Source organism: Toxorhynchites rutilus, chromosome 3 (assembly GCF_029784135.1).
Source record: "Toxorhynchites rutilus septentrionalis strain SRP chromosome 3, ASM2978413v1, whole genome shotgun sequence".
Taxonomy (NCBI): Eukaryota; Metazoa; Arthropoda; class Insecta; order Diptera; family Culicidae; genus Toxorhynchites; species Toxorhynchites rutilus.
The window spans coordinates 213,631,207-213,692,154 of record NC_073746.1 but is presented as its reverse complement, the minus strand read 5'-3'; the positions used below and the strand labels follow the sequence as shown (position 1 = coordinate 213,692,154).

At 39.8% G+C, this 60,948-nt stretch overlaps 2 protein-coding genes across 5 annotated transcripts; one reads left to right on the top strand and one right to left on the bottom strand.

Moving 5' to 3' along the window:
- The first annotated feature begins 850 nt into the window (after positions 1–850).
- On the top strand, positions 851–31,214 carry LOC129775256 (sodium leak channel NALCN). 3 transcript variants are annotated; one of them, XM_055779757.1, is made up of 14 exons: positions 851–1,343; positions 8,914–9,099; positions 9,162–9,514; positions 9,583–9,731; positions 9,798–10,045; positions 10,100–10,819; positions 10,874–11,781; positions 15,530–16,580; positions 16,638–16,832; positions 16,895–17,112; positions 29,347–29,570; positions 29,632–29,905; positions 29,969–30,131; positions 30,188–31,214. In XM_055779757.1, the coding sequence occupies exons 1-14, from the start codon at positions 1,251–1,253 to the stop codon at positions 30,788–30,790; spliced, it is 5,385 nt and encodes a 1,794-aa protein (XP_055635732.1). In that variant the 5' UTR covers positions 851–1,250; the 3' UTR covers positions 30,791–31,214. The 3 variants fall into 3 exon arrangements, with proteins under 3 accessions (XP_055635732.1, XP_055635731.1, XP_055635733.1); XM_055779756.1 differs by having other exon boundaries at positions 851–1,352; XM_055779758.1 differs by lacking the exon at positions 851–1,343 and adding an exon at positions 1,398–1,521.
- Positions 31,215–46,546: 15,332 nt separating this feature from the next.
- On the bottom strand, positions 46,547–47,910 carry LOC129777828 (probable RNA methyltransferase CG1239). Of its 2 annotated transcripts, none has more exons than XM_055784346.1 (3): positions 47,513–47,908; positions 47,145–47,457; positions 46,547–47,089 (listed from the first exon to the last, which is right to left on the bottom strand). In XM_055784346.1, the coding sequence occupies exons 1-3, from the start codon at positions 47,591–47,593 to the stop codon at positions 46,608–46,610; spliced, it is 876 nt and encodes a 291-aa protein (XP_055640321.1). In that variant the 5' UTR covers positions 47,594–47,908; the 3' UTR covers positions 46,547–46,607. The 2 variants fall into 2 exon arrangements, with proteins under 2 accessions (XP_055640321.1, XP_055640322.1); XM_055784347.1 differs by having other exon boundaries at positions 46,960–47,100; positions 47,513–47,910.
- Positions 47,911–60,948: the final 13,038 nt, after the last annotated feature.

Genomic DNA, 60,948 nt, shown 5'->3' with positions numbered 1-60,948 from the left:
TTCCTATGATGGTATAACAACCCCCCTCCCCTCTACTGGAAGGGGAAGGGTGTCCCATAAAAATATCACACATATTTCAACCAACCATATTCGAACCAAACATGACAATTGAAAATTTTCCGAAAACACTGAAAGAAAATGGGAAAATTCGAAAATTGAATTCCCAAATGTTCTGCAATTCCGTTGTAAGCGTTGTTAGTCAATTTGATGTTTGATATCTATATAAATGAAAATGTTTCGCCAAATGTGTTGGTAGTCGCAAAACTCCAGAAATGAGTCGTCCGATTTGAGCTGTCTTAATTTATTATGTGAATTTATTATGTGAATGTCAGGAGACTTAACAAACGTGACTTTCAAAGAAGTATTTCCAATAATACTTTCAATTCCACATCTTCGTACAACAAGAAAAGCTTGAAAAAGGAATTAATGTACATCAATGTAAACTCCCCCTCTGTAATCCCAATACATGTGAAAATTATTTAGCTTATTCGAAAAGTTCAGCACAAATGCATTAAATTATGCAAGTTTCTCGCAGGTTTCATTTTACAGTTAGGGGTAACAAAATATCGCTATATCTGGTCATCAAAAGAAAATTTCCTGCATTGCGTGTTTATGCTCGTAAAAACTAAAATATTCTTTCATTCAAAAGTAGCAAAACAGGGAAATAGGATGAAAGCAGAGGTCTCATGAAAATGGAAAATATATGATAAATAATGTTATATTTAAACACAATATTTTAAATGAATAATAATATCCAGAAGTATAGCGTATACTGATGCGTTACGTTCCATATATGTTTCCAGTCCTTTACGCGCAAACTCATTGGCGTTTCAGTCAGTCAAATCACATTCGAGAGCTCAATATTGATCCACAATTCAAGCAATCAAGTCTGATGGCATGTTGCCTAAAGTAAAACCATAATTTGTGCATCAGTGTTTAGGTTGCAATTAACGTTACTAAATTCCTGCTAAAGATCAGATTGTTGTGTTGAGCATTGTAACAGACAATCATGGGAAGAATTACGTTGAAACATTCTGAAAAATTGTTATGAAAAATGTGTTCTAATAATAGCATCGAGTGTTTCAATGCCTTACAGTGGACCGCTGCGAACCACAAATGCACAAAAATAAACCATATTTACAGAGGGTGGAAAAACCTAAGGGAAGAAAAATATTTTCGTTACATCACTAAGGGTGTGGTAGCTGGGTGGCGATTGGATCGAGTGGCTGCCATATTGGAAAACAGTGAAAATGCTGGGTAGAAAGCAAAGCATCAAGGGTGAATCGATACTGGCGGATTATGGCCCCGAAGAATCGCTTAACGAAAGTGCTGATATTGAATGGGTTAACAAGGTTTTCAAATAGAATCATTTATCATAATCTAGATTTCGTTGTAAATTTTCATTTGGATGGTTGGTGTTGTGGTTAAGTATCAGTGTTATCTCCAGTAGTAGATTGGACTGTTTTTGCTCTTTAACATCATCTGACAGTATATAGTTATGCTGACCATGCGTTGTAGAAGGTATTTTTCCCAGAGAGACGAATCCTTACTAGCACATATTCTCTCTTTTTATGGAGCACTCATTTCTCACTCTACTAACGCTTGGATTTGTTTGTAAACATTGCTCTTTTTTTGCTAGTTTATATGTTTTCTGCATGTTTTGGCAATACCGGTTTTGTTTACATATATATTTACATGAACATGTGTATTGTAGGTCACGTGGTCGAATGGTTGACAACGTTCTATCGTTCTTTTCGTAATGTCTAATAAACGTGTTTTGAATTGAACTGTAAATATTTTCTTGAAAACATAGAATTCAAACGAAGAAATGTTATGCTATCAAGGGTTCCTAAATAGTGCGTTTGACAGACATAAATGTTAGATACCGTTCTGAATCATATTTCGGACGCTTAAGGCATATGATGCAGAAAACAGATCTCAACTTTATACTTTATGGTTGATATTTTTTATAAATTAGTTCAAAATGCTTTTAAGCTGTCTACTTTGGTTGCACGCTCGCGAAACACAGCAAACATAGGATGATCACACACAATAAGTAGACATAGAAGGTTGCTATAGGAACATGTAAACTGTTGGAAAAATTAGACATTATAATGATTCTTGTGCAAACGACTCGAAAGAACTGTTGAGAGAAATGAAGTGGATTTTAATTGATTAACATTAACATCGATTAACCATAAAATAAGATACTACTGAACTTGTAATACATACACAGCAGGATTAGGAGTACATGAAAGGGACTAAACGTAAATTTACACAAGTAATACAATTGAACTGCTATTGAACTAATTATATGTATCAAATAGGAAAATTATAATATCTCCATCATACAACACCAAATTCCGTGTTCATTCCCGGAGTATTATAGTTGCGGAATTCACCCTTCCCGTCCCGTTGATTTCAAATCCACATTGGTATCTTTTTGATTGAAAACATAAAACAATCATCGAATAAAATGCTTTTCAAATCAAGCGAATAAGAATCAAACTTCGGACACCATTTATAAAAAATCAAATTTCGGACAGATTGAATTCAAATTTCGGACACTTTATTTTGTAATGTTTTGAACCACAATTACATTACACTTGATTATACACTGAAGTCGTTTTTTACACGGTTTTTTTATACGCGGTTTTATTTTACGCGGCTTTTTTACGCGGTTTTCGGAATTTACGCGGTTTATTTTTACGCAGATTTTGGGATTTACGCGTTTTTTTTACGCGGAATTCGGAATTTACGCGGTTTTTTTTACGTTGATTTCGACATTTACGCGGTTTTTTTTACGCAGCACGTATCAACCGCGTACAAATTCAATGTGCTAATTGATGTGACTTTTCACGAAATAAGTTTGTATTGTATCACTGATTAGTAGCTGAGAAATAAAAGCAGATACAGATATCATGATTGCGGCATACAAAACAAATCAGTTAATCAATTGTTAAAATATGAGTTGCATTTTTAATTAATAATTCACTGTTTGTTAGATTTTTATACGGATTTTAAAAGTTTATTTTTACGTAAATTTTGAAATTTACGCGGTTTTATTTTAGGTGGATTTTGAAATTTACGCTGTTTTTTTACGCGGATTTGGAATTTACGCGGTTTTTGTTTACGCGGCACGTATTCCCCGCGTAAAAAGTGACTCCACTGTATTTCACGGTCAACTGCGAAACACTTATCAAGCAATCACAATAACCTGATAACGATGATGAAAACTGATGAAACGCGAGAAACATTTAAATATTGATGAAGAGGTAAATTCTACGTTATCACGCTAAGCAAACGTCAAACACAAACGATAATGAGTGGATTTTGGATGGATTTTTTCCTACTATGTAATAATACAAATATAATTCTCAAATGAAGTGATAGTGAAACCAAGGGATTACCCTAAAGAAGCAATTGTGATATTAATTTTATAGTTATATCATCAGTGCTTGATTTTCATGATAGTATAACAAAGTGTCCAAAATATGATGTTGTCCGAAATATGAAAAACGGTATAGACAGACATAGATATTCTTGAGCAAAAGATCTTTGTTACTGAAAGTTGAAACGAATTGATTGACACTATTATTGAGATATCTCACAACAAAAGCCGTAATAAATCTTTAATCACGTTTTGACTTTATTTTTTCGCTGATTTCCAAAATTTTCCAGAACACTGTAATCAACAACTGTGCTCGAATGTCAAACCGTTAAAATTTCAAAAAGATCTTGCATTTTCCTTAGTATTTGAATTCCACTTCGGAAAAAAGACATCCTCTGAGGGCTTCTCCTAGGATTCCATCGACGCAACATATGGGCGGGCACTGTCATTTTGTAGAATCATTTGATCGTATCTCTGCTTGTATAGTTCTCTTCAATCGTCTCGAATGTATCAATTTTGCATACGGTTTAAACAGCTGTTTTGTGTTCAAAACTATTCTGGCTCGTCAAAGCATCAGAAAGAAAAAGATCTTCCACCTAACATCATTAGTTTCGAAATGTCCGATTTACAGTACGTAAAAAAAAAGTTTTTCCACCCCGGTAAATTTTCAAACTTCCTTCAAATAATCATTGAAAATAATACAATACACTTTATCAAAATGATGTTTATTTTTCTAAATTAAGTTCAATTCGTAGTCATGTAACATAAAAATAAACTTGGTCAATTCGTGAGATCAAATGATTGAAATAACAGTAAAAAATAAGACAAAAAAGTATATTCAGGGTATCCGCTGAATCTTTTATGTGATCACTCGTGGCATGAATGACTGCTTGGCATCGCCGTGGTATTGATTCAACAAGCTTAGCTGCAGTTTCTGATTTTGTTTCACTCAGTTGTAATTACTTACCGTAGTTGAGTTATTTTTATTAATCTTAACTTTCAAAATAGACCACAAATATTCTATGGGGTTAATCTCAAGAGTTTGTGCTGGTCATTCTAAAACTCTGATTTCTTTTTCCGTAAAACATTTTCATGTCAGCTTCGTGGTACGCTCACTGAGATGTGTACCGGCGACCGAGCTTCACTTTTTGCGAACTTGCTGGAAACTTTCGCTTCAATATGTCCAAATAAACCTCTTTCGTCATCGTTCCGTAAATAAATTCGACTTTTCCGACTTTTTCGACACGGTCGATGTTTCCAGATCCGCTTGACATAAAACTCTGTCAGGGGCGGTTTGACTCACGCGTCCGCGTGTCCATCGGTTTCGTACTTCCCCGTCGGCTACCATGATCAATGCTTCTTTCTTGTTCTACATCGTGGAACCACTGAGATTGACGGGTTATTATCGACAAATATATGATGTTCCAGCGACCCCAAAATTTGTACTAAATTTGTACTTATTTTGTACTAAACATCAAAAAGTGGCTCAGGGTTAACGATTCTTACTCTTCACTGTCCAGCGGTAGAAACGTTAACGGTTGGGAATTGACCATACGAGATATGGCTATTAAATAACGAGACAGCGCGCCTGAAGGGCGCCCTAGAGGGATGGGAGGAAAAACGAATAGTGCGTTCGGTAGCTTGAAATGTCTGCTTTAAAAGTACGAAAACACGTTTTGGTCACTATAGCTGTTTGCGAGCAGCAGTGGTTTGAATGGAACATGGATTGTAGTGCGCGTCGGAAATCATGTGTGACGGAAAACACGAACAACAACGCACCTGCCCATAACGCGCTGTCGGTGAAGCAATTTTTAACCGATAAGGGCATTCCAGTGCTCGAACATGCCCCGTACTCGCCAGATCTAGCCCCATGCGACTTTTTTCTATTCCCCAAGATCAAATCGGTGTTGAAAGGCACCCGATTTCGGTGGATTCAGCCGCTATTGAGTGTTCACGTCCAAACACTTGCTGCTCATAATAAGCTTGATTTCCCTCAACTCTTCTTCTTCTTCGCTGGCGCCTATGAAGTTCGTTCTATTATCTGTGTACTCATCTTGGGGTGCTCTTCTGCGAACGATGAATCGACGAACTACCATCTTTCAGGACTCGGTTGTTAGACTGTGCACTACTTCTATACAAATATGTATAGAAGGCGCTAGGCGCATGAAAATGGCTTAACTCAGCGCTTAACAGTCATGCGGCCTTTACTAGGTAGGGTCCAAAGTAATCGATTCCTAGGTAGATGGAGGGTCGAACAAAGGATGGAATACGGAACCGAGATAGTTGGCTGATCTTCGGAACCAAAGAAGTGCCTTTGTACACACGGCACCACTGACTTAGAACGTGTTCTTGGATTATCCTGAAACGAAGATTTTTTCTGCCCTGCATCAACCAGCACGAGCAAATGAAATCGCTAGTAGTGAGTTACGTTCTACCTACGAAAAGGATGATGCTGAGCTTCATAACGAAGAGACGAATGAACTCTCTGAGTTTAAAGTCTCTTTAATTCAATACCGTTACCGTTCATAATGAAAACTTGAGCAAACGGGTGCCAATCACGGCCGTCTGCAACTCTTTATCATTGTATCTTATCTTGGAGGAACCTAGAGCGCATCGTATGTGTCTTCGATCGTGAATACGGAAGTAAGCTGCAGCAGTGTAGGCTTGTTCACTGCAGCCCACAAGAGCTTTGAGCTACAAATCATCATAACAAATGGGATCGTATTCCGGAAGGTAACATCGGAGCTCCTTCAACGCTTGCAACCACAACTTCCACCACATGAACAGGTCTCCAGGAATGCGATTGTCCCAATCCAGCTTAACTCTCAAAACGTTTCAAAGAAGTATTTTGTCTGCCAGCCCCAAAGTATAGTAAGTTTTCATTATGAAGCTCAGAATCATCCTTTTCGTAGGTACAACGTAACTCTCTTCTAGCGATTTCATTCCCTCGTGCAGGTTGATCTTGAAGCAGAACCCAATAACACGCTCTAATCCACTACACGCTTTGATCGCTTTTCCTAATTCCAACTTGCACCTAGCACCGGAAAAGCCGACCTCAGGTAGGGTTAAAAAGATGATTAGTCATTCCTACAGCCTCCAGATGACCGCACAAGTTTTGCACAGCCAACGCAAACTGAATTAACGTTTTAAATCTCTCTGCTTTGAGAGCAGCCATAGCCCGAGCTTTGGCCTCTAACTTGTGGACAAACTGTTCTGGTCTACCGTACAACGCCTGAAGGATAAACAAAATTGAAACTGTTAGCGGCTTCTCTTGCAACTCTTTTCATATCAGTTATAAACCCAGAATTCTCTGATTCAGTGTATTCATACGCTTCTGTGGAATGATGGTAGCTGCTGATGAAAAGAAGGCACCCATTGGAAAACGGAAAGCTCGAAATAACTTGCATCGCTCCCAACTAATAAAGTGTAGGACCCAGTCGATGTCCAATAATCTAGAAGGAGGTTTGAATGTTGGGACATTTGGAGCCCCTAGCGGATCGACAATAGGAGGAATATGAAGCTTACCCTAGCCTCGGAGTTATATGGTTCATGGGGCGTCCCTACTTTCTCTACTCTATTCGGAATCGTTTGTGGGTAGTTACCCGCGGGTACATTGGGTTCTTTCTGGTACCGTCGATGGGGTTAAAAAGGAGTCAAAAACGGAGAAAGTTACTATTATTAATATCTTGACAAATATTGCGAATATTTTTTTAAAGCTGTGAGCCGTTTTTTAGGAGACATATTTCCACTACTTCCAATACATAATCCTTAACTGTAGTACAAATAGTTATTATTTAATAGTTCATCAAAGTTTGATGTGTAGTTAGGAATTTCAACATTTGCGAAATAATCTCTTATATACGCTGAGTGGAGGTGAGAATGGGTCAAGCATAAAATTGAACATATACAACTAAGTTGCAATGTACATGCAAAAATACACCAATACACTCACAATTAGGAAGTAGGAATTCTCCAAATTCAACACTTATTACACCTCCGCTAGATGTGACTTTTTTCGGACCTATGAAGTGGAATTGGAGGCAAAGTCTTCGCACGTATAAGGAAAAAAACGTTTCCTCAGTGACAACTTCACAGAAGCCACAGTTTCCAGGATTGCTGAAGCCGCTAATTGAAAACCTTAAGGAGAATCAAAAATGCAACTTGGGGCATTTATCAGATTACTGTGAAGTCGCTACTAAAGAGCATTTCGCATGTTCCAAGTTCACCAGAAAAAAATGAGAACAGTTTTGATCGTGAAACCATCGTGATACTGCTGTTTTACGTCCCGAGTACCACTTAGACTGGGCAAAGACGCTTATAGCGGCGTCAATTCGCTGTTTCCGGATTTTTGTAGCTTTTCTTGGAGACTGGCAATGCCCATTTGCGCTTCCCACCACACCTTAGACAGTGTTCACCTGAACCAGTGCAAGGCACAAAAACGACCTTTGTCGATAGAATTTCTGACCGAACAGGAATCGAACCCGAAGCCCCCATCTTGACGAACGCCACGCTAACCACAAGGCCATGAGTACCTCACCTCATGAGCGATACGAAAGTAACTAAAGAAATTTGATATCCTTCCAAGAACCAAAAATTCAAGAAAAATCTTCATATATAAACATTTCCATCGCACTTCTAGGTGGATTGACACTATTTTCGTAACTCAAATAAACTTTCAAGAAACTTCCATGTTGTCAAATTATCTTGAATTTGAATTGCGTTTTACTCTAATTTACGATAATTATTGAATAAAAAGTTCGAAAACTACCTTTTTTGACCCATTCTCGGCCCCATCGACGTTACGTTGAATCAAGGATCCCAGGTTTATCAAAGCAATGATCCAAACACAAGGCACATAAAGTTCGCTCGTGGTTTCTTTGCAATTGCTCAAAAGTCATTCATACTCCACCACAATTTCCCGACATCACTCGCATTGATATGTACACCTATGATATGTACACCTTTCTTGAACTTCTTGTATATAGCGAGAGCTATCGTTTCTCGTAAAACATTACCCTAAAGTAGAAAGTTACAGTTTTGGTTGACTTCCGCCTATCTTTTAAACAACAAGTTGCTTGCTACCAAGTTTGGCTATCCTTGCTGTATATGGTATTGTAGGCAACAGGATAAAGCTTAGAGAGTTTGGCCTACCACATATTGTGTTCAGTTCAGCAAAGCTCAAAAAATGCTTGGAACCAAGAATGTGCAACTATCAAAAATAACAGCTTAGGTGTGCAGCAATTAAAATAATTGTGACGAAATTATGCTACATTGTAAAAAAATACATATTGTTCTTATTTTCTCTGTATATTTTCTCTCTTAATATTTGATATTCCTCTTGCTATTCATGATAAATATGCATCCCTTGCTTGTTAAAGCGTTCATCTGATATGTGTTTAAAAGTTGTTATTTATTTAGACTTTATTATGTCAAGTATTATGTATTATGTATTATGCTACTATCCGTTGATTGTGAACCAATGTTATATTAAAGATATTTTCTTGTTATTTTTTAAAATCTAGCTCTGGGTTCGTCGATTGATGCGCTTATGTGCGCTGATCTCCCTTACGTCGGTATCACTCAACACGCCCAAAACGTATGAACGTTATCCCGTCCTGCAATATTGTACATTATGCAGCGATATCGTGGTGACGTTGCTCTTCACAGCGGAGATGATAGCGAAGATGCACATACGAGGATTGCTAAGGGTGAGAAACTATTGAAACATTAAACTAAACCAAAAATAATCTAACCAAAATATGTTTTTTAGGGCGAGGCTCCATACCTGAAGGATCATTGGTGCCAATTCGATGCCTCGATGGTATTCTTTCTCTGGGTGTCCGTGGTCTTGCACGTTTTTGAAATGCTGGGAATAGTGCCAAAGTTCCATTACCTTAGTATACTACGAGCGCCCCGCCCACTGATAATGATTCGCTTCCTGAGGGTCTTCCTCAAATTTTCCATGCCAAAAAGTCGAATTAATCAGATATTCAAACGGTCCAGTCAGCAAATATACAATGTAACACTGTTCTTCTTGTTTTTCATGTCATTGTACGGTTTGCTGGGAGTACAATTCTTTGGTGAACTTAAAAACCATTGTGTACTCAACACGACGGAACCCGAGTATGCCTACAAAATAACGACGGCATTCCGTTATAACTGATATTATGTACCTTTTCCCTTTGTCGTAGCACTCTTACAATCAATTCACTAGCAATCCCGGATACTTTCTGTTCAACGGACCCCGATTCCGGATATCAATGTCCCACTGGTATGAAGTGTATGAAAATGGACTTTCTATCAAACTATATTCAAGGTTTCAATGGATTCGAAGATATTGGTAAGATTTTGTTGAAACCCCAAGCTAAAAACTGCAATATTTACCATGAAAATTTGATCGTTACAGCTACCAGCATTTTTACCGTATATCAAGCAGCATCCCAGGAAGGTTGGGTCTTTATTATGTACCGCGCGATCGACAGTCTCCCTGCTTGGCGTGCCGCTTTTTATTTCAGTACAATGATATTCTTTCTTGCGTGGCTTGTTAAAAACGTGTTTATCGCCGTCATTACCGAAACCTTCAATGAAATAAGAGTCCAGTTCCAGCAGATGTGGGGTGTCCGTGGACACATACAAAATAGTACAGCTTCACAGGTTTGTTTGCGAAAGGGATTCCAGAGTTGCTTATTAAACCGTGTCTTTCTTCAGATTATTATCGGTGACGATACGGGCTGGAAGCTCATAACTATCGATGAAAATAAACACAGCGGATTGGCTAATGAAACATGTCATAGAATTCTGAAGTCGCCATATTTCCGAATGCTTGTTATGACCACAATTTTGGCGAACGGAATCGTAACTGCCACAATGCATTTCAGACACGATGGTAGACCTAGACATGTGTTTTATGAAAAGTACTATTACATAGAAGTTGGATATACGATTGTGTTAGATCTGGAGACACTTTTCAAAATTTACTGCATTGGTTGGAGAGGTTACTTCAAACACTCTGTACATAAGTTCGAACTCCTTCTAGCGATCGGCACGAGTCTCCACATCATCCCAAGATTGTATCTGTCTGGGTTTACATACTTCCAGGTGCTTCGAGTTGTGCGATTGATCAAGGCTTCACCCATGCTGGAAGGATTTGTGTACAAAATCTTCGGTCCTGGCAAAAAACTTGGATCACTAATAATTTTCACCATGTGTTTACTGATCATAAGTTCGAGCATTTCAATGCAGCTATTCTGCTTTCTCTGTGACTATACGAAATTCGAAAGCTTCCCGGATGCGTTCATGTCTATGTTCCAGATTCTCACGCAAGAAGCATGGGTTGAAGTTATGGACGAAACGATGATACGGACGAGCAAAACATTGACTCCCCTAGTGGCAGTCTATTTCATATTGTATCATTTGTTCGTAACCTTGGTAAGCATAATTATGTTAAGATCAATTGAGCCACGATAAAGCGTTCATTTTCAGATTGTGTTGAGTTTATTCGTTGCGGTCATTCTGGACAATTTGGAACTAGATGAGGATATAAAAAAGCTGAAACAGCTTAAATTTCGGGAACAAAGTGCAGAGATCAAAGAGACCCTCCCATTTCGGCTAAGAATTTTTGAAAAGTTTCCCGATTCTCCACAAATGACAATATTACACAAAATTCCGAATGATTTCACCTTGCCAAAAGTACGCGAATCTTTTATGAAGCAGTTCGTCATTGAAATGGAACCGGAGGACCCGTCGTATAGTGAAGGTTATAAACGTCCCATGTCGGAATGCTGGGAATCGAAAGTCGTGTATCGGAAGCAAAAACCCGTAAACGTGATGAACAAGACCGCCAAGGTGCGTGTAGTAGGTAGCAGTTTGCGTAAAATGGCCATAACACACATCATAAATGATTCGAACAATCAACGACTGATGTTGGGAGACTCCGCAATGATTCCTGTTGCGGGAGTTAAGTCGGGTCTCAAGCCACAGGGCACAATCACTCACCCCAAACCATGGAGAGTGGATCAGAAAAAGTTCGGTTCAAGATCAATTCGTCGTAGCGTCCGGAGTGGCTCGATTAAGCTGAAACAAACTTATGAGCATCTAATGGAAAATGGAGATATAGGAGCAGCCAGTCGAATGACGTCTTCGAGAGCCAGACCCCATGATCTGGATATTAAAATTTTGCAGGCCAAACGACAACAAGCTGAAATGAGAAGAAATCAGCGCGAGGAAGATCTCCGAGAGAACCATCCATTTTTTGATACTCCATTGTTTGCCGTTCCGCGAGAAAGCAAGTTCCGCAAAATATGCCAACGCATTGTTCACGGTAGATATGACGCAAGATTGAAGGATCCCTTGACGGGAAAGGAGCGAAAAGTGCAATACAAAAGCATGCAGTAAGTAACATTCGCTGATCATAACAATTTTTAATTCATTTGTTCATTTACATAATGCTTGATCCCATTATGAGATGAGGTGTATCGATGTACCTAGCTGTAGCTATCAACAAACCACATGGGCTGAAAAATCCCTAGGTTTTTAATGAAAACAATCGTTTCTTGGGCAATGAAGCCTTGCGATCTATACGACATTCCTTAGTTCTAGCGTTACATGACGTTCTTCCCTAGCCACGTAACGTCGTCGACAGCTAACGCTACATCGTGGCGAGAGTAAATGCTCCTTTAAGGGGTCGTTATACCCTCGCCCGTAAACCTCGGGTAAGAGGCCACAACTCCAGGTGCACCGATGTCAGAGGCGAATGAACTGCAAAGTTTGAAAACAAAGAACTGAACTGAGCTCGTTGTCCAATACAATTTTTTTTGTGTAGCGTAAGACTCCCCAGGATGTCCTCACCAACGCTTGTCGCTCGCAACCTTCTCGTCCTTAAAACGCCCGTTCGATTTTTCCTCGTATCCACTGGTTCTTGGCCGTTCCGTCAACAATCAGAACCAAATCACTTGCCCCTATATTCTTCACATCCCCTGGTCAATTTTCAGCAGCTTCGATATATGCAACCGATGTCCATTTGTTCAGTAGTACGTTCTATAATGCGGAACCTGTAGGAGCAGCTCAAAGTGTGAGCAGGGGAATTGACATTCTTCACATAAAATGATGAAGTCAGATTGAGAATTTACTTCGATTATCAACACAATGGTTCCGAAGAAATAACTAATAACAATAAAAACGATAGTTGAGAACAAAGTTACCAACGCAATGCGGAGACAAAGGCACCGAATTTACTGGGGTTCAATGAGATTTTTGGACAGCTGATTGAAAACAGCATCTACAATACTATATTACTGAAAGAATAATCGGGACAATTTCATAAAACAAGACCTTCTAGAGAGTCTTCTCACTAGTTGCCAGGAGTTGTTCTTTGTTGACATAATCGGTGTACACGAGCTGCCCTATGTTTCCTAGAAAAGCCAATATATATTTGAATATTTTCTTTATCGTTACCTTTGTGGTACTCATCGCCTGATACGGAATTTAAAATCGAACAACAAGTGTAAGCGACCGCGAGTAATCGGTTACATATTACTAACATAGATAATAAGAAAAACTGTTAAAATATTGAACTCCGGCCCCGTCAGGCTAACGCCATAGGAGCCTTGATAAAAATATATATTTTGGGGAAAAAAAAACAAGTGTAAGCTGCCAGCAATACATGTCCAGATGAACACACTCAGTTGGCTTACTTTCTCCGTTGAAAAATTGGGTCGATGATGCCCTTCAAACATTATCTAACATCATGACGATGGATATAAGTTTGATATTCCAACGTGAAAAGCTGATAGTTGTGTGTCTGTTTGATAGAGATCAGTAAAATTTAATATGCGTATTAGTAACAGTTTTCTAAAAAAATAGATAAACTGTGCAAACAGATACGTACTGGTACTGACTTAAAGCCATAGTAAGCGGAGCCTGTAGACCGGGTCACTTCAGGAGTCGGGAGATGAAGAGACTTCATTCACTACAGCTACAGGAAATTCGCATCTGTTTGCACTCATATTCTTACTCATACTCTATCTTCTCCTTCCGCTGCGTAATTTTGTTGTTTCATCTGTGACTGTTGTTTACGCTACATTGCGGTCGCCTGATACGCCTTGTGAAAAAAATGAATGAACTCTCTGATCAATTTTCTTTATAACTTCAGTCGGGTCAGATCCAACGATTTCATCGGGATGAAAGTAGGTATAGGTTCATCATTCCCCTTGTCACCAGGATGGTCGTCTCGAATATCTCGTCATCTAGCCTCCACTGACTATTCGAAATTGTCCCTATCGTTTCTTTCACTGAACGAACGAGTCTCTAAAACACTGTTCCCGTGTGTGTAGTCGCTGGGGAGATGATCTTCCAAGTGGTGCTCGTAGGGTGAACTTTACAGATATGGAGTTGTTACTTCTTTTCTTTTGCACCTTCAATTCCTTGCTGGTTTCTTGGTGGATTTTCGATGCTCTCTGAGAAGGCCTCTGCGTGCGACGAAGCGTTACACCCAAACTAGCGTGGGCAAAAAACATGCCATCTTTGGCAGAAAAGATGCCATTTCCTGGTCATGAGAGTCAAATGCGCAAATAATGAGCTATTTTGAAGCTTAAAAATGGTTTATATGTATGCGAGCAGACATCTCTTTCTGTTTTCTTTTCTCTTTTCATTTGGGATTATGCAAAAAAAAAGTCCATACGACGTCAATGGGGATCGAACCAAGGCCGGCTGGAATGCGAAGTTACTTTACACGACCACGCTATCCATATAGCTGCCAGCGATATTATAATGGAGCGTGATAATATTACACCGCATCATAAAATGAAGTTGGAAGGTGTTTTCTAAGCCGATAAAGAAGAACATGAACGAGAATATATCTTTCTCTGTCTGGGCCGTGTATTTGGCAAACTATACGAAAAGCTTTCGTTTAAATGTGTCTCCTGTTTCGCTCCCTCATATTGGCTCTAGCATATATATTATACAAATGATATACATGTATTGGGGAGTAGAACATTTTATGTTATCTTTCAGCTCATTTAATGTAATAAATCGGGATGCCAAAAAATGTGCTAAAAATTAACCATATTTCGGTACTTGGTGAGTCTTAGTGCAGCTATATTGAAACGCACGCGAATTTCATTGAAAATGGTCTATCGGTTGGCGCGACGGAAGCGGCGAATGTACCAGTTTACAATGAGAAAAGTGATGAAATGTTGGTTTAAAAAAATTATCGAAAACTTAGCTTCGGTCGGTGCATATGTGGCACCACCAATTCGATTACGGCTATGCAGAACACCGTTCTCATCCAGGAATAGACACATGGTGTAGATAGGGCTGGATCGGTCCACGGTGACATAAGTAATTCTTCCTCGGCCTCATTGGCTTCGTATCACTCCATCACCGGTTTCACGTAATGGTTCTATGCCAGATTTGGTCAAAACAGAGTGTCACTAAGCAGACACATCTGGAGGCATTCTTCTTTATATATTTGCCACACCAAGTACTTCTTAGCAAATTTGTCGACCTTCTTCTGCCGAAACTTTTCCAGAAAATCCAAGCAGGATTAGCCGATGAAAAACTCCAGGCTGGGGATCTGCTTCTACGTCATCCATTATGATGCATTTCGACTATACCAATCACTCGCGGTACAGCTTCCTGGCGCTAGATTTGAGCACCGTATTCTGTTTATCGGTTCGGTTAGGTGCCTTGAAGACATGAAGTCTGGCCCGCTTCATTGTCTGCTGGACGAACCAGACGAAAGAATTGGTCACGTCCCGAATCGAAAGGTTCGAATTGCGCTTGGATTAATCCCTCACTTTCCTTGCCTTCACAGGGTGGATCGGCTTCGCTTTTCCTCCGCTGCCAGCTCGCTTCTGGGTCGATTTTACCCCACGGGACACGGTCGAATGGTCGATTTCCAACTGTTTCGCGATTCACCTGTGGGTCCAACCTATTTTTTTGTCGAAACACTGCTTGCTTGGAAGCCATCTCGATAACCACTTAACAGATTGTGACTAAATTTTGCACATATAAACATTACACTCTAAACTAATTTTACCCAAAATTTCATCAATTTTTACCCATGCAATAAAAAGTTATACACAAAAGAAAGTGTTGCATTTTTTCGAGTACAATCTTTAATTATTATATTTTTTCCAGCAACTTCCTCGGCCTCGTGACTTACCTGGACTGGGTGATGATCTTCGTGACGACACTGTCCTGCATCTCAATGATGTTCGAGACTCCACAATACCGCGTAATGGAGCACGTCACACTACAAATAGCCGAATATACTTTTGTAATTTTTATGAGCTTGGAGTTGGCCCTTAAAATTCTCGCAGATGGATTATTTTTCACTCCCAAAGCCTACATCAAAGATGTGGCTTCCGTGTTAGATGTTTTCATCTACGTTGTATCGTTAACGTTCCTAATCTGGATGCCACGTCAGGTTCCCAGCAACTCAACGGCACAGCTTCTGATGATATTACGATGTTTAAGGCCATTACGAATCTTCACACTAGTGCCACACATGCGAAAAGTTGTTTATGAACTTTGTAGAGGATTCAAGGAAATATTGTTGGTATCGACTTTACTGATTCTCCTTATGTTCGTTTTTGCAAGTTATGGAGTTCAACTGTACGGTGGCCGTTTGGCTCGTTGTAACGATCCAACTATTCTTAAACGAGAAGACTGTGTTGGCGTATTCATGAGACGTGTGTTTGTTACAAAAATGAAGTTAACTCCCGGTCTGAATGAATCCTACCCGTCGATGTTGGTTCCACGAGTGTGGGCCAACCCGAGGAGATTCAATTTCGATAATATTGGTGATGCAATGCTTACACTATTCGAAGTCCTCTCCTACAAGGGTTGGATTGATGTGAGGGATGTACTCATCAAAGCTCTAGGACCTGTACATGCTATATACATTCACGTTTATATCTTCCTCGGATGTATGATTGGATTGACCCTATTCGTTGGTGTAGTAATTGCCAACTACTCCGAAAACAAGGGAACGGCTTTACTAACCGTAGATCAGCGACGCTGGTGCGATTTGAAGAAGAGACTGAAGATTGCACAACCTCTACATTTGCCACCAAGACCCGATGGACGGATGTTTCGAGCATTTGTTTATGATATAACCCAGCATATCGCATTCAAGAGATGGATTGCGTTGGTCGTGCTGGTCAACAGCATGCTATTATCGATCACGGTAATATTTGCTACATTGATTTCTAAAAAACATTATTAATTCTGGATTTAACCACAGTGGACAAAAGGAGAAACCCACACGGAGCGACTTGTTATCGTAAGCACTCTACTTACGTTTGTTTTTGTTATCGAAGTTGTTATGAAGGTAATTGCCTTCACTCCCAGGGGATATTGGCAATCAAGGCGGAATAGATATGACCTCCTAGTCACAGTTGCCGGAGTTGTGTGGATATTTCTTCAAACAACACTGAGAGTATGTATTGCATATGTATACGATTTGAAACGGTAGAAAGTACATTGAATTCTTAATTTCAGAGTCATTTATCATATTTCATTGGTTTTATGGTTGTCATATTGAGATTTTTCACAATAACTGGCAAGCATACGACCTTGAAAATGTTGATGCTTACAGTCGGTGTTTCAGTGTGTAAATCGTTTTTCATCATATTCGGTATGTTCCTGTTAGTTTTCTTCTATGCATTGGCTGGAACAATATTGTTCGGTACGATGAAATATGGCGAAGGAATCGGCCGGTAAGTATCTTTTATACATTGGATGCTCACTTTAGTATACATTTCACTGTACATTTTTCAGTTTAAAGTTCGTTTATTTTCAAACAAGTAAAATTTAGTCTGCAGCAAAACATACTCGTGACAGTAACACTGTGAGTAAGGAATTATCCAATGAATTAAACTATGGCTGTCCTTATTTTACACTGGATTAAATTTAACGAAATATATAATCCTGCTCGGACAAGTCATACCAACAGCCTTCCTAACAAGCATTGTTTAGTTCATTTGATAATTTAGCAGTTTTCAAGCTACCGACTAAGTCTTGCTTTGTTCACTATCATGATGTGTACAATTATTAGTTCCATTACAGTCGTTAACCAATAATCTTAACATCGAATTCAAAATTTTAGCGTTTGTTGATCAAATATAGCAAAACTACGAATGTCCGAATTCGAAAGTTCAGGTTACAATATACTGGCTGAATCTTGTATTTCCGGCAATTGTCGTTGTTTTATACGGTTAGGTTCAGGATTCGTTTGTCCATTGGCTTCAACAGACGTACGAATAAAACACGAACATGATGGATTATTCGTAGAATATAAAGAGCATTCTTATTTTCGACTTCTGCATTGTTGAACTGCACATCGTGAGTTTTGAATATAGACAATATTTCGTCGCATGTTTTTCATCAATATAGAGTGGCTTTGTTGACCAGTATCAGTCGGCTCTCTGATCCATATTTAAAATTGTGATGCGACAAAAAATCGCTGCGTTACTCTTATCAGCCAAGACTAGCTACTGAATCGAGATAGCGGTCCACGGTAGAAACGGTAGCTGCCCAGAAATTGGCGGAAAGTATTTCGCGCGTTGGAGTAGAGATGGCCCCACTTCAACACGCGGTAGTCCCGGAACTTTTTGAATGCACTGTGTCTGCATCGCGCTTCGAAGCAACGTGATTCTCTATATGGGAATGTAGCTGCTTTGCCCTTTATCGCACCGTTCAAAGAATCAGAGACGAATGAACTGAAAAAGTTTAAAGTCTCTATAATACAAAACCTAACATAAGCTACAATATTCAGTCACACCCCGACCAGCTTGATGTGTTGACAATGAAAGTTTTTTTTTTGGAATGTTGTTGCTATGTCCATTTTCGCGCCGCTCAAACTCTCAACCAGTGCCACAAATTATCAAAATTTACTCACGAATGAAGAAATTAGCTTTTTCCCAATATCGGTTGAATTATCTTCTATTGAAACTCAACACCATATCTGTCATAATGAGTATAACACTAATAGTCGAGACGCGTGAACTTTGTCCGGTATATTGAACGAAAATAGCATGAACGAATTTCGAAAAGCCTGCATTCAGGCACTTTTATTACTGTCAATTATTTCAGGTGATCATCACAAACGTTAACCTTCTAAGACCCAATTTTTTGACGTAGGACTACGTCTTTCATTTCTATACCGGGGTGTAAAACCAAAGTTTCGAGAACGAAAGCGTTACGCTGGAGACCGAGATTTTGAGCGTTAATAGCTCTTAAACAACTGAACGAAATGGTATGATAAACACTTCATTTGAAAGATAAAATGTCTACGCGTCATATACTTGTTACTTTTTGATCCAAAAACTTGTTTCAATAGTCTTAAAATTGCTTTCAAAACAGGCTATTGAAATCACCAATCGGTATATAAGCGAGCGCCGCTCGTAAACCCACTCAGTTATGATTGAACAGCGACTGGAGCATGTTGTCGCTGTTGTTGTGAAGCTAATTTCGTTTATCATGAAAACGCTGATGAACGGTGTCACCAAGAGCCTGTTTGTGCACCTAAGGCCAAAAGGGAATCCATCAGGAGGAGAGTGATGCCACGGTTCCGCTTGAAACATCGGAGCAGCCGCCACACACACACACACACACATACACGCGCGGAATTCTCGTTGCTATCATCGTTGCTGAAAAATAATCTGCCAGTTCCCCTGGGAATTGAAAAATACATTCATGCGAAAGAGTTTATTTTAATGTTTTCTATCCATATAACACTGCAACCAAATACATTTGGTTTTGTTATTTTTCAATCAATCGCAATTAACAGGAAAGCTTCTGAATATTTTTTTCCCCATCAGTGGAAATTTTCGTATCCAATATTGGATGCATAACATGAAAAACGGAAAATGTTTCACATCGCGAAAATCAAGTCATTTTCGAGCGATTATTTGCTTTCTACTCATATAATGCTGCGAACAAATACATTTCGTTTTGGATTTTTTCAATCAAGTGCGATCAACGTAAGACCACGTCTTTCGGCAATTTATTAGAGGTGCAATGAATCTTTAGGAATTCCCGCTCTACGCGCACTGGCAAACAATGTTTACTCAACAATTTCTCAAACTAGAAATGGGTGTTGTGAGAAAGGATTAGCGAACGCGAAAACGACAAACGGGAGAAAGATATTTGGAGGTTGAAGGAAATTGGCAGAAAACTTCTTCATTCTTTCATTCAAATAATGTGATTCATACCACATCGTTTTGCCAGAAAGAGATTATTAATGCTCAAAGGAGGAATCGAGTCCTCCGAGGAAATTACCCAGCGCAAATTAGAGTCGACTATCGATTGCGGCATTCGTACACAAATAATTTTATAATGCAGTTTCACCAAAGTGATTTCTTCGGATATATTCACTACATCATGTCATGTATTTCATATTCTTCATTAGGAAATCCATATCCATGGCACCTATCGGTAACGAATTATTATCGAAACCACGATTTTCGCTAAATGCTCCTTTCGGTTCGGCCTGTAAAAAACTTTTCTGTACTCTAATCCATCAAATTTGGAGCCCTGAAAAGGGCCGTTGATTATATGCTAAGCTAATATAGTACGCTCTCCTCGGATACGATGGGCCAGCTGGATGTCCTTGGGCATGATGTGACGCGTTTTGCATGGATAGCACACAAATTGGTATCTTCGAATAAGCCTCCTGCAGCGTCATAACCGCGGAGCGCAAGTCGGTTTTGAAGTCCTGAGCAATTCCACGAACCAAATGCTGCAAAGGTAGCTTGCGGATCAGCAATTCGGTCGACTTCTGATAGCGACGAATTTCATGCGAAGTTCCCGGTCGATAGCGATGTGGCTTCTCCACCTATCCTGCTACTGGTGCGCTTATCCGAGCTGACTTCGTGTGTCTTACCACCGAATGACTAACGAGCTGTCTGCGAAAGACTAACGAGCTCGAGTCCTCACGGTGCGAGAGTAGAGTAAGAAATGAACGAAAGCAAAGGAAGCGTCATTTTATAAACCATAAAAGTATAGAATCTAAATCCCACCCTTATTATATTCGTGAGTATACAGTAAGCTTATACAATAAAGAGGGTGGGGTTTACATTCGATTCTTTTATGTTTTATAAAATGACACTTACCTTGCTTTCGTTCATTTCTTACTCTACTCTCGCACCGTGAGGACTCGTTTCATCGGGACTAAGCAGGCAGCTCGTTAGTCCTTCGGTGGTAAGGCACCACGAAAGCAGCTCGGATAAGCGCACCAGTAGCAGGATAGGTGGAGAAGCCACATCGCTATTGACCGGGAACTTCGCATGAAATTCGTCGCTATCAGAAGTCGACCGAATTGCTGATCCGCAAGCTACCTTTGAAGCATTTGGTTCGTGGAATTGCTCAAGACTTCAAAACCGACTTGCGCTTCCAAAGTTCCGCGGTTATGACGCTGCAGGAGGCTTATTCGAAGATACCAATTTGTGTGCTATCCATGCAAAACGCGTCACATCATGCCCAAGGACATCCAGCTGGCCCATCGTATCCGAGGAGAGCGTGCTATATTAGCTTAGCATATAATCAACAGCCCTTTTCAGGGCTCCAAATTTGATGGATTAGAGTTCATAAAAGTTTTTTACAGGCCGAACTGAAAGGAGCATTTAGCGAAAATCGCGGTGTCGATGATAATTCGATACCGATAGGTGCCATGGATATGGATTTCATAATGAAGAATATGAAATACATGACATGATGTAGTGAATATATCCCCATATCGAAGAAATCACTTTGATGAAACTGTTTACCGTTTGTCGTTTTTAAGTGTTGGGAAAGGGCATTATTTTTGCTGAGCAAATTCCAAGAAAAAATCCATTCCTTCTTTAAGCGTGATTCATTCTGCTTCGGATCAACGGAACAGTGATAATCATTTCATACAAAAGATAAAATGTCCAAGAGTTATATGATTGCTATTTATTGAGTCGGAAAATTGTTTCAATAGCTTAATGATAGCTTCGAAAACAGGTTATAAAATGACGCTTCCTTTGCTTTCGTTCATTTCTTACTCTACTCTCGCACCGTGACGACTCGTTTGTTTGGGACCAAGCAGATAGCAGGTTAGTCTTTCAGTGGTAAGGCACACGAAGCGCACCAGCCGCAGGATAGGTGAAGAAGCCACATCGCTATCGACCGGGAACTTTGCGTGAAATTCATCGCTATCGGAAGTCGGCCGAATTGCTGATCCGCAAGCTACCTTTGCAGCTTTTGGTTCGTGGAATTGCTCAGGACTTCAAAACCGACTTGCGCTTCCAAAGTTCCGCGGTTATGACGCTGCAGGAGGCTTATTCGAAGATACAAATGTGTGTGCTATCCACGTAAAACGCGTCACATCATGCCCAAGGACATTCAGCTGGCCCGTCGAATCCAAGGAGAGGGTGCTATATTAGCTTAGCATATAATCAACGGCCCTTTTCAGGGCTCCAAATCTGATGGATTAGAGTTCAGAAAAGTTTGTTGCAGGCCAAACTGAAATGAGAATTTTCATTTGGACGCCATACAGCATCGAGAAAATTCCGGAAAGATCTAATCGTTGCTGAAAAATAATTTGCCAGTTCCCTGGGAATTGAAGAATACATCCATGCGAAAGAGTTTATTTTAATGTTTTCTAATTATATGGCGAACACAGCGACCAAATACATTTGATTTCGTAATTTTTCAATCAAGTGTAATTAGCTGGAAAGCTTCTGAAGATTCTTCTTTCCCATCAGTAGGATATTTTCGTATCCAATATTGGATGCATAACATGAAAAACGGAAAATGTTTCGTATCGCCAAAATTATATAATTTTCAATCGATTATTGCTCAGTCGCCGAAATTTTCATACTCAGAGAGTTCATTCTCCTCTAGTTTGCCTTCCAAATTGCCATCGTAAACCACACCTTCTCTCGATTCAATCACGCACGAAAAGCATACTGAAATGATATTGTGGTGGTGAAACCGATTCATTTTTCGTGAGGCGTCGTGCACAAATTACGTAACGCGATAAGGGGGGAGGGGGTAGATGTTGCGTTACTTTCTGTTTATTAGAGATAGGAAATTGCGTTACGAAAGAGGGGGAGGTTCAAAATCCGGATTTTTGTGTTACGTAATTTGTGCACGACGCCTGAGGACATCGACAAGACAACATCGTTACTGAACGAGCTGAACGGCGAGGGATCGAGGTATTCATTACCTGGCTTGACATGACCTGAAATGCAATCAGTTTGTTTTAACTGTGAGGAAGCGCAGAAAAGCCGATCGATCAGAAGGAGAAGAGAAGGTGAAGAGAGTATCAGCATCGAAATACGGTTCCTCGGGAAGACATAGAAGCAGCCGCCACACACACATATACACGCGCGCAACTCTTTTCGTTTGCTGGTTATCGAGAGGAAACCTGGAAAGAAATGATCGTTGCTGAAAAATAATCTGCCAGTTCCCCTTGGAATTGAAAATTACATTCAAGTGAGTTTATTCTAATGTTTTCTATCCATATAATACTGCGACCACATACATTTGGTTTTGTGATTTGTCAATCAAGTGCAGTTAACAGGAAAGCTTCTGAAGATTATTCTTCAGAACAAGGTTTTTTGTATCCAATATTGGATGCATAAAACCTTGAGTCTTCAAAGTAACACTCTCGTTTTTGAAGTCACCCAAATATTTATTTATTCATTCATTCAGGATGGATTTAGATTCAACTTCAAACAAATGATCTCTAAATCAACGATAGTCCTACGTCACCCTTGCGGTTATACCATAGATATAACCCACTTCCTGTTTTTATTTGTCTAAAAAACCCCATTCCACGTTTATCTCGAATTTCCGACTTTCAACATAAAATATTCCTAGTAGAAGGCTGCCAGCATAAAACCAATGTGTATGTATGATAGATGAAAATATTTCAAAGACGTTCTAGTGAGGGGTGAACATTGAACATAATGTCTGAATAATTTGAAAAGAAAATCCGTGAAGCCCATCTAAAGGCGGGGTTGGGTGGTAGAGGGTTAAGTTGATCTTCATCGCTTGCGGTGAATTTTTATTGAAAACGTGTTTGATTTACATATTTAGAAAAAAAGAAAGAATCAGGAATCCGGAAAAGGCAACATTAGTTTTCGTTGAGCGTTGACCGTTGTGCGGTGTTGAGCGGTTGAGCGAGGTTTTGCATTGAACGGCGTTGAGCGTTCCGTTTCTTTTTTATACAGTTTTATAGTAACTTTCAACACTTTTTGGCTGGTTCGTCACTTTACTTCCATTTTTGGAAGATTGTCGAGAACGAAAATTGAACTCGTCACTTTTAGCGTGAGTGGTACGGACCGTTTCCGCTTCCTATGCTTTTTTACTACCGCCATTTCGCTCAGCGTTTTCAATGAACCGGAAACCATCATCTTCTTTTCCAAAATAGCATCGGAATACGATATTCGACTTCTGCTGTTGAAGCCCTTTCATCCAATACCCATATCGTAGGGGTTTTATATCATTGCTGATCATTTAGAGCCAGTATCATTGAACCGGAAATCAAAACAAGATTATTTTCCTTTTCCGCTCGTCTGTTATTGTCACCCATTGCCCATATAATTGGGGGTGTATAACATTTCCGGCCAATTGAATCCGGAATTGAACCGGAACGGGTTCTTCGGAACTATAAAACAATCGGTGGACTTCGACCTCAACGAACTGGAGGAATTCGGAGGATCGGAAAACGAAATTAGCTTTTATTTACACGTCTGTATTCTACGAGATTCTGACTTAGACTGACTATACTATAGAAATCTCGGTCATATGCATTCTACATGGCTGAGTTTTAGATAGTTTTCATTTTGGTAACGTAACGTAGGTAACAGCTATTCAAGAAATTCATTTTAGGCAAATTTCATTTCAAGAGAAATTTATTAAATTTCAGAACTAATACTAATACTAAATATTAATCAATAGTGTTGTTTCATATTTATCGACTCTCGCTTGAGCAGTAGGTTATCAATACGAGGCAGGCTGAAATTCACCGAACATGAATGTTGTGAACCCGAATATTTTCGGCACTGCTCTCAACACTCATCAAGCTGGTCGGGGTTTGACTGAACGTTTCTTCTTCTTGTTGGTCTTTTTGAACGTTGTATCTTCCGCCCTTCTCTTATATATACATCGCGCTTCGATGCAACATGATTCTCTGAGCGGCGCGAAAATGGGCATAGCAACTACATTCCCAGAAGCCATGCCATGTAAGCTTACTCTCGAATTGAATGGAATGGAGGATGCTGCTTGTTGCATTAGAAACATGTACGAGTAAAATCGACCTCTTTCATCGTTACATTGTATATTTGTTTTACTATTTCCACTATATATGTCGCGGAAAAAAACATACGCGGGGAACTTTTCTCTTAATTTGTGTTTTTTGGAATCAAAATCCATCCATTAATTGAAGAGATATTAACGTTTAAGACACACTCGTTAGTTGGCAGCGCATGTGGAGTGAAGATGAGTTCGGTCGCTGGTTACACACGATTATCCCTAAGGTTTCGACGAAAGCTTGGTTTAAGGGATTGGATGTAGGTCGTGATTTCATTCGCGTGATATCTCGGCTTATGTCCAATCACTACAACCTAAACGCGCATCTCTATCGCATTGGGCTCGCAGCAAACAATCTTTGTGATTGTGGCGATGACTACCACGACATCGAGCATATTGTCTGGTCGTGTATCCGGTTCCATGCTGCTCGCTCTCAGCTTTCTAGAGCACTGAGAGCAAAAGGCATCGGATCGGATCGGATATCCCCATCCGGAATATCTTAGGTAGCCGTGATCCTGATCTTTTGCTTCATCTATACCTGTTCCTCAGAAACGCCGATGTCAACGTTTAATGATGTTTCCTTCGTTGTGTCCCTGTTTCATATCCCTTCTATCCGATCTATAAACTTTTACTTAGTCGCGGCAATACATACACACACTCTTTACAGATACACGGGCCAAAGGTTGTGCAGTCCACTGATCATTCAACAAGAGCCAAAGGTTGTACCGCTCATGACAACTCTACACGAGCTGATGTTTGCGCCGGCTAGTGACCATTCTATCCTGGATTCCTCGAGTCGAGAAGACGCACCACGCTAGATATGGGGTACAGACTAGGGGGCGTTGCTGATTAATGGTCAGCTGCATCCCAAAAGGAAGTATCCCGTGTCGGGCACAGGTACAGAGCATTGGAGACAGCAACATCACAATTACTAAAACACTTGTAATACTAACCTTGAGCCAACCGCGAGTAATCGGTTACATATTACTAACATAGTTATAAGGCAAACATTGTCGAAATATTGAACTCCCGGCCCCGTCAGGTTGACGCCATATGAGCCAATTTTTATATTTCCTTAATGAAACTTATTCTGAGTCTAATGTTAGGGGGGCGAAGTCACCATCTAACGAAGAGACGGTCCGAGGTGCAAGCCGCCGAGGTGACGCAATCGGAGTCGAATTCAATGTACATTAACATTTGCTAGCCTCGAAACATTCGCATGTTTGATGATGCTTATACATAGTTTTTCTAAATTTATATTGCGTACTACCATTCAACAAAATTTTCGAGATAAATTTCACAAGTGGAAAAAATCTGTACTAATCTGTACTTTTTCACGAAAACATGTAATCTGTACCGTACAGAAGCTGTACCAAAAATAACGAAAAAATCTGTACCTTTCCAGATAAATCTGGAAACGTGTGGCAACACTGGGCCCCTATATTGAAAGATTAGACGTAGTCCCACGTCAAAAATGCCTTAATGACAACGTTTCCAATGTGCCCGAAATTTCCTAATGTTCAACCTCTAACGCAACCCTTGCTAGAATAAGATTTTTCAACATTTGTCAATATTTTGTATTCTTATATTTTTATATAGGACTTCGTCTTTGATTTCTATTCTGGGGGTAACCATTATGACATTTGTTGTACCGTTACAAAGGAAATTTATCCAGCATTTTTTTGGCGCGAAGTACCAATACTGGTGATAGTGAATCAATCACATAATTTAACGAAAAGAACAGTAACGAATTCCACGACAACAAACAATTATATTTACAAACAATAATTTCCGCTCAAGATTTTTTTCGTCATTTAATATTCATTCATAAGTTTTATTTTTAAAACGTGCTTATTGCACCCTAAAATCTATTACCTATTACGCTTTCCAGAAATGCAACGCTCAAAGTCGTCGTGGAAAGGTGGCCATTTGCAAAACTCGGTTGAATTTACACCGAGCGGATCACAGAATACAATATTGCGATCCATTCGTGTAATTTTGATTCGATCGAATTTCAGAATACGAGTTCGTATGCTGAAGTTCAAGAAATGTTATTGGAAACATTGTCAAAACCTACTCAACATGTGTGCGAGTCGCAATTGTCTGATTGGTGTTTTGGATGTTGTTAGCAGGGTTGTTTGTATTCCATTCCATGTTCTTCTTGTAAATGTACGTGTAAATGAGTATAAGTATTGAATTATAATTGATACAAAATACAACTCTTTTGAACTGGTTGGTGGTCCTGAAAAGGATCGATGGGTAGCTTTGTAGATGCAACTGAAGATGGTTAATACATGATTCATTCTTGTTCTCGTGAGAACAATACACGGGATTTGTGCCCTTATAGCTACTATGTATCTCTTGTTCTAGACATTTACTCCCGCCATAGACGATTTTATATTTGTTCCACCATGCTACATTTTTGTCAACGTATAAATTTAATAACCCTTTCGTGCGATTCAATCACACACAAACTCTCTGCACCTAATGGTATGTAAACCAACGATGTTCAGAACACATATGAGCTTCCGTACCAATCTACTCAAAGCTATCGTGAACATTCAATATTGGCACTGTTGTTTTTATAAAATAAGGCGGTTTTTTGACACGGTGAAATATTCTCTATCCCATATCAATCAATTTGTATTCTCCGCTGTCGAATCAATAGCCAATAGCACCATTTGTGCGCATCGAATTATCATCGATTTTCGGTTTCTCGCTAGAGGCTGCGTTCAGACCGGTAGCAGCATAAAAACTGGATTGGGAGAGCACAGTGCTTTGGCGAGTAATCGAGAACAAACTCGAGCCACTGCACAATAATGGCTAAGTGGATTTTTGAGCGGACACCCATTTATATAAATATTTGTGTGATTTCAATACATTGTTTTCAAATAACAACAAGTAATAAGTATATAACTCTTAGACATCTTTGAAGTGATAATCTTACCTCTTTGTTTTAGCCGGCAAAGAGATATTAACGCTCAAAACCTTGCATCTCCAATGTAACGCTCTCGTCTCCGAAACATTGAACATACACCCTGAAACAAAAATGAAAGACGCTCCAACGTCCTACGTCAAAAGACCGGAGCGGGCCCGAAAACATGGTAAAGGTATATTACGGCATGACAACACACTGACAAACAAACACCGCTAATGTCTTGAAGGGCGAAATAAAAACCCTCAACTGGGAAACGTTATCGCTTCTGCCGTGTTCTCCAGACCTGGCCCCGTCATATTATCACATTTTGCTTCAATGGTTCATGCACTTGCAAAGCATTACTTCATCGAATACAAAGATGTCGGCATGGGTCGGCAAGCAATATCCGTCGAAACAAAAAAGTTTTATTGGAAAGGAATCATCAATTTGCCTGGGAGACGGGCGTAATGTGTTGAATCAAACGGGGATTATTTCGATTAAAATATTTTGAGGTTCTCCTGAAAATTATGTGTTTTCTTCCTCGAATAATACCGGATAATTCCAACATGTAGACTATTTCCGTTAGATGTCAAATGCATCTCCTGACGACGGTACTGAAATTCAATTGAGTGCGCAGCTAAGTTGGACATTTTATTTCAAGGAAACAAAAAAGTGGGATTTCTGTTAAATTGACACATTACAAACAGTGTTGCCAAAATACATCGCACAAATTCGGAGAACACAATACATGATCTGCGAATGGATATTTCTTATATGAACTTAGTTTAATATGAGAGCCAGGATTAAGAGATTTGAAATGAAAAAAATAAGAATGTAGAGCAAGATACAGAAAAACATCTTTTATCTTCCGAACAAAGGGTTCATATTATTCAACTTTAAATCTTAATACCAATAATTCCAGCAAATGATATGTTTTAGTTTGTATGTAGTTTTGCAGTCGATAAGGTCGGAGTTTTTGTCTACATACGGTGTGTTGTTTGAATTGTTTAAGTTTTACTGTCGAAATCGTTCCACTTTAATTATATCGGTGTTGTGTTTACGACTCTCTTCCCTTACATATTTTGATGAATTGACTCATAGCCACACATGCTTATCCACGCCCAAGGACTCGCTAGTCGAATATCCGTAGGAGTATTTGCATGATAAAATGCAATTCGGCAGTATGTGTCGATCGCGCCAAATATTTTCGTTTCTTAGGTCGTTGTTTATTCCGTTGCAAACATTCATGCATCTGTGTTTGTTTCTCTACCTTCTTGTTTGGAGTTTTTTTATTATCCATAAGTGCTAACCGAATGTATTTTCACTGTCTCAACTTTTGGAGTTTCAAATTTCTCTCAAGTGGGTCAAACACTCCTTTCATTACTTCCTAAAATTTGATGTTATAGCAAAAAATGACACATATTATTTTTGCATAATTTCTACTAGATTGCTATTTTGCTATAGGCGTTTCTCTTTGTTCATGATCTAAATTGACTCATTCGCTACCATGTAAGAAAATAGCATTTTATTCACTACTTTTTCCATTAGTTTCAATTATGTATATACTATATACAGGGAATACATATATTAGATACTGGTGAGTCATTTTGACGCATGAATATTATTATAAATCATACATCACTTAAGATCTTATTCACCATAGTGGAAATCGAAATGTGTGTTCATCCTTATAGATGCGTTAAAAAGAAAGCTTTCCCGTTTCATCTGGCTCTTTCTCTGTTATCAATTTCAGCCGAGCAAACTTTGGCTCGCCGGTCACCGGAGTGGCCATGCTGTTTCGTATAGTTACCGGTGAAGATTGGAATAAAATTATGCACGACTGCATGATCCAGCCTCCCTATTGTACCCAGGCAGCGAACTATTGGGAAACGGATTGTGGGAATTTCACGGCCAGTTTAATCTATTTCTGTACATTTTACGTTATAATCACATATATTGTACTGAATCTGCTAGTCGGTATGTTCACGATCGCATTATTAACGACAGTGTAATATCAAATTATGGTACAACTTTGCAGCTATTATCATGGAGAATTTCTCGTTGTTTTATTCGAATGAAGAGGACGCACTTCTGTCCTACGCAGATATTCGCAATTTTCAAAATACCTGGAACATTGTGGACATACACCAACGAGGAGTAATACCAGTCCGGAGGGTAAAATTTATTCTAAGACTATTGAAGGGGAGACTCGAGTGTGATCCACAGAAAGATAGATTACTCTTCAAATATATGTGTTATGAATTAGATAAGCTCCACAACGGTGAGGACGTAACGTTCCACGACGTAATAAAGTAGGTTTTGAAAATAATGCCATTACTGCTGCTAATATCAAACATTTTTCTATTCATCACTAGCATGCTATCTTACCGCTCAGTAGATATTCGAAAAGCACTTCAGTTGGAAGAACTACTAGCGCGCGAAGAATTTGAGTATATTATAGAAGAAGAGGTGGCCAAACAAACTATTCGCACGTGGCTTGAAGGATGTCTGAAAAAGATACGAGCTAACAATATTACGGTTGTAGCACTACTGTCGATTAATTTTATAATCTCGTAAACATTTGGTTCTTCCAGAAACAGCAAAATTCACTCATCGCTGGATTGCGTGCCACCAATGACAGCATCCAAAAGATGCAGTTGCAGCAGCAACAACAACAGCAACAGCAACAACAACAACAACTGCAACAGCAACAACTACAACAACAGACGAATCAGCCCCAAGATCAAGTAGAGGAACAAACCACCAATAAGGAAGCCAATGTAGAGACTGTAGAAAATGTCGAGCACAATGTAAAAGAGATTGAAAACAATGCCAAAAATCGCAAAAAGAATCAAAATATTTTAAACCGATCGGATTCAACCGGAAGTAGCAGCGGTCGCAAATTCCTCGCTCCAACGCTGTCTGATCCGCAAGCGAAGAATGAAAAGGACCGCTACGTTAACAAGAAGAAATCCCAACGGCAGCAGACTGCTAATAATAAAACTATTAGCCAAATTAATGAATCCAATCATAGCCATTCTTTGCATCAACACTATCATCATTTGACACATGGCAACGAATTGCAGCAAAGCAATAGTAATAAATCTGGTCATCCACATATAAGCATGGTGTATGAAGTACATGACTGGTGGCAGGAGCAAGTAACATGCACACACAGTGACGACGAAGACATGTAGAAGTTTTTTTTTTCTTAAATCATTTTCCTATTAGACCTTTTAGTAAGTTTTCACCGTTTTCCGGCATCTACACTGTAAACAATTTGTTTTTGTAGTGTACTCGACCTGAACACTTGCCAAAAAAGAATATATTAGATGAAATAAATCTAGAGCGAGAGCTAGCTAGAGCAAAGAGAATTTCTTGAGTTGTACAAAACTATGCCTGTGAAAATAAGAAAACTTGATCACCCAAAATCTGGGAGAACTTTTGCAATGTCCCAATGTCGAATCACAACACCCCTATAAGAAGATATGATGTTAGAGAGCTGAAAATGTTACCTCTTAGTTCGTTACGTTAGTATTTCATGTGCGCCCCCATTTTTGAAAACATTTGGAAGTAGTGATATTTATTGATTTTGATAATATACACAGCATACGAAATAAATCTTGCTTTTGAATATCTCTATCACAGGTCACTGAAGAATTATTTTTTTAGAATTTTTGTAGCAATAAGAAGTTGTAGCAGAAAGTGATGAACGGAACGAATGAAAAATGTATCTAAGGCCAAGCAAAAGTCGACCACAAGGCCAAGCATCATCACCGCGATTCAGACTATCAGTGCGTTGCAAAAGTGCATGCGGAGCGTGCCACGCATCGCATCGTGAAAAATTACCAATTTCATACGCTTATTGCTTAGTCATTTCATCAATCGGATCAATCGATTTGGGCACTCCTCAACAATTTATTACAATGAATTAAATAATATATTTTATGAAACTAACTATCGAACAATTTAAAAATCTCAACCGTTAACCAGGCGAAAACATTGCGTTCTGATTGGTCGAAATCGAAGATTCAAGCTTCCTCTTGTACCCACGATTACCCAGTCATTTCCTGATAGATTTACATCAATCGACATAACAATTCATGAGAGTGAAAACTAATATTTTTTAAGAAACCAAGCTGGAAATCGGCATTGTAAATACATGCAAGTTGGGGGAAGTTTTGTTCCCACCGAAATGTGTTTCCCTAACGAACGCCCCTATTCTGTATTTTGATGGATTCGAAATATTTCGAGCGATTAAAATAATATTCAGTATTCCGTTCGAACTGTTTTTGAATTGGGCAAAACGTACGAAATAGGGAAGACGAAATTATAACTCGAACGAAATAATGGTTTCGAATTAAACGCAAATCGGGCGGAATGCAGAATAGGGATGACAGACTTCAAACCATGGTGCGGCATTGGCATTGCAAATAAATACAAGTCGGAGGCATTTTTGTATTGCAAGTAAGGTGAGTGATTGGAACTTTAGTTTTGGTTGCTTCGCAAAATTCATTCCAATGACCGATCATGCATTGTAAAACGTTTAGCACAAGTGTAAGTGTAAATGAAAACCAGTATGTGTTCCCGCTCGAGAACGGATCGTCCGATTTAAGTTGTTTATTTTCTTACGTTTCAAGGAAAGTTTGAGTGACGAGAAAAGTTAGGAAAGTGAACGAAAATTCGAAAAAGGGATTTCCCATAAGCTCAACATACCGTATCAGGTGTTGTTAGTTCAATTGAAATTCGCATTGAGACATATAGCATCTTGTTCCGTTGGTTTGAAGCGAAAATGACATAGGTTGAAAAAACACACCCAAAAGTTAAAAAATATGAAATAAAATTACCTTTTTTTATGTCTTAATTGAAACGTCGAGATCTAGTGTCATCTCGAAAAATTTTTGTTTGTCAAAAATCGACACTCTGGGACTTGATTTTTTTTTACGGAATACGAGACGAAAAGTATGGTTTTGGGTACCAATAAAAATGGTTATCTTGATTTTTTTCGGAACATGCTGCGAAATGTTGATTTGCACGGTAATATACTCTATGCAAAATATTAGCTCATTCGAACTTCATTTATTAGTTTCGCAGACGTTAAAATTTGAGTTTTTTTTTTTGAAAAACCAAAGATCACCGAAAATCAGGGTTTTCAAAAAAAATTATTGATGCTAAATGTCTTGAAATTTAATTACTCATCGAGATTTACTGTTATCTCGAAAAAAAATTATCATAGAACAACGTATGGGTACAACAATCCTTTTAATAACTGTGTTAGATCGTTCAATGATGTAAGTGCTGTTTTTGATCTTAATTTGTTTAAATACGTGTTCAAAAGTAGACTAAGGAACTTAGTCTAAGATTCAGTCTGTGGAGTTTTTAAAACTCGAGACCAAGTAAATAAAATAAAATAAATAAAAAAATGTAGAAGGATCTGAGCCTAGGGGTACGGACTGAAGTTTGACGTAGGACTGTGATTGTTCAGAACAGTTGTTTTTTTAAATGTGATTCTTTTCATTGCTAAGAAATTTGTAAGTTTAACGCTTTCGAAACTCCAAATAGTAGCCCTAAAAAGGGCCGCTCGTTATATGAACTCATAACCTACAAACGGTTTGTATCGAACAAAAAAAGAAATAAGAAATCTTGCATTCGATTACTTTAACATGTCGAAAAATGTCTTGCTAATTTGTTTGATAGAACGAATTATTGCACACAATTTTGTGTTGCACACAACATTCATGGGAAGTTGAAAGAAAGAATGCATAATACATGATTTACCTTCGCATCTGCTCGCAAAACATTCCTCTTTTATTTGTTAAATTGCTCACTCGTTTTGTTATTTCCATTGCTGATGTCTCAGGCGAAAAAAAGTCACAGAAGGGTTGTGTCCGAGACACGACCGCATAGTTGACGTAGGATTCCGCTAGGCTATCTGTTGATTTTGGATATGTTTCAAGAATTACATCGTTAAACTCTTTGATAATGATTTGGTGGCCCGGAAAAGGGCCGTTTTGTTTGTTCACTCCACCAGTGTTTACCGAGTAATGATGACAGAAGGATGGTAAACAGTCGTTGAATTGTGCGTATCAGATAAAAGATACCGAAGTAGAACGAGATTTGATGAAAAGATAATTACCTATACCGAACACAATTATAAATTTTTCTCATCAGTTAAAACATGTTACTAATATAGAGAAAACATATTTCGGTAGGAACAAAAGTTCCACCTACTTTCATGTATTTGCAATGCCGATTTTCTCCAGGCAGCTTGGTTTTGATGTCTCTGTTAGGGACCCGCCGCATGTGTCATCAACTTCGATCAATCAAAAGTGAGTATTTCCGTTAGGATAGGGGTTGAGATTTTTCAATTGTTCGATAGTTAGTTTCATGACATATATTATTTTCTTCAATATAAAAAATTGTTATGGAGTCCCAAAATCGATTGACGCAAAAATTTCATCAATCCATCATGAAATGACTGAGCAATAAGCGTTTGAAATTGGACAATTTTCACGATGTGCTCGATTTTCGATTTTCAATTTGTACCCCAATATGTTCCCGAAAGACGTAATCCTACGTCAAAATGCTGGATAAATTTGCCGTCTAATTATAACATATATCGTAAGAACGATTATGCGTAATATGCATTTGAAAACTCTTAATAAACGTTACATTTTTCGTCGAGTGACCCCCTATATAGAAATCAAAGACGTAATCCTACGTCAAAAAACTAACGTGTAGTAGTTGACAGCGAGCGTTGGGATAACGACCCTGCTGAATGAGCTAGTTGTTCATAAAACAAATTCGAATTACAGTAAGTCCTCTTCAAGCATCGTCCATGCTTTGTGTCCATATAGAACAACAGGTCGAATTAGGGATTTGTACATGGTACACTTCGTACCGGGTCAGAGTTTGTTGGACTTCAAGGATTTTCGGAGCCCATAGTACGCACGACTTCCATTGACTATCAACGAGCCAAGGTAGACAAATTCCTCTTCCATCTCGAGCTCGTCGCCGTAGATCACAACACTTCTACCAAGAATAATTGTTGTGATAGAATCGATGGGAGTTCTTCCAGCAAAAAATCAATCAACTGTGAATATAATTTGATCCGCTTCAAGCTATAAATATTTATTTATTTTGGATAGGTTCTATAAAATAATTCATTTCCCGCTTACATTTTGGTCTCCGCACAATGTTTTTCTCCTATCATTATCTCGAATAATTATGGCACCAAAGTATCCTTGTATTGGCCTTTGCTTGAAATGTAATTGATTTCAATTAAAATTTGCTTTCGAATAACATTTCCAAATTCGCTAAATCGCTTTCTCTCTATTTTTTTTGTTTGGTTTGGTTTGTTTACATTTTGCCTGATATTGCTTTCTCCCATACTTCCCAGATCATCCAATAGGGTCACATTACGCATCGTTACAGACCTGTTCGAGGGGCTGTTGCGGCGAACAGTCTCTGCTGCTAGCATGTATTTAGTCTTAGACGCATTGAGCCCAATCTGCTCAGCTGTCGCAGTGTAAAAATCTGGCCCGTCGTCGAGCAAACGGGCATGAATCCGGCCTGATAACTTCCCATAAATCTACTTACTATTGGCGATAGACAGCGAAAGAAGATCTGAAACAGAATTTTGTAGGTACCAATCAGGATTGTGATGGCACGATAGTTCCCACAATCCAGCTGGTCACCTTTTTTATAGATGGGGCATATTACCCCATCCTTCCACACATTCGGTAACTGTTCTGTATCCCAGATCCTGACTATCAACCGGTACATACAGTCTACAAGTTTTCGCGGACCTCCCTTGGAGAGCTCCGCTACGAGACCATCCTTACCAGCCGTTTTATGGTTCTTCAGCTAATTAATGGCCTCCTTAACTCATCGTGGGATGGTACGTCGTCGTTGTTTACTGTTTACCGGTGTAGTCCGTCCTTAATTTCCTGTCTGCGCGCTGTTCATGTGTTCATCGTAGTGCTGCCTTTACCTTTCGTTCGGTGCTCGGTTTCGGTGCTCTTACTTTATTTTATTACTTTTTGTAAGCCTAGCAGCGCTCTCACATTTCTTTTCCATCTTTGGAGAGTCCAACATTCATCTAGCATGCTCATTATAAAATTCCTCATAGATTCGGAACAGACAAAGCACTTAGAATATATACAGATTTGTTACTTTTATTAGGCCGTATGAATAAAAACAAAATTCACCTTTACTTTACTTCATTCGAGCAGTCGATCAGTGAGATTAAGTTTTTACTACGTTTGGTATGAATAAAAGAAACAACAAAGTATTTACTTTTCGAAAATGGATGTTTAGCTGGATGGATTTCGTATGAATAAAACAGCATTCACCAAGTATTTACTTCGTTATTATCAAGTATGCTCATGAGCATACTTTGGATCTGAAAACACTATCATTCGTTTTGATGTCATATCCGATTTATGTTTAATGCTGCTATCTTGCGCTTGAAGTTAAACAAGTTAACGATCCGCATTGATGGCATTGAGCTTCGTTTACTAGTTTAGGGGAGCATAAAAAAATTGATTGATTTTCAGGCGGAATGAACACGTTTTTAAAATTTAAATTATGAATGAAAAATAACTTTTCCGTACCTATTTGGCATTCTGTTTAAATGAAAAACAATTTTGTTTGCAGGTGGTGAAAAAATCTTGTACGAATATTGTTTTTGAAGACAACTTTATATTATAGTGAAAAGTTTCAGTAATTTCGTTAGAAATGTATAGACAAAGGGTTAAATAAAAGTCGGAAAAAAGTGTTTTAAGTGATTAAATAACATGATGTGAACATTTTCATTCAAAATTGAGAACTGGTTTCGTGTTTCCTAATATTATAGGTATTACACTAACGAGATAGGGACCCAAACTATAGTCCCTAATTGAAAGTCGCCACCAGACGTCGACACTATTCCTTTTTCATCGCGAATTCACGCTTTGTCCAAAAAAAAAACGTTTTGAAACGAAACTTAAACAATCAGTTGATAGATGTTTGACAAAGTAAAAACTATGTTCGGATTCGAAAATCAAATTAGTAAAGTAAACTTTTATTCATACGGATTCAAGTAAATACTAGGAAAGTTTACTTTACTTGGAAACGGGCAGAAGAAGTAAATACTTTTTTTTATTCATACGACGTGTTGTCTCCGAAAAGATCTTTCGACGACGATATTTTGTATACGGAAAATATAAGAATATAATTATAAGAGGAATTGCATACAGGCAAACCTATTTTTGAGCGATCGTGCTTTGTGTGGTCCTTCATTTGTGCGACCCTTTTTATGCGATTTTATTATTCGTGCGCCTGGTTTGTGCGCTTCATGTTCCGATTTCATAAGAAAATCCGGTACTTTACGTATTAGCGTCACCGGAGCCGAAATCCAACAGATAACATTTTTATTGTTCGCGCGGGCAATCAGTTAGGGTGGGTTTAGACCAGTGATATATTCATGTGAAGAAATATGATGAAATTTATAGAAATTGCATCAACCGTTTACACTAGCGTGAACTTCTATAATGAATATATTCATATTCTCGGTGAATTTATTCACCTAAAGTAGAACTGCATCCAACTTTAGTGATTTCTCACCAGTGAGAAATTCACAAGCGTTTACATATGCTGAATTTATTCAAGTTATATATACCTCGAATAAGTGTATCATATTTATTCTCACCCGTTTACACGTATTTCCACGTGAATAAATCCATCTATAGCTATAGATCTCTCTAATGTAAACCCGCCATTATACTTTGTATTTTTGTTTCCTTGTTGTGTGCACTGTTTTGTTATTTTTTAATTGCTTCGAAAATGCGTATTTGGTATTTGTCCATACGTAAATATCGCAAATCCCAAATCCGCATTTTCGTAGCACTAGAAAATAACAAAACAGTGCAAACAAGGAAACATCAAAAGATAACTGAGTGCCCGTGCGAACAATAAAATTGCTATTTTTATAAGTTTGGTCAGTTTGGAGAACGTCTTTATTCGATGACAGTTGGGTTTGGAATGAAAAAAAAGAACAATTCAGGAGCCAAGTATGGACTACTAAGATGTACTATATACTAGATACTAAAGAGAACGTTTGCTTCGGTTTTACCCCCTCTCAATCGTTTAGTCCAAGATTTCTGCGTAGCTCCTGGAAACGTGTAGCATCTAGCGCCTTGGTGAACAGGTCTGCCAGTTGATCCATTGTGCTCACCGGTTCGATCTTCAATCGTCCTTCTTCTACGTGATCACGAATGAAGTGATGTTTCACGTCGATATGTTTGGTACGTTTGGTTTCACGGTTCTTGGCCATCCCTATACAGCCACGATTATCTTCAAAGATTACAACGGGTCCTACAGCTATCTTCAAATCGCCAAGAATTCCAGCCAACCAAATCGCTTCTGACGCAGCCGTACTCAGGGCAACGTATTCTGCTTCGCTTGACGACGTTGCCACAGTCGTCTGTTTCTTACTTGACCAGGATACGGTAGCTCCAAAGACCTTAAACAGACAACCGCTTACTGATTTTCGGTCCACGGTATCAGCAGCCCAGTCAGCATCCGCAAATCCTACTAACAGGTCCGCATTCTCGTTTCTTGTATTCTCCAGATAGAGTCCCGATTCAACGACTGTCAGTGTTGATCAGTAGGTTTTTGCTGGAAACGTCCCATGTAGCTTACAGGATAGCAAATATCAGGCCGCACACACAGCATGGTGTACATTATGCTGCCAAGTAGCTCTTTATACGGTTCCTTCGTCGCTGGTCCTTCACGATCCATTTGAAGTCCCTTCTCCATAGGCGATCTGCAAGGATTGCAGTTCTTCATCCCGAAACGCTCAAGTATCTTCATCACCTGCGCTTCTTGCGAGAGTCGAAGTGTTCCTTGATCCCGGTTATACTCCAGCTTGATTCCCAGAAAGTAATGAGCGTTACCACAGTCGGTCATCTGGAACGCTTCAGAGAGTTCTTTCTTCAGCCTCACAATCGAATTTAGCTTTCTTCCAACGATCAGTAGGTCATCGACGTAAATGATGATTATCAATTCGTCCCCTTGCGTGCATTTCGTATACAGACAGTAGTCATGACTTGATCTGGTGAATCCCATGCGAAGTAACTGACCATTCAGCCGCTCGTTCCAGCAGCGGGGCGACTGCTTTAACCCGTACAACGACTTGGAAAGCTTGCACACTTTACTTCGATCAGCTTCTACTCCATCCGGTACTGCCATATAGATTTCTTCCTTCAAATCACCGTGAAGAAACGCAGTCTTAACGTCCATCTGGTGAAACAGGAATCGGTGATGAACGCCTACTTCCAGAACAGTGCGAATCGTAGTTAGCTTTGCCACGGGTGCGTAGGTTTCTTCATAATCGATGCCCGGACGCTGCAGGTAACCTTTCACCACAAGTCGTGCCTTGTAACGAACCTTCTCGCCGTTTTCATCCTCCTTCACACGAAACACCCATTTCGATTGGATTGGCTTGATACCCTGGGGACAGGATTGCAGTTTCCAGACTCGATTCGCCTTCAATGAATCCAACTCTTCTTGCATAGCATGTAGCCACTGGTCACGATCATCTCTACCATCGATTTCATCGTAGCAGCTTGGAACATCTGTAATGTTTGAACCAGCAGAAGTTGCACTGTACGTCGAAAAGAAATTGAGAAACTTACCGGGGAGTCTGCGCTCCCGTTCGCTGCGCCTCAGCAACGGTTGACCCTCATCCATGGATTCGTGCTGTTCTGATTGCGAAGGGAGCGCCCCGGTGTCTGCAGTGTCTTCAAATTCGTCGTCAGTCTCGTCATGTTCATCAATGTCGGGCTTGTTATCGCTGTGGTTTTCATCATCGGAGTAGTGGGTGATTTCCCTCTCTTGCTCATCAGGGAAGTATACTACCAGCGGTGAGTCCTTCTTGTCGGAGCATTTTTTATACGGAAAGCAATCTTCATCGCATTTCACATCACGAGCAATAATAATCCTTCTAGCCTTACGATTCCACAAACGATAGCCATTTGGAGCATAGCCTACCAGGACTGTTTCTTTGCTTCTCGCATCTAGCTTTCTTCGTTGCTGGTCAGGAATCCAAGCGAAGGTTTTGCACCCAAAAATCCGAAGTTTCTTCACGCACGGCTTGGTTCCATACCAAGATTCAGCCGGTGTTACGTCTTTGGGGAGAGCTGCTGTCGGACATCGGTTAATCAAATAGACAGCAGTCAGGACAGCTTCTGGCCACAGCTCCTTGGGAACGCTTGCGTCGATCAACATGGTGCGCACTTTTTCAACTACAGTTCAGTTGAACCGTTCCGAGACACCATTTTGCTGTGGCGTATAAGCCACCGTCGGTTCGATTTGTATGCCCTTTCTATGATAGAAATCTTTCTGAGCATTAGAGCCATACTCACGTCCCTGGTTCACAGTTAAGGTCGATATCTTCAAGCCAAATTTCGCTGTAGCCATCGCCTCATACTCCTGGAACTTGTTGAAGACTTCGGACTTCTTCCGCATCAGATACAGCACGGCAAAGTGGGTATGATCGTCAATGTAGCTTACGAAGTATCTTGATCCATCCCATCCAGGAGGGTCGATAGGACCACACACGTCCGAGTGAATCCTTTCCAAGGGCCTGGATGCTCGGTCACGAGTTTCACTAAACGGGTCACGGCATTGTTTCCCTTGTACACAGGCGTCGCAGAAACTCAGCTTGGTATCACGAAACTCAGCCCCCGTCACCAGATCGTTGCATACCATCTTCTTCATGCCGTTCTCACTTAAATGCCCGAGCCGTCGATGCCATAACTGTTGGTAGAACAACGAACGACCCACCTTGTGCATTTGAACATCTTGTGTATGCGCACGGTGGCATCATAGCAAAGCGAGAGCACACCATCAGCCTTCTGCTGTGTGCTTGAACAATCATGTTCATTCAAAAATTAGAACGCGCAGTGAACACATCTAGTTATTAATAAAACTTTAATTCATCTGTTTGATTATTTAAACTTGGCCTTTCATTCCACTGGAACCTCAGTCCAACAGGTTATGGGCCCAGTTGTCGTGGAAAGCGCATAAGTTTGGGTGTTATTTTGAAACGTGATTGTGGACTTTTTCACCGGTATTAGCCGTGTGCATATTAAGACTTTGCAAGTGAGCCTTGTGTACTTGTGAAAAACAAGATGGCAGATACAAAAGCAACAATCGAAAAGTTAAACGACGGAAATTACGCAGTGTGGAAATTTAAGATGCGTTTGCTTTTAACGAAGGAAAAGCTGCTGAAAGTGGTAACTGATCCGAAGCCAGAAGCCGTGGATGCGACTTGGATCTCAAATGATGAGAAAGCGCAAGCGGTTATCGGTTTGGCATTGGAGGACACGCAGCTAATTCACGTGATTGAGAAGCAAACGGCAAAGGAGATGTGGGATGCGCTGAAAGACTATCACGAACGCGCATCGTTGTCCAGCATAATTCACGTTGTGCGTCAATTGATTACCATTAGAATGGCGGAAAATGGTAATATGGCTGAACACTTGAAAGAGATGGCGACTCTTCGTCTCCGGTTAGTAGCGCTAGGGGAGGAAGTGAAGGACAACTGATTCGTCGCGTTGATGTTGTCCAGTCTTCCCCAATCATATGACGGTTTGATCGTTGAATTGGAGAGTCGACCGGATGCAGACCTCACTGTGGACTTTGTGAAAGGGAAACTGCTTGACGAAGGTCGACGTCGTGCTGAAAGTGTCAGTGGAATTGTCAATGAGAAGGCACTAGTGATAAACACCGCTAAATTGAAGAGTGCATATAAGAACAATTTGAAGAAAGAACAGTTGTGCCATTACTGCAAAAAGGAAGGACATTTTCGGCGGGACTGCCGTAAATTGGCGCAGGACAAACGTGAGAAAGAGAAGACGGATTGCCAGAAAGCGAGTTTGGCTGTAAAATCGGGCGCTAATGTTGAAGTGTGCTTAGTGGCAGGTGAAGCTAGTGGTGCTGGTTTTTGGTACTTAGATTCTGGTGCAACGGCTCATATGACGAGTGACGCGTCGTTGTTGAATGCTGTGGATAGTACCAAGGCCACGTCGGTTTGTTTGGCGGATGGAAAATCCATAAAATCAGCTGGAAGTGGTACGGGAAAATTGACTTCATTCAATGGTGATGGAGTCCAGGTTAATGTGAGACTGGAAAATGTGTTACACGTTCCATCTCTCGCTGGCAACTTGCTGTCGGTGAGTAGAATCACAGACTTAGGTTTCCGGGTGCTGTTTGGAGAAACGGAGTGCCGTATCTTGAAAGGAGAGGAAATAGTTCTAGTTGGTCAGCGTAAGGGGGGATTGTACCACTTGAAGCAAGCTCCAGAAAATGCGTTTCTAGTGGATCCGAAACATTCAAACTTGTGTCGTCATTTGTGGCATCGTCGTTTCGGACATCGTGACGTTCAAGCTGTGGACAAAATAGTGCTCGAAAACCTGGGATATGGTTTGAAAATAGCAACTTGTGAGATACAAACGATGTGTGGTCCATGCTGTGAGGGGAAAATGTTCCGGGAATCGTTCCCAAAAGTGTCGGACAGAAAGTCTAGAGCAGTGGGAGATTTGGTGCATAGTGACTTGGGCGGTCCGATGGAAGAGGAAACACCTAGTGGTAATCGATTCTACATGGTTCTAGTAGACGATTATAGTCGTTATACGATGTTGTATTTGTTGCGACGAAAATCGGACGCGGAAGAGAAAATTCGGGTTTTTTGCAGTCTAGTGAAGAATCAGTTTGGGTATTATCCGAAGAAAATTCGTTCTGACGGTGGTGGCGAGTACATAGGTGGCTCGTTGAGAAAGTTTTTCGCCGGCTGTGGCATAATTCACGAACAAACTGCACCATATTCTCCACAACAAAACGGTGTGGCCGAACGGAAGAACCGCTCTCTTGTTGAGATGCTGCGGTGTATGCTTGCGGAGTCACGGTTGAGCAAAAAGTACTGGGGTGAAGCGATTTGCACTGCGAACTACTTGCAGAATAGTTTGCCTTCATCTAAAATATGCAAGACACCGTTCGAACTCTGGAATGGGAAGAAGCCTTCATATGGTCACCTAAGAGTCTTTGGATCAGAGGCGTACGTGCATATTCCCAAAGAAAAACGACGCAAACTGGATCTTAAAGCTGAAAAGCTGATGTTTGTAGGCTATGCAGACGGTCGTAAAGCGTATCGTTTCTTGAACCCTGAAACGGATATGATAACGATCAGTAGAGATGCAAAATTTCTCGAACTGTTCGATGCGAACGAGGTTGTTCAGGGCCAGGGCCAAGAAACAGGAGGAGATTTGGAAGTACCACTGACGTTACCAGGCAATGAGTCTACCGTTGAAACTGGTGTTACCTCAACATCATCCGAAGGAAATTCGGAGTCCGTAGAAGAAGTGATGGATCCGGAAGATGGCTGTGATCCGAGTGATTCGTTTTACGACAGCGCTTCTGAAGGAAACCAATCGTTTCATGGTTTTCCTTTAGACGAAGTAGCTCGGCGTTCGAAGAGGTCTACGAAAGGTGTCGCTCCTGTGAGGCTGATTGAGGAAATTTTCGCAGCGTGTCCCCTGAATACAGAGATAATTGAACCAAGTTTTTTCAAAGAAGCTGTAACTTGTGAACAGAAGGAAAGCTGGAAAAATGTAATGATCGACGAGCTGAAATCTCATGAACAGAATGGAACATGGGAGCTTGTTAGCCTACCGGCTGGGCGGAAAGCGGTTGGTTGTCGCTGGGTGTATAAGCTGAAGAGGAACGCAGCTGGAGATATCACCAAATATAAAGCTCGTCTAGTGGCTCAAGGATATTCCCAAAAATACGGAGTGGATTATGACGAGATTTTCGCACCAGTATCCAGCCACACCACACTACGAGTCCTTCTAGCCGTTGCAAGCAAGAAGGGAATTAAGTTGAAACATTTTGATGTCAAAACGGCCTACTTGTACGGTGCTTTGAACGAAGAAATCTTCATGAAGCAGCCACCTCGGATACTCGATGAAAGGGAAGGAAAATTTGGTATGCCGTCTGAGAAAAAGCATTTACGGACTCAAACAGTCCGCTAGATGCTGGAATCAACGATTGCATGGTGTTCTTCTGGAAATGGGATTCAGTCAAAGTGATGCTGATCCATGTTTATACACAATGCTAGTTCATGGGAAACGTGTATATTTAATTGTGTATGTGGACGATATTTTGGTGGGTTGCGAAGATGAAGCGGAGATTGAAATGGTGTACACGGTTCTGAAACGAAATTTCGAAATCACCAATCTTGGAGACCTCAATTACTTTCTGGGATTAGAAATCGATAGTGAAGATGGGAAGTACAGTATTTCGGTGCAAGGATATATCGATCGTGTTGCGGAAAAGTTTGGACTCCGCGATGCGAAGCGAGCGAAGACCCCAATGGAAGAGGGTTTCCCGAGCACGGAAGATAAGAGTTCTCAATTAACAGACGGGACGGGTTATCGGAGTCTCGTTGGAGCGCTGCTGTACATTTCCGTATGTGCTAGACCGGATGTAGCAACCAGCGTGGCGATATTGGGCAGGAAAGTGAGTTCGCCAACGGAGGCGGATTGGGTGGCGGCTAAACGAGTTGTACGTTACCTGAATTCGACAAAAGAGTGGAAATTAACGTATAGCGACACTGGTGGAGAATTAATTGGCTATTCGGATGCCGATTGGGCCGGTGATGCTACGGTGAGCTACAAGGAAATCTACAACTGGTTTCGTCTTCCACTATGCCGGTGCGGCAGTATCGTGGGTAAGTCAGAGACAAAGTTGCGTCACACTGTCTTCGATGGAATCCGAATATGTGGCGCTGAGTGAAGCAAGTCAAGAACTGATTTGGCTTCGAGACTTGCTGAAGAATATGGGCAAACAACTGAGTGATCCGGTCAAGGTGATGGAGGACAATCAAAGCTGTATTCAGTTCGTCAGTTCGGAAAGAAAGAATCGTCGGTCCAAGCACATCGAGGTGCGAGGACATTTCGTGAAGCAGCTGTATGATGATGGTTGCATGGAGTTGCAATACTGCCCCAGTGAAGATATGGTGGCTGATATACTCACAAAGCCGATGGGTTCAGTTAAACAACAGAAGTTCGCACGAATTCTAGGTTTGTCGTCAAAGGATGGCAATGTTCGTTGAGGAGGAGTGTTGGTAGAACAACGAACGACCCACCTTGTGCATTTGAACATCTTGTGTATGCGCACGGTGGCATCATCGTCAGCACACCATCAGCTTTCTGCTGTGTGGTTGAACAATCATGTTCATTCAAAAATTAGAACGCGCAGTGAACACATCTAGTTATTAATAAAACTTTAATTCATCTGTTTGATTATTTAAACTTGGCCTTTCATTCCACTGGAACCTCAGTCCAACAATAACTTATTCGTTTCCTTCTTGCACAAGTTTGCTGACGATTTCTCCAGATTTATCTCCAGTTCGTAGAGTCCGCCTCTCAGATGGGCAGTAGCGATGGTTTCGTCGTCTCTCTTCAACACTGCTTCTTTTCCGACAAAGATTACCTGTACACCAGCCATCACTAGCTTCTTCACTGACATCAAATTGTCGCGTAGCTCCGGAATATACAGCACATCCTTCATATGGAGCGGATACAGTTTATTGCTGTTCCCATAGATCTCTCCAATGGTATTTGCAAGTAATGATTGACCATCTTTTGCCACATTGATCACAATCGGCTGTTTCAGCTTCTGAACGCTCCGGAACACCTTGCTGTCATTGACCAGGTGGTCGCTGGACCCGGAGACGAGATTGAACACGAGTTTTTTGTTCTTCTGCTGCGCGTAGTCCCGGTTCACCATGAAACTTACTGCTTTCCTCTGCGTTCCAGCCGAATTAGCTTCACCACCAGATTTCTGCTTACAGTCTTTCTTCAGATGACCGCGTTTGCCACATTTATGGCACTTTCCTTGAAACTTGAGTCTTCTTCGTTTTATCACCGGAGAAAGCCGCACCTTTCGCTTCGCCACATTCCTCATTTCGTTCCCGACACTTCGAGTCTTCAGCTAACAGGCGTTGCTTCACAACTTCGATCTTGAGATCCTGTTCAGGAACATTTTCTAGGGCGGTTACCAGAGGGTCGTACGAATCAGGTAATGTCTGGAACAGCAGCACCACCAGGTCAGCATCATCAACCTTCGCGCCAGCCGTCTTCATTTGCCGTATCAAGTCGTCGAACACCATCAGATGCGGTCTCATCGGTTCGCCTTCTTTCAGCTTCAGCCGATTGAGCTGCTTCCTTATCAGGTGTTGAGATCCGATCGATTTGGTGGCAAACGTAGCTTCAAGTGCCGTCCACATTGCCTTGGCAGTCCCTGATTACTTCCAAGCACTCGTTGGCCAGAAAACTTACGATTAGAGCCTTGGCCTTACGATCCGAATCATCGAAGTTCTTTTTCTCCGCTTCCGCTTCCGGTGCATTCTCCGTCAAATTCTTCAAAACGCCGACCGAATCCAGATGCATCTTCATTCTGAAGCTCCAGTGCTGAAAATCCGGTCCGCCATTGAATTGCGGAATTCCGCACACAGTATTCGCCGTGGAGCCCATAACCTTTTATAAGTTTAGTTTGGAGAACGTCTTTATTCGATGACAGTTGGGTTTGGAATGAAAAAAAAAAGAACAATTCAGGAGCCAAGTATGGACTACTAAGATGTACTATATACTAGATACTAAAGAGAACGTTTGCTTCGTTTTTAGCTATATATTGAATTTCGACACCGGTGACGCTAATACATAAGCACCGAAAATCCCATAAAAAAGTTTGCACAAATGTGGAATTGCACTAGAAAGGATCGCACAAGGTTTGCTTTCATTGCATAAAGCCGAAGCAAAGATTGTTTCCGTTCTGTTTCTTTTGTAGTTCATGGCTTTGAAGAGGTCATCTAGAATACAATAGCTTTCATGTGAGTAAACGGCCAAGTGTTTCAAATTCTGACATTTTTTATAATTCAACAAATTAACGAAGTATCAACAATACACGGTGCTATTTACGGAATACAAAAATTGGTCTCCTAAAGCCCTTTGTCGTGTGACTTTCAACTTTTAACTCAAACATCTCCCGAAATCCAACGGCGTCACTCAAAAGATGCTCATTGAATTGTTCTGGACGAAAATCAATTCTCTTGAAATTTTCAAAAATATGCTCTGTTAAATGTTTCTTTCGTTTGTAGCTATTCCATGGCTGTGCCTCCAAGATAAATATTCCCTCATCGTGTAGTTGTCTATACACTCGCTTGAAAACCAGTTTCATGCCGTCATCGCCAAAGTTTAGATGAATCCATTTAGTCACGGAAAGGCACAAAATCACATCATATTGGGGCTTTTCACATTCCAACAGGGCTGCATTCTTATACGCATAATTCACCCGCTGAAATTGCACACATTCCATTGATCTTCTGTCGTCGCTGGTGCTCCCATCCGAATAGCTCATTTTCAGCATCGTTGATTGATGCCTAAGTGCATCATCTGAAATATATCTAAACGTTTAGTTGAACAGATCCCTTAAAAAAAAAAGCAATACTTATGAGCATTCCGTCGATATCTATTCCAAGCATACTTGCTGGTTTGCAATATTTCGCTATTAATAGCGTCAATGTTCCATTATTGCAACCAATATCTAACATTCGTTTGCCAACTATCAGATCTTTCCGGGCGACGAAGGATTGCAAACGAACGTCGTCGATTGGGGCTTTGTTAATATTCCGATAGCCATAATAGCGATCATAATTGCCATACATGTAAATCTTTTTGGTCTTTTTATTATCCTCTGACTGCTCTTTTTCTATCTTGGGACGTTTCCGATTATGAATGGTTTCTGATTTCATGGTTACCGTCTGAAAAAAAGTTTATGTTTTTAGGATAGAGAAAGTTATGCAAATAGCCATCAACCTCAACCGCCGATCCGTTACATGGAAGATTTTCTTGAGAGCCGGCATCATCTAGCGTCTCGGAACAGCTTGGATTCTCCATGTCAGTCTCCGAAACTGTGACACTGTAAACTATTAGACCAATCCAAAGCTTTCAATGTGCTTTGCAGACCGTACTTTAGGTAATTTTTGAGAACGAACTGGCCGATTGAAAACGTTTTCAACCTTTCAGTTTTTGTAACAAATTTGAACACATAAATAAAATGCGAAAGAAGCGCTTGAAACCTAATTCAATAGTGTTTGTGTCTTACAAAAGAAAGCACATCTTTCTGACGTCACGAATTGTCACAGAAGGCAAGGCGTAGTTATCCCCGATAATCGTCCGATTCTAAGTGGTGCGGACTCAATCCACTTCATTTTCAAGCAAATTCATGTATGTTTTCAAGCGATTTCTTGCAATAAATTCTCAGACCACCAGAGATGCCAGATTCACATATATGTTTGTAAATTTACAGACATATCTGTAAAATACTTTTGACATAGGACTATGTCTTTGTTTTCTATATAGGGAGATCACTCTACGAAAAATATAACGATTCATTAAGAGTTTTCAAACGCATATTACTCAAAATCGTTATTGTGACATATGTTGTGTTATATACCATTAGACATTACATTACATAATTACTTTTGTCCTGACATCATTGCACATAAAAGAGACGATACGATTCTTCACGATAAATGAAAAATTGCATTCATTTACTACAATACTATACATTTACTATATTATAATTCGAAATTTCATGACAGTGAGGGAACAGAGTCGAGAGCCTATGAGAACTATCGAAGAGATTGTAATTTTCCGATAATGTCAAGAACGGCCGGCGACAAACCAAGTAAACCGAATGAGCGCTGCCGGCGCCAAGTGAATCATTTTTTAGCAAACGTGCGGATGGCAACATGTGCGTCGCTAATTTACTCAAAACAGACTCCTAGAGGGGTATCTTTTGAGCAAACGGCAATGAGTTAATTCTCAAAGCCCTAACTGAACATCTTTGAGTAATATTAAGATTGACTACATCCAAGCGATAACGGAGACCGTTTCATTTTAGTCCTTAAGCATCCCTTCAACCTCGTACTGTTAGCCTATATCTATCTATATAAATAGAAATGGAGGCCAAATCTGTTCGTAAGCGGAAAACCCGAAGAAGGGATGGTAGAGATACCTGTAATTTTTTTTTAAATTTCAATAATTAGTAAACATAAATAAATTAATTTACAAAAAAATTTCGAAACCCTGTTTACAAAACAGATTTAACGTGGGAAATACACATTCGCTTAAACTCTGCCATTGTTGCCGCTCGTTTTATTTCCCTGGGCATCGAATTGAAAAAATGTTTTCCTTTGTATAGCAACGAGTTCTGCGACCTACTGAATATAAAGTTAGGTGTTCTTGCATCATCCGCGTTTCTAGTATTGTATCTATGTTTGGATTTCCGGTCTATAATTTTCGCAGCAGTTTTGTTTGTAACAGCTCAAAACTGTAAATAATTTTATTTTAAATAAATCGATTCAGTACAAATAGGATGTCACTTACATTTTTTGGTATAGTAACTCGAAAATCAAACAAATTTCTAGCTCAACTAATTCAAATCGTTTAGCTCCTAAAATAGTAAATTTCAGTATATATTTTCCAAAAAACTAATAAATTTTATTTCTTTTTCAATTTCCTATTATAGTTTCTACTCCCTATAACTTTAGTCCTTTTGACTCAACTGTAGTTTAACTTCCTTTCGCTTTCAGATCTCAACCAACTATAGTTTCCTGCTCAATGCACTGTATAGACCCTTTTCTTCTATAATTCAAATACTTTTTATCTCCTCCTTCATTCGATTATTCTTCAGTTTTTCATCTGTCTCTATCTATGTGCTATAAACAGTTTCCTATTGCTTCACGCGCAGCATCTTGGACCATTCTAACTCCGACAACTCCGATAAGGGGATTCGGTGCATGGCGGGCTAACATTCCCCGACCCGTAATGCCCCATTTATTCGGCTTTACCACAGTTTAGCACGTCCAATACCGCAAGCTTTGAAACTGGCCTTCGCATCATACCTTTCATTGTTTGGACATCTGCTTGACGTATCCTTCCATCACGACCTGCAAGTGTTTTTACGACTTTTCCTCGTACCCAGCTATTTCGTTTACTTTCATCCACGATCATTACGAGATCATTTAATTCCAACGGTTTAGTGTCTGCTAACCATTTAGTACGACGGGTTATTGTTGGTAAGTACTCCTTGATCCATCTGCTCCAGAATTGATCCAACAGGTGTTGTATTATCTTCCAGTTAGCCATCAAGTTTGTTTTCATGTCAGACGTTTCTTGCATTGGTTGAACAACACCTTTGGAGCTCAGCATTAGGAAGTGGTTTGGCGTGATCGATTCCTGATCTTCGTTGTCCAGAGGGACATATGTGAGCGGACGGCAATTTATAATGGACTCCGCCTCGGCAATGAACGTCAGAAACGACTCATCATCCAACGTCTTGCGGAAGCAGAGCGTACTCAACGATGTTTTGACTGATCGGACGAGCCGTTTCCATGAGCCTCCCATGTGCGGAGCCGAAGGAGGGTTGAAGTGCCATTTGGTGTTAGCGTTTGTAAAAGTCGCGGCCAGTTCTACGTTAAGTCCGGAGATTTGCTTGACGAGATCCTTATTGGCTCCAACAAAATTTGTACCATTATCGGTGAAAATATCTAACGGTGAACCTCTTCTAGCGATGAAACGGCGAATTGTCATTTTGCACGACTCAGTGGAAAGACTATGTGCAATTTCAAGGTGCACTGCACGAACAGTTAGGCACGTAAATAAAGCAATCCAGCGTTTTACCTGGCTCCTTCCTATCTTCACTAGGAATGGGCCGCAGTAGTCAATCCCAAGGTATGTGAACGGTCTTACATATGGTGACAATCTCTCCAGTGGTAGTGGAGCCATTCTAGGTGTCTGTGGTGCAGCCTTATAGACTCGACACCAGGCACATTCATTGCTGATTTTCTTCACAGCTGTTCGCAATTGTGAGATGTGGAACTTCTGCCTTATCTCATTCACTATTGTTTCGCCATTTGAATGAAGAAATTTTCTGTGAAACCAGTCTATAAGAAGCCTAGTTACTGGATGATGTCTCGGTAGAACAATCGGACATTTAGCGTCGTATGTTATACATTGTGCATAAACTAATCTCGTTTCCATTCGTAGGACGCCTTGTTCATCGATGAACGGAGAGAGCTTCGCCAGGGGACTTGTACGATCGACTGATTTTTTGTTGGGGGCTTCTTGTTGTTGATTTTTCTGCAACGTTTGTAATTCTTCGTAATATTCGAACTGCTGTGCCTGTTTCCAGAGTGTTGATTCTGCTTGCCGAAATTGTTCACTTGATAACGGTGTAGCGGATTTCCAACCTGAACGAGTGATATTTATAAAGTGGTGCACATATGCAATCGATCTCACTAATCGCTCCCATTTTGAAAACCGGTGAAAATCAATTAATGGTACTTTTTCTGAAGTATGATGAATGTATGAAGTACGAAGTTCCTCGTTTGTGTCTGTCGCCGATCGTTCTCGTTGAGGCCAGTGATCTTCGTTGCTATATGAGAAGTCTGGCCCTTTATACCATCTGCTTTTCGAATCGAATGAGGGGCCTTTTCCCCATTTTGTGGCTTCGTCTGCCACGTTGAGTTTGGTTGGTACCCATTTCCATTCTTCGATGCTGGATTTGGATAAAATTTCTCCAATTCTGAATGCCACATATTGACGGTATTTTCTGGAATCTGATCTCAGCCAATCTAATACAGTGGTCGAGTCAGTCCACATGAATCGTTTTTGAATTCGAAGCGTATGGTTTTCGGCAATTGCTTTAGCCATGCGAGTACCCAAAACAGCTGCCTGTAGTTCTAATCGCGGCACGGATAGTTGTTTTAGTGGTGCCACTTTGGCCTTTGATGATACAAGGGCACATCGTGGATTCCCTCGATCCATTATTCGGAAGTATGCAACGGCACAGTATGCACTTTCGCTTGCATCTACGAATATATGAAGCTGCAACGTATCGTAGCTTTCTTTTTCGTAATTTGGAAAATAGCACCGTGGAATTGTCACCGCACGTAATTTTCCGATGACTGCGATCCATTGGTACCATTTGTCGACAATTTCGTTTGGCAAGGTATTATCCCAGCCTATTCCTGTTCTCCAGATTTCTTGAATCAATATTTTCCCATGAATCGAGAATGCGGAAATTATGCCAAGAGGGTCAAACAAACTCATCACGATTTTCAATACTTGTCGCTTTGTCGGTACTATTTCTCCCGAAGCAATCGGTTGAAGTTCACTTTGAAATTCGATGTTGAAAGAAAATGCATCGTGTTCCGGTAACCATTTTATTCCAAGAACTCGCTCTGAGCCGCCTGATTCGTTGAAACTAAATATTTTGCATTTGTCGGAATTCTGATCCCCGACCCGTGTGAGAACGTGTTTACTGTTAGACATCCAATTCCTGATTTCAAATCCTGCTTTAGCATGTACTGTTTTTACATCTAAGGCAAGCTTTATTAATTCTGCTTCTGTATCGCTACTATATAAGAAGTCGTCCACATAGTGGTTGTTGATTATCGCAGCCGCAGCATCAGGATACTCTTTCTCGTACTCCTTTCCGTTGATGTTTTTAACATATTGTGCTGCGCATGGTGAACACGTGGATCCGAAAGTGGCAACGTCCATTATGTACGTATCTGGTTCTTCATTCTCGTTTTCCCGCCATAGGAAGCGTTGGGATTGTCGATCAGCCGCACGTATAAAAATGCGGTGAAACATCTCCCGTATGTCACCTGTTATTGCGTATTGACGTTGACGGTACTGACTGAGAACAGCGGGGAGAGGCGTTAACAAATCGGGTCCTTTCAGCAGCATGGAGTTTAAGGAAATTCCATTCACTTTAGCAGCTGCATCCCAAATGACCCGGACTTTTCCTGGTTTACGACTATTAAGTACGAATCCAATTGGTAGATACCATATTCTTTCCGGATCGGACCGGTTGAGCTCAATTCTATCGGCTTTGTGCGCATATCCTTTAAGCTGGTAATCGATTATTTGATTTTGTAGATTCTTCTTTATTTCTGGCAATAATTTTAATTTTCGTTCTAGGCATTCCAATCTGCGTACGGCCATCAGGTAGCTGTTCGGGAACTTCACTGTATCATGCTTCCACAGAAGTCCTGTTTCAAACCGACCATTATTGAGACGAGTGGTAGTAGCTTGCAGTATTTGTAGAGCACGCTGATCGGATTCTGATTCGGGTTTGAAAGTGCTATCAGCTGCCAAATTTTCCATTTTGATGAAATCTTCCACCAGCTTATGCAACGTGTCATCTCCAGAACACTCACATATATGAAGCGATGTATGCGTAGTGGCGTTACTTCCGATTTTACCGTATATTGTCCAGCCCAAACGAGTTTTAGTTGCGACTGGTTCATTCGAACGACGTTCGCGACTTTTCAGTGCCAAAGTCAATTTTAAATTGTCCAAGCCGAATAAAATCCTGGGGATTGCAGATTCATAACTTTTCACCGGTAATCCGCTTAGATATGGGAAATGTTCTACCATTTTCTCATAGTTCAATGATTGACTGGGTAATTGTAATGTTTCAACAGTTCGCACATTCGTTAATGTATGACGAGGTCCATTATTGGCACCAGAAATCTCAACGTTAACTCTTTGAGAATTAGCCTCATTTCTGGAAACATTTGCAGTCCATTTCAAGCAGAGTGGATCTGCATCACCATTTATATTTAATTTCTTTGCTATGCGTGCTTCTAATAGTGTCACGGATGATCCATCATCGAGAAACGCAAATGTTTCAATCGAGACTTTTCCGTTATGGAGTGTAATTGGAATCACTTTAAATAATGCCGAATGTTGTATATGCTGGTGCGCTCCAACCGATTCGGATTTTCCAGGATGTAGAAGTTGGTGGTGACGAGCTTCGCATCCGTCTATACCACATAAATATGTTGCGCGACATGGCCACTTACCATGTGGGATTATGCAACGCTTGCACAGTTTGTGTCGCGCCACAGTTTTCCATCGATCATCGACACTCATTCTTTTTAGCTCCCAACATTGTTTAGCTTTATGACCAGGCTTATCACAAATTAGACACGAATTCATTTTGTCTGTTGCTTGGATTTTAAATGTTTTATATGCGTTTCTCTCTCTTTCAGTTGAATCATCAGAGTGTGTGTTAATGAAATTCCTAGGTTTGTGCTTTTCAGGATAAATTTGCTTAGGTGTATCCCACACTTCAGGATATGTTACATCGCTAGCAGCCGTCGCGAGAGTGGACATATATTCACCGAATGTACCCAGATTAGTTACAGAACAATTACGTTTGTATAATGCCCAATCTAATTTTATACTTGCTGGAAGTTTATTCACCAGTTCATGCAGTAAACTCGGATTGTTAAGCTGTGCCTCTTGTTGTGCCGCTTTGAGATGTGCACAAAGATTTTGTACGACGAGCCCGAAGCTAACCAAAGTTTCTAGCTTGTCAGCCTTCGGTGCTGGAATAGATTTTACTTTTGCGAGGAGTACTTGTACAATCAATTCAGGACGTCCATAGAGTGTTGTCAATGTTGAAAGCACGATCGGGACCGATTCTGGCATGAGCAAATGGGACCTGACCGCTTCTAGAGCATTGCCTTTGAGACAACGTTGTAGTCTCATCAAATTTTCTCCATCGCTAAATCCACACATAGATGTTGAATTCTTATAAGCACTAATGAACATAGGCCAATCTATCGGATTGCCAGCAAAAATGGGCAATTCTTTTGGAATCACATGACGAGCGGACAATTGTCGGGAAGTTGGACCCGCATTATTTTCAATTTGATCTGGTATTACGTACGCTTGTTGATTCCCCTCTTGTCTGGGAAAAATTATCGATTCACACATACTGTTGTCGTGTACAGGACCAGAATTTTGCATGTAATTATTATTGAATGTAGGTTCATTATGTACATACTGCACTTGATGTACGTGTTGGGATTCTATTGCTTCTATACCTGCCCCCCAATTAACAGTTTTCTCTTGGGTCAAGGATGGTATGACCTTATTACCAGAATTTGTAGTTATACCATGCTTCTCATTGAGCGATACGACTTTAGATTTACGAATCGCACCTGTGCTAATATTCGTAGAAACAAACTCCTTGATGATTGTCGGATTAGCAGCCGGAGTTGCCGTTGGGGTTAATTTATTCCCTGAACCGGTATTCAACACCTGACTCTGTCGATCAATCCACTCTTTTACCTTGCTTCTACTGCTTTGCGCGCTAGTACGACTCCTTTCACTCTTATCGTCATCGACTATGGTTTCTCCTAACAACTGATACTTCCGCCTCACATAATCTTCCTCGATGGCTTTTTTTCTTCCCTCGACACCTTTTCTTGTTCTTCTTTCTCTCGATGCATTTTATCTGCAAGAGCTTTTTCCTCTTCTAACCGTTGCAATTCCAACTGTACTCTCACTTTCCGCGCGCTAGATGTATCCGATTTACCACTCTTGGATCTGTTACATTTATCTTCACATTTTATGCATCTCCACGTTTTATCTTTTATCGAAGCATCAACCTTGGCACAAGTGTAATGCCACCATGCATCACAGCTGTCGCACTGCACCATATCTTCTGCTGATTCAGGTTGAGAACAACCTACGCACGCTGATGTTGCACACGCCTGAGACAACATTGGAGTTTTCCCTTTTTTCTTCTTCTGGTCGACGTTTTTGCTCGCTGAACTCATTTTTGTAATCCTCTGATGTCCACAAAAAATTTTTGAGAAATGTTTGGATTTCCGGTCTATAATTTTCGCAGCAGTTTTGTTTGTAACAGCTCAAAACTGTAAATAATTTTATTTTAAATAAATCGATTCAGTACAAATAGGATGTCACTTACATTTTTTGGTATAGTAACTCGAAAATCAAACAAATTTCTTGCTCAACTAATTCAAATCGTTTAGCTCCTAAAATAGTAAATTTCAGTATATATTTTCCAAAAAACTAATAAATTCACCTTTCCACTAATTCTAATTTAAATTTTATTTCTTTTTCAATTTCCTATTATAGTTTCTACTCCCTATAACTTTAGTCCTTTTGACTCAACTGTAGTTTAACTTCCTTTCGCTTTCAGATCTCAACCAACTATAGTTTCCTGCTCAATGCACTGTATAGACCCTTTTCTTCTATAATTCAAATACTTTTTATCTCCTCCTTCATTCGATTATTCTTCAGTTTTTCATCTGTCTCTATCTATGTGCTATAAACAGTTTCCTATTGCTTCACGCGCAGCATCTTGGACCATTCTAACTCCGACAACTCCGATAAGGGGATTCGGTGCATGGCGGGCTAACAATCTATGAACATCACTTCCTCTTTCAATTCGATCACACAAATATCGAGGCAGCATACCGTTTAAAATTTTAAAGATGAACACCATTGTCAAATAGTAAATTCTTTGCTTCACAGATAGCCACTGTAGCGCGTCCAACATCAAATTAGAGGAAGTGTATCTACTACATCTTAAAATCAAACGCATAATTTTATTTTGTGAACGCTGCAATCTCGTTAATTGTGTATTGTTTGCAAGGAATAGGATCGACGAGCAAAAGTCTATGTGCGGTGAGATCAATGATTTATACAATTTAATTTTACTGTTCACTTTTGTGAACAGTACTTTTGTGTTTTACTTTTGTGTTTTTTCAAACGACACAAAACGCCGTACTTCTTGGCAATCTTCTTGATGACATTATTAATGTGAAACTTGAATGTTAAATTGTCATCAATGATAACTCCTAGGTATTTGATTTCATTCACGCGTACTAATGTCTCACCATCTATTTCGAAATTTACGTCAATACTGGAGTTTGCTGAAGAAATTAGCATGTATTTTGTTTTGCCAATGCTAGTACTTGGGATGAAGTTCGCCGGGTCAGCTAGTATATATACAACCATTCCATGCCAAACCGATAAAGTGGTTCTCAATGGAAAAAAATGATTTTTCGGACCACCGGTTAACTTTGAAAAATCAAAAATGAAAAAAATAGTATCTCTGAAATCGAGATATGTCATGTAAAACAACCTCAGCTTTCTAGAAAAATATAAAAATATAGCACCATCTAGTCCAAAGCCATGAAAACAATAAAAAAAACTACAATCGATAATTCTAAAATAAGATCCATTTTTGCAAGTTCAATATTTTTTAATAAAGAGCTAGATAATTGGCTTCAATTAAATATGTCGATAACCTGAATCGGTTCAGTGGTTCTAAAGTTTTTGAAAAAAGTCAGTTTTGGGAAAAAGTGGAAAAAAAAGATTTTTCGGACCACACTATAATGGAAATGGTCACCCTAACGAAAAATTAACAACTACGGGTCTAATGTTTTGCGATAAAGAACAAAACTACCACTTTTCATCGAAATCTGAGAACCACTCTATCGGTTTGGCAGAGAATGGCTGTATATATGCAAAATACACATAAACAAAATATACAATAATATACAAAAAACAATCTTACGTGCATCGCGATGTACAAAGTATTAATGAAACTGTGAAAATCAACGTTAAAAGACATTTCTATAGATCCGTAACTTTTACAGATATTTCCAAATTTTTAACATACTTTCACATATTTTTACAGATATTTTTTAAAAATCATCTGGCAACTCTTCGTTCCACTTTTCATCGAATGTTTTCAAATCGCAGGAGTAAACATTTACATGACTGTGACTTCGTTTGTTTTTATTTCGTTCGGAGAAATATTATATCAGGGAAAGTGGACATTAAAAAGCGTTACTCAGTGAAAGGCTGCCTTAATACGAGAGAAAATGTTCGACTAAGCTTTTATCGTATACCCTCTGAAACACTGGGTCGATTTTTGCGGAAACGACAAACTAGTTCCGAATAAAGTGCGATTCACATACAACATACACGTCACGTTCACGTCCCGTCACGTCACGACACGTCAATGATTCTACCATGCAATTCTCATGAAAACATTCACATACACCAGCAACGTAACGACCCGTCAGCATACGTTCAACGAAAACGACCGGCAGGGTTTGTAGAAAAGAATAATTGACGGAGACGGACGGCTCGTTTGGTTTTTGTCTGGGCTTTGTGTCTCGGCTTTTGTTTTGATTTGGTTATACAGTAATTTACATCAACATCGACATTAAGCTAATTGAACAGATCTGTGATGCAACACGTTTAATTAGACATTTTTACCTCTAGTTGGACATTTTTGTAAACATTGAGTTCGGGGCCCAAATTATGGCCCCACATTGAAAGTCGCCACCAGTCGCAAATGTCCAATTACTGGTCAAAACCGACTTCAATGCGACACTGAGTGGTGCCTCAGCATATCGCTTTATAAGTAACTTACTGTACTTTTTATGCGAACATATCTCTTAGCTCCAAATTTCGGAGTGAAAATTATTCGCGACTAGTTGAAAGAATTATTCTATTTATTATTATTATTGCATAAGTGTCGGACTACGGGGTTTAAGCATATAAATAATTGAATTCAATGATTCTCATTGAATTTTTCAAAATTTAGAACTGATTCTAGGCATGCTGATTTGAAAGAGGGCATTGCATTCGTTTGGCAATTGACGTGACGCTGCTGGTGGAAGCATTGACTGCATGTGTGAATTGGTGGAGACGTTGACGGAACGTAGACGTTCTTCTCCGTAACGTGCTATGTGAATCGCACATAAGGGTTCCCGTATCTGTGGAGTAAGTACGATGTTTGAATTATTGAAAACCAAAAGTGTAGCAAACCTGTCATACACATTTTCAGGATTATTTTGATAGAAATACATCGTTACATTTCAACCGGATAGGAAACCTCGTGAGAAACCGTAATGCCTTCTCCACAATTAAGCCGGTAGTCCACACCTAAGTGATGCGGACTCAATCCACTTCATTTTCAAGCAAATTCATGCATGTTTTCAAGCGATTTCTTGCAATAAATTCTTAGACCACCAGAGATGCCAGATTTACAAATATGTTTGTGAATTTACAGACATATCTGTAAAACACTTTTTATTTTTGTTGTAGACTTTGGATATAACAATATTTCACAGGTTTTTGAAAAATAAAAGGGCTCTATTCATCACATCAAAGATATTTGACTCACCATTTGCCATTTTTCCATAGTTTTAATACAGAAAAGTTATTATATTTAGTTTATATCAATACACATGACGTTAGACCAGCGATACTCAACCTGCGGCCCGGCAGTCTTTCTGGTTGGCCCATCTGGTGTGTATGAAGTTTGGAACTCATACACATAAGTACTTTTGCCCTGACATCATTGCAGACGAAAGAGAGGATACGGTTATTCACAATTAATGAAAAATTGCATTCTCTGCAGGTAACGAAAAACCTTGAACGAAAATTGTCTCTGATAATTATTTTTTGTTCTAGATAAGATTGTTTTGCTGAAATGCAAGGAGATTTATTGAAAAATAGTTAAGCTAGGGTCAGGACTTTGTCTTCTATGTATTAAAACAAAATCGAATAAAAATTTTCATTCTATTCACAACAACTTACATTCGCTTTCGGGTCTGCTTATGACGAAATATGGGTCACTATTCGTTATTGTTACCACAGACATGGTTCATGGCCGTGTGGGGATCTAAAACTTGTATAGCCTTGCATGGCGGATGGAAAATATACACTGTATTTTCTTATAAATTTCATCAACGACAAGACTGCAAGCCTTGGTGGATGTCCAATATATCAACGAAGAAATACTGATTTTTGTAAAAATTAACAACGCGTATGTATGTATGTGTAGATCGTTGAAACATTTAAACACACTTACGACACATAAGTTATTAAGTGGTCCGAAATATCAATTTTTTCCACTTTTTCCCAAAATTGACAAATGAAAATTAATAACTTTTGAATCACTGAATCGACTTAGATGATCGACATATAAAATTGAAACTATTGACTTAGCCTTTTATTAAAAAATATTTAACATGCGAAAAAAATAATTATATTTTAGTAATTATTGATCGTAGTCGTTTTTGACGTAGGACTACGTCTTTCATTTCTATACCGGGGTGTAAAAACAAAGTTTCGAGAACGAAAGCGTTACGCTGGAGACCGAGATTTTGAGCGTTAATAGCTCTTAAACAACTGAACGAAATGGTATGATAAACACTTCATTTGAAAGATAAAATGTCTACGCGTCAGATACTTGTTACTTTTTCATCCAAAAACTTGTTTCAATAGTCTTAAAATTGCTTTCAAAACAGGCTATTGAAATCACCAATCGGTATATAAGCGAGCGCCGCTCGTAAACCCACTCAGTTATGATTGAACAGCGATTGGAGCATGTAGTCGCTGTTGTTGTGAAGCTAATTTCGTTTATCATGAGAACGCTGATGAACGGTGTCACCAAGAGCCTGTTTGTGCACCTAAGGCCAAAAGGGAATCCACCAGGAGGAGAGTGATGCCACGGTTCCGCTTGAAACATCGGAGCAGCCGCCACACACACACACACACACACATACACGCGCGGAATTCTCGTTGCTATCATCGTTGCTGAAAAATAATCTGCCAGTTCCCCTGGGAATTGAAAAATACATTCATGCGAAAGAGTTTATTTTAATGTTTTCTATCCATATAACACTGCAACCAAATACATTTGGTTTTGTTATTTTTCAATCAATCGCAATTAACAGGAAAGCTTCTGAATATTTTTTTTCCCCATCAGTGGAAATTTTCGTATCCAATATTGGATGCATAACATGAAAAACGGAAAATGTTTCACATCGCGAAAATCAAGTCATTTTCGAGCGATTATTTGCTTTCTACTCATATAATGCTGCGACCAAATACATTTCGTTTTGGATTTTTTCAATCAAGTGCGATCAACGTAAGACCACGTCTTTCGGCAATTTATTAGAGGTGCAATGAATCTTCAGGAATTCCCGCTCTACGCGCACTGGCAAACAATGTTTACTCAACAATTTCTCAAACGAGAAATGGGTGTTGTGAGAAAAAATTAGCGAACGCGAAAACGACAAACGGGAGAAAGATACGTTTGGAGGTTGAAGGAAATTGGCAGAAAACTTCTTCATTCTATCATTCAAATAATGTGATTCATACCACATCGTTTTGCCAGAAAGAGATTATTAATGTTCAAAGGAGGAATCGAGTCCTCCGAGGAAATTACCCAGCGCAAATTAGAGTCGACTATCGATTGCGGCATTCGTACACAAATAATTTTATAATGCAGTTTCACCAAAGTGATTTCTTCGGATATATTCACTACATCATTTCATGTATTTCATATTCTTCATTAAGAAATCCATATCCATGGCACCTATCGGTAA

Coding starts and splice junctions, on each gene's coding strand:
- LOC129775256 (XM_055779756.1), top strand. CDS start 1,251: ATGCTGGGTAGAAAGCAAAGCATCAAGGGTGAATCGATACTGGCGGAT. Junction 11,782..15,529: donor GTGCAATACAAAAGCATGCA/GTAAGTAACATT, acceptor TATTTTTTCCAG/CAACTTCCTCGGCCTCGTGA. Junction 16,833..16,894: donor TTCTTCAAACAACACTGAGA/GTATGTATTGCA, acceptor TCTTAATTTCAG/AGTCATTTATCATATTTCAT.
- LOC129777828 (XM_055784346.1), bottom strand. CDS start 47,593: ATGGAGAATCCAAGCTGTTCCGAGACGCTAGATGATGCCGGCTCTCAA. Junction 47,458..47,512: donor GTAACGGATCGGCGGTTGAG/GTTGATGGCTAT, acceptor ACTTTTTTTCAG/ACGGTAACCATGAAATCAGA. Junction 47,090..47,144: donor TATCGACGGAATGCTCATAA/GTATTGCTTTTT, acceptor GATATATTTCAG/ATGATGCACTTAGGCATCAA.